The 72089-nt window shown below is 41.4% G+C and overlaps 1 pseudogene and 1 gene segment (V, D, J or C); both read left to right on the forward strand.

The window, feature by feature from the left end:
- Window positions 1–17131: 17131 nt before the first annotated feature.
- LOC140488208 (heat shock 70 kDa protein-like) lies at window positions 17132–18852 on the forward strand (annotated as a pseudogene).
- Window positions 18853–27318: 8466 nt separating this feature from the next.
- LOC140488209 (Ig heavy chain C region-like) lies at window positions 27319–44001 on the forward strand. The segment is given in 6 exon segments: window positions 27319–27442; window positions 27571–27909; window positions 29107–29142; window positions 39336–39641; window positions 41468–41773; window positions 43697–44001. Coding segments are annotated over 6 exon segments (1341 nt in total).
- Window positions 44002–72089: the final 28088 nt, after the last annotated feature.

Genomic DNA, 72089 nt, shown 5'->3' on the forward strand with positions numbered 1-72089 from the left:
CCCGTGGTGTGCTCCTCTTGCACAATGTGAGAAATAAGGGCCGCTTCCAGTGTCCCTGACGGCTATTTGTGCAGGAAGGGTTCCCATTTGCAGCTACTGGGAAACTGCTTTTCAGAGCTGGAGCTGAGTGGACTCACTGTGGAGCATCTGCATTACTGAGAATGTTATGGACAGCACGTTTAGTGAGCTAGTCACACTGCAGGTGAGGGTTACACAGGCAGAAAGGGAATGGGTGAACATCAGATCTAGTAAAAGGCTCAGGAAGCGAGTACAGGAGTCCCCCGTTGTTATCCCCTTCTCATACAGATACTGTATACCGCTTGGGATTCTGTAAGCGCGGGAATGGGTGGGGTGGCTTCTCGGGAAATCAGCAACAGTCAGGTTAATGACACCACAGAGAGCTCTGCTGATCAGAACAAGAGGACTGAGAGTGGCAGGGCCATAGTGACAGGGGATTCAATAATCAGGGGTACAGCCTGGCACTTCTGTGCCCACAGACATGAATCCAGGATGGGATGTAATCTCCCTGGTGCCAAGATCCATGATATCATGGAGTGGCTGCAGGACATTCTGGAGCTGGAGGGTAAACAGGCCGTGGTCGTGCAACACACAGATACCAAGGACATCGCTAAACAGAGGGATGAGGGCCTGAAAGCTGGACATAGGGAGAGCAGAGATGCATTAAAATGTAGCTCCTGAAATGTAATAATGTCAGACTTACTCCCAGTGCCATGTGCCAATGAGAGCAGGAATGAGAAGGTAGATCAGCTGGATGTGTGGCTGGGGAAATGGTGTACCACAGAAGGGTTATGATTCTTCAGGCACTGGGACTGTTTCTGGGTGGGACCTGTACCAGCCTGACCGGTTACCCCTGGGCAGAGCTGAGACAAATCTGGTGGGGGCTTTTGCCAGTTTTATTGGTGAGTTTGTAACTAGTCTGGCAGGGGGATGGGAACTAAAGTGTAGGCTTAGATGGGTCAGATTCAGGACAGGGAATGGGAGGTAGAATATTCGTGATGTAGTCAGCGGCTCAGAAAGCCAAAGGAAAGGAGGATTAAACGAAGATCGAGTCCCTGTTCAGCCATCAGTCCTGACATCCCAGGAAGGTGAGTCAACAAAATCTGGAGCTGTATACATGTCAATGACTCTGTGCTTCAGGAAAATGGTGGAAACCTGCAAAAAAAAAACAAAGCGCTGGAGATTCTCAGCAAGTCTGTCAGCATCTGAAATGGTGACAGATGCAGGAAACATTGCAGCCTTGAAGTGTTTAGATGATCATACCAAGCACTACAATATCGGTTACACGCTGAGTGCCAGAGCGTTGGACTAGCATAAATAGGTGCTTGATGACCAGCATGAATACGACGGGGCTGGAAAGTTGACATTTTGGGTCAGGGTTATTTATCAAGACTGACAAAGGGTCCCGACCCAAAACATCAACCTTCCTGCTCCTCTGATGCTGCCTGACCTGCTGCAACTCCCCAGGTCCACATTGTACAGACTCTGACTTCCAGCATCTGCAGTCCTTAACTATCTTCCCATCCCAGGACTCATCTGATGATCCTCCTTTACACTCTCTCAATAACCAGGAGAGCCTTCCTTGGAAAAAGGGAACAAAGGTATATACAGTACTCCAGGTGTGGTCTCACCAAGGCCCTTCCAGAAAGGGATCCCTGCTCCCATCTTATCCATAATGGTCATCAAGCACACATGCCTGGTGTGATCATATAAACACTTCTTCAAGGCTGCAATGTTTCCTGCATCTGTCACCATTTCAGATGCTGCCAGACCTGCTGAGGATCTCCAGCACTTTCTGTTTTCTCTGCTGTAGAATGTTGAAAGGGGGGAATTTGCAGTTGAGAAATTCAAATTGAACTTCATGTTACTTGATCCGTGCCGATCTGAGTATCATTGGCCTTTTCATCTGGAAGGAAGGTTTGCATTCTGTCCGTGGGCGAATATTTCAAATGTCAGTGTGACGAAAAAAGTACTGAGACAGTGAAGTCCATGTTAGCATGAGGACTTGGTTTTTGAAAGTCTAAAAAAATCATGGCACATTTCCCTGGAACAGTCAAGCCACAGATTGGTTTTGTATGAGGACAATTAGCCATGAAACCAGAAAGACCAAAGGATTCCTGCATCATGGAAAATGGGATTGTTGTAATGGAGTGAGTTATCAATCATGGATTGTAATCCATTGGCGTTGTCACATCGGTTCCAGTGCCGTGGGGAAACACTGGAAATTTGATGAGTGCAGTGTAGGTTTCAGTTATTCAACTGGAAAGGTGAAGAAGAAATTTACAAGGATGATGCCAGGTCTCAGGGGTCTGAGGTACAGGGAGAGGTTGGACAAGTGAGGGCTTTTTTGTTTAGAGCAGAGAACACTGTGGGAATATTTTATAGAAGTGTATAAGACCATGAGAGGCATGGGTAAGGTGAATGCACTCGGTCTTTTTCCCAGGGACTCAAGGATTGGAGGGCATCAGGTTAAAATTAGAGGAGAAAGAATACATGGGAACCTGAGGGACAACTGTTCTACACAAAGGTGGTATGTATACGGAATGAGCTGCCAGTGGAAGTGGTTGAGGTGGGTATATTAACAACAAGTAAAAGACATTTGGACAAATACATGGATAGGAAAGTTTCAGAAGCAGATGGGCCAAGTGCAGGGAAATGGGGTTAGCGTGGATGGATATTCTGATTGGCATGAGCCAGTTTTGGCCAAAGGGCCTGTCTCTGCTGTAGGATTCCATAACTCTAAGTGCATTTGCTATTTCTCCCCCTAACTCTGTTGGTATCCTGGGATGTATTCCATCAGGGCAAGGAGACTTGTCTACCTTTAGCTCCATTAACTTGCCCAGCTCTAACACTTTCACGATAATGGTTATTATCTAGGTTCTCACCTTCCTTAGTCTCCTTATCAATTTCTGGCATGTTCTTCGTATCCTCCGCTGTGAAGACTGACTGCTGTGTACTCATATTCCTGAACCCTGCTGGATAGGAATAACTCGGCACAGAACTCTGAGAGGTCTTCTTTGAGTCTTTATTGATGAGACATGGCAGTTACATGGATAGTGTACATGCAAAACACCTCCAGGCAGCATCAGGTAACTCCCTGCCTGTCCGATGTGCTGCTCCCATTCTTAAACCTTTGTGGTTTGGGACCCTGAATAGAGACTGTCTCTCAGTATTATCTCCATGGCAACGGCAGTTAGAAAGTCTAGTTCAGTTCAGCACTTTGTGGTTAAACCACACACCCCTCCCCCACGCCCCTGTGGCTCCCTCAAGTACCTGACAGGCGCTTCAGTTTCAGTGGGGCTGTCTATCAGGATTCTGATGTGGAGGAGCCGGTGGTGGGGTGGGCAAAGTTAAAAACCACACAACACCAGGTTATAGTCCAACAGGTTTATTTGGAAGTACAAGCTTTTGGAGTGTGCTGTGATTTTTAACTTGATCAGGATTATCTCTATGGTAACAGTTAAGTACTTCAACAATTACAGAGGCCATATGTTCCTCACACAATAGGTTCCCCTCTAGCAGTGTAAACTGCTATTCTGTCCCTGGGGATAGCTACTCATCACTTTTTATCCCAATTCCATCATGATTTCTGTTGATCTTTGAAGTTTTTCCAATCTCCGAAGTTATTCTTGGTCTTTGACAGTTTGTCTGCCTTCTACTTCAATTTGATAGACTCCCTTATTTCCTTAGACATGGCAGATTACTCCTTTTCCTACAGTCCTTCCTTTTCACTGATATATACTTTTGCTGAGAAATTTGAAAAATTACTTTGATATTCCTCCACTGTCTGTCAACTGTCCCACAGTGTAAAGTCTTTGCTTCCATTCTGCATTCGCCAACTCCTGCCTCCTCCTATTGTAGTCTCCTTTGTTTAAGAACAGTATCTTGGGATTGGATTTAATCTTCTGTGTTCTAAATTCTATCAGACTTATGACAAGTCTTTTTATCAGATTATGAGGGGAAGCAATGTTTCCTGGGTGTTTTGGGTTTCATTGTCAGCGACCTTGGCTTTGTAATAAAGTCCAGAATAGATATTCACAACAGAGTATTCTGGACGCTGTGAATGTACTACACAGTCTAAAACCATAAATAACTGTCTCCCCTCAGTTTAAAATTGCAAAATCATTATCTCCTACACGCTTCCTCACTACCTAAGTTTGGAACGCTAATCCACCTGACTATGCTGCTCTTTCTGAAAATCTCCTTTGGTGAAGATGGTGAGTTTTGGATTCATCTTTCTGGTTATTACTGTAAGAAGATAAGCACTGGGCACAGGAGAGGCAATGCAGCCCTTCGAACCAGCTCCACCATTTAATACGGTGATGATTGAGCTCACCTCGGTCTCAGCTGGATTTTCCCGCCTGCTCTCTCTCACACTTCAACTCATTGCAAATTAAACATCTGTATCTCTTCATTAAATTTGCTCATGTCTTGGCATCCACCGCATTTTGAATAGGAAATTCCACAGATTCACAACACATTGAGATAGGTACATTCTTCTTCATGAGAATAGAACAGAGTCCCTATAGTGCAGAAACGGGGTATTCATCCCTCTAATCCACACCAACCCTATGATGAGCATCCCATTCAGACCCACTCATTCCCTGTAACCCTGCATTTCCTGTGGATGATTGTCTAACCAGCACATGCATGGACCCTGTGAGCAATTTGGCATGACCAATCCACCTAACATGCACATCTTTGGACTGTGGGAGGAAACTGGAGCACCGAAAAAACCCATGCAAACATGGGGAGAATGTGTAAACTCCACACAGTTGCCTAACGCTGGAATCAAACCCGGGTCGCTGACGCTATGAGGCAGCAGTGCTAGCCACTGAGCCACCTCTGCTTAAAATCTGCTGCCCATTATTAACCTCCCCACCCCGCAATTGGCTGAATGTATATTCCTTAGGTCAGAAGTCCGGGTGTCTAAGCGGATGTCTTGGTAAATCCCAGTGACAGCCCACATGTCCTGTGTGTCTGAATGGATATCCTATACACAACACCCTCCAGCCCACACTTTCTCTTATTTTCCAGGGACAGGTCTCCAGAGGCTTCATGGGGACTGCAACTCCCACAAGCCCTGAGGAAGGGACCACGTGTGTGGGGAAACCCAGCACTGTACATGTACAGAATGTGGGCGGGTTTTGGAGCATGTTCTTTGGGGTAACTAGCGGAAAGCATTTCACACTGTGGTTGGCTGGAGAAGGGACGCATCTGCCTATAGTATTGATCTGTTGGGGGGGGGGGGGTCAAAGTGACACTACGCCCAGATGGGACCAAGTTCCATTCGCAACTTGTCATAACACTGGGAATTGACCAATGGGAAGCAAGGAAGAATCTGACCCATTCTCCCAGACTGAAGGTTCCTCTTCTGTCCAGGATCTGCCACCTCCCTTTCTGTTTCCTTTTGTTGCATTCTGCTGTTACATTATTGACTTGCAGCAACTGAAGGGAAAGGAAGTGAACCCAGAAAGGGTGCAGAGTCTAACCAGGGACGGGAAGTGGTGGCATAGACCTGTTTATCAGTTACTCCATGAGAATGGGGAGGGTGTACATTAGGCGGTAGTAGAATCAGAATGGTGGGAGAGAGTAAGTGGGCTGGAGGGTTACAGCTTTGGGGGAAGAAAGGGGGAAAAGATATTCCAGAGAAACTAGAATAGTCTGCTCTGAATTTCTAATCTGTACATATTCCTTTATACAGGGTGCTAGATGGTGAAGATTTGCAGACTGAAATCTCAACATCATTTGCCGATCGCGATAAAGTTAATCAGAATTTGAAGAACCAAAGATGGAGAATCATTCGGCCAAAATCCGGCAACACTCTCTCTCCCAGCATTGTCGGTCTCTCTGCGCCAAATGGACTGTGAATGGTTCAAGACAGCAGCTCACTACCATCTTCTCAAGGGTAACGAGAGATGGGGAATCAATGCTGGCTGAGCCAGTGATGCCCATATCCTGGAAATGGTTTCTATCTCTCGTTACTGCAGGATGATGAGGGAGGCTGAGTGCATCCTCCAGGAGGCAGCACCATCACATTACCCCCAGCTACATCCACACACTAACACAGCCACTGGAACAAAATGCAGTGAAGCTAAATGAGGACTTAGATATAGTGCTTTGAGGTAAAGTCATGAAAGGTGATTGGAACAGAGCAGGAACAGGAGAATGAGCTGGATATTCAGCTGTTTCCCATTGAATGATGGAGCAGGATTGAAAGGCTGAATGGTCTCCTCCTGCTGCTATCTCCCAGGTATGTATATAGTCATGGAGCCCGGGTAGGAAGAAGGGGGCAGGGATTCTCCAGGAGATTGCACTTCCACAACAGTTTTCAGTGAGGGATGGTTTGATGGATTTTATTTAACATTTATCTTTAACATAAGGTTTCTAAATTTTGGCTTTAAAATGTTGCAAAAGCTTTTTGCACAGCAAATAAAATTAAAGAAAATAACGTAAACTGTCTGAATATAACAGTTTTAAAGCTTTCACCCTCTGTAAAACAAAATCCTGTCTATTCCCAGACACCATCACTTTCCAGCTACTCAAACTCCAGGGAAATATTCCCTCCCTGTCTGAACCTTTGGTTTGATTTAACTGCTTTTCACTTCTCATTCTGTGAGGTGTGAAGCGTTCTTTTTCCCCATTTCTCTGACCCAGAAATGTGAGCACAGCAACCTTCCCACCATCAAAATTATCATTATGCCATTTTGCTTTTGGTTAACATATAATCTCCAGCAGTGCAAAAGTGAGGACTGCAGATGCTGGAAACCAGAGCCTACATTAGGGTGGTGCTGGAAAAGGCCTCTCGCCAAAACGTTGATTTTCCAGCTCTTCAGATCCTGCCTGACCTATGCTTTTCCAGCACCACTCTAATCTAGACATATAATCACCAGCAGTAAACCATTTGTGTAACCAATTGAATATTTCCAAACAAAGCCCATTACGGGCCAAGCAAACCATTACAAGTGACAGAGTGAGAAGGGACTAAATCAAAGTAGAGTTGTGGGGAGGGGGCAGCGGTGGAGATAAAGTACTGTATCCCCTGCGGTGCCCACCTCTATCTAAAGGCATCGAGTGCATTGATCCACACTACATGCTCCTTCTCCAAGGACACCCTGCTGTGTAGCCTTTATCCTCAATCATAGAATAAAATCCCTACAGTGTGGAAGGAGAGCATTGGCCCATCAAACCCCACCGACCATCCGAAGAACATCGCGCCCAGAGAACTCTATCACTGTAACACTGCATTTCCCATGGCTGATCCACCTATTCTGCAAAATCCTGGACACTGTGGACAAGTTAGCACGACTGATCCAACTAATCTGCACATCTCTGGACTGTGGGAGGAAACCAGAGCATCTGGAGGGGACCCACACTATCATGGGGAGAATGTGGGAACTTCACGCAGGGCGTTGGACAAGGCTGGACTCCAACCTTGTACCTGATGCTGTGAAGCAGCCGTGCTATAATCACAATTTAAATCAAAACAGATGACACCTGTTCATTGTCACATTGCTGTTTGTGGAGACTTACTGCCCAGAGAGACATCCTGAGGCTCAGAAAGTGGCAATGTAAGTTCAGTCACCTCCAGCCCAGTTAATGTGGTTAACAACAACAACATCAATACTCCAACAGTGTCATCATGTACAAGGTCCACTCCTGACTCTGATGGACAGTAACATCAGAATCAGAGTCCTGCAGTCCACACGGACCAGGGGGATGACCACTTCCCTGTGAGCACTCACTGGGCTCTCAATAGTGATGAAGACGCAGCAAATACCTTGTCACACAGAGGGGTGAACAGTTCCTGCCCAGTGTGAACCCGCTGGAGTCTCGGGGGCAGGATGAATCACTGAATCCCTTCTCCCACACTCACCATCTTAATGGCCTGTCCTCTGTGTGGGCTCCTTGGGGTCTCAGCAGGAGGGATGGATCACTGAATCCCTTCTCCCACACTAATCATCTGAATGGCCTCTCCCCCTGTGTGGGCTCACTGGGGACTCCGCAGGTGCTGCATTTGAGTGAATCTGCCCCCAGACTGGGAACAAGTGAATGATCTTTCCCCAGAGTGAGCTCGCTGGTGTTTAAGCAGGTCAGAGGACTGAGTGAATCCTTTCCCACACACTGAGCAGGTGAATGGCCTCTCCCCGATGGGAATGCACTAATGTCTCCGCAGGTGAGAGATTTGATTGAATCCTTTCTCACACATGGAGCAGGTGAAGGGTCTAAATCCACTGTGCCATCTCTGGTGTCTCAGCAGATTGTAAGATCGAGTAAATCCCTTCCCGTACGTGGGGCAGGTGAACGGCCTCTCCCCAGTGTGACTGTGTTGGTGTGTGTTCCGCTGGGAGGGGTAAATGAATTCCTAATTCTAATTGAGTATGTCCTCCTGTTTTCTCGTTTGTTATTGACAATCTCATTCCCCTCGCACCAGAGCCTGTTCCAGTGTTACAGAAACAACAGAATGGTCAGCTACAGCTGGTCACCTGACTGATGACTGGACACGAACGGTTCACTCTCCACAGATGCTGCCAGACCTACTGAATTTTTCTAGCAATTTCTGATTTCCCAGCATTTGCAGATGTTTAGTTTTCCAATACTCATCTTGTGTGTTTCAGAGGAGTTTATTGATGAAATTAGAAGGTTTTGAAAGTTGTATGTTAGGTCACACATCAGCTATGATCATCATGAATGGCAGAGCAGAGTTGAGGGGCTGAATGGCCTCCTCCTGTTCCAATGAAAGTTACCCATCGGCAGTTTGTGGTAACATTTCCCCTCACTGCTCACTTCACCTCCATGTCGAACACACTGTTACTGACTGAACAAACCTCCTGTGTTTGAACTAAACCTGCTCATGGTCAGTGGCTCCCTCTCCTGCCACCCGGGTTTAAGTCTCGTCATGGAATGCTGTCTTGTATTACTGCAGGAATGCCCACAAGGACTAATCCTGGATGTTCAAAGTTTGGGAGAAGATTTGTAGCTCGGGTGCTCGTTGTTGTAGTTCTGTTCGCCAAGCTGGGAATTTGTCTTGCAAACGTTTCGTCCCCTGTCTAGGTGACATCCTCAGTGCTTGGGAGCCTCCTTTGAAGCGCTTCTGTGCATTTCCTCCGGCATTTATAGTGGCCTGTCTCTGCCGCTTCCGGTTGTCAGTTCCAGCTGTCCGCTGTAGTGGCTGGTATATTGGGTCCAGGTCGATGTGCTTATTGATTGAATCTGTGGATGAGTGCCATGCCTCTACGAATTCCTTGGCTGTTCTCTGTTTGGCTTGTCCTATAATAATAGTGTTGTCCCAGTCGAATTCGTGTTGTTTGTCATCTATGACTACTAAGGATAGCTGGTCGTGTCGTTTCGTGGCTAGTTGGTGTTCATGGATACGGATTGTTAGCTGTCTTCCTGTTTGTCCTATGTAGTGTTTTGTGCAGTCCTTGCATGGGATTTTGTATACTATATTGGTTTTGCATGCAAGGACTGCACAAAACACTACATAGGACAAACAGGAAGACAGCTAACAATCCGTATCCATGAACACCAACTTGCCACGAAACGACACGACCAGCTATCCTTAGATTAGATTAGATTACTTACAGTGTGGAAACAGGCCCTTCGGCCCAACAAGTCCACACCGCCCCGCCGAAGCGTAACCCACCCATACCCCTACATCTACATCTACCCCTTACCTAACACTACGGGCAATTTAGCATGGCCAATTCACCTGACCTGCACATCTTTGGACTGTGGGAGGAAACCGGAGCACCCGGAGGAAACCCACGCAGACACGGGGAGAACGTGCAAACTCCACACAGTCAGTCGCCTGAGGCGGGAATTGAACCCGGGTCTCCGGCGCTGCGAGGCAGCAGTGCTAACCACTGTGCCACCGTGCCGCCCACAGATGACAAACAACACGAATTCGACTGGGACAACACTACTATTATAGGACAAGCCAAACAGAGAACAGCCAGGGAATTCCTAGAGGCATGGCACTCCTCCACAGACTCTATCAACAAACACATCGACCTGGACCCAATATACCAGCCACTACAGCGGACAGCTGGAACTGACAACCGGAAGCGGCAGAGACAGGCCACTATAAATGCCAGAGGAAACGGCACAGAAGCGCTTCACAGGAGGCTCCCAAGCACTGAGGCTGTCACCTAGACAGGGGACGAAACGTTTGCAAGACAAATTCCCAGCTCGGCGAACAGAACCACAACAACTAATCCTGGAGTCTGTATCCCCTGGGCTCCGCAATCACCATTTATTTCCTTCTTCCTCTTTGATTCTGGCGATTGAACTCTCGGTTTCAATCCATTCTCCTGTCATGCTCTTCAACATGTCCATGTGGGTGGACGAGGTGCAGCTGGGATTTAATGAAGGGAAGTGGGGATTAGGCAGAAGCACAAGGAGAGGCGACAGCAAAGACAGTTCTCATTGTAAGGGCAGAGTTTCTCTGTGACCCAGTGAGTGGCGAGGCACCTGAGATTGTGGGGGAGGCAGATTCAATCAGGGATTTGGTAAGACACTCAGACATTGACCTGTCCATCTGAGTGTTAACTCAGACAGACAGAAAGAAAGATGCACATTAAGATTCACCTTTGATGATCTGGGGAAATGAAACATGCTTCCAATCCAATGATTGCAACCTCAAATCTCTGAAAACACAGACACAAAACTTTCTACTTGTACCAGGCTGTCTCTGAGCCTCCTCTTTTCTTGAGAAAAGCATTTTGAGCTGTTCAGCCTTGTCTGGTGATTATAAACCGCTATGTTCCTGTAAGCTTTGTGACTGAACCTTTATTTTCCTGTTCCTTGTGAGTGATGAAAGTAGCAAAAACAGTTCCTGACCTGTGAGGGGTTTCGGTTGGAGTATTTATATTTACAAATCCATTCCCACCCTCACATACAGTGTGAAATTGATGTAAAACTGAAGGGAAGGAGTGAGAGAGCACCCACAGAATCATATGTATCTGAGTTGAATGAACCGGGCATGAGGAAAATGGGACAACAATCACAACTAGTTAGAATCACAGAATCCCATAGGTGCAGACTGAGTCTATTCGGCCCATCGAGTCTGCAATGACCTGCTCACCCACCCTACCCCCATAACCCCACATTAACCATGGCTAGCCCAACCCACATAAATTGCACACTGCGGCCATGTTAGCATGGCCAATCCAGTAACGTTACACATCTGTGGGAGGGTCACAAATTACATCCAAATACTCGGAATTGTGGATGATGGCACACAAATATTTGACTCTGACACAAGTGCTCTGCTTTTCAAAATAAAATCTGGGGGAAACTGCAACCGGAAAGATTTCTGATTATCTCAGGAGGAAGAGAACTCAAAACTCACACCATTGACCCAGAGGGCGCAGTGAAAGTTTCAGAGATCTGGGAACCATCAGGAATGTAACAGGTTGTGAGCAAGGTGGGGGTGAGACAAGGATATAAAGACACTCTGTCACATGGGGGAAGGCAGGAGAGATTAAACAGCAGAAATGGTCGTCCCTCAAGGCCACGGCGAATAGAGTTAGGGCTGGGAAAGAAACCAGGAAACATGGTGTACTGCTGTCAGAGAGATATGTTAAAAACAGATTATAAAAGCATAGAGGGCAGAGTACAGTCTGAAATTGTTGCTCTCAATTGTGAGTACAAAAAGCTGTAAAGCCTGGGGAGTTTACAGCCAACACATACTCAGGATTGGCCAAGTGGCCTCGATCTGTGCTGTAACTTTCTGATAATTTTTTTTCTGACATTTGTAGTTAAAGTCTGATGACGCTAGTAACTTTTCAAATTGGACTGGAGTTTAATATTCTGGAGGAGTGTCAAATAAATCACATTGATCACATTCTGCAGATCTTAGTCCTTTACCCTGCATGTTCCAGCATTTCAGTTACATCCATGTCCTGCCGGTGGGACAGGACATACAGGGATGGTGACGATGGTGTCTAAGTCATTGTAAGCTATGATTCTCTGCGTATGACTGTGTCAGCTTGTTGCTTGACTAGCCTGCGTTCCAGCTCACCCAATAAGATGTTAGCAGGGTGAGACACTACAGTTAGAGCTCCTCTGCTCACCCGTTCCTTTCATTTCTCTTTTTAAAAAATTTCTTTCTCCCTCACTCTCCATTTTACAGACTCTGACAGAAGTGTCTCAACATTGAATCATGACATTTTTTTTAAAAGAACATATCTCTACAAGAAAACCAATGGAGGAAAATATATTATTCTTGCATCAACTGCATTTTTAAACAAAAACAATCCTGTTCAATAAACACTCTCATTCCTTTTCCCTTCAATTCTATCAAATGAGCTATTATATTTGATCCCTCAGTTTACCGATCTTAATAAATATCCAATCAATTTCAGAGCAACATGCTGACAAAGTATTGAACCAATGTATCTGTTTAGGTTTTAGCATTAGTTATTAAGTCATTACCATTACAAGAATTGCATAATAATTGGTCTGGGTAACAAGTATACTGAGGTTAACAATTTAATTTATTGACTGTTTGAAAAATGCTACAGTATATCCTTTTTTCAGGATTCTAACAGAAGTTATTAAAGAATTTGCATGACAATAATTATTAGATAGTTTAGTTTATCTTGCTAACAACCACAGTGAAGTTTATATTTCAATTTAATCCAATCTTCCCTAGTACCTACACAGTAATATAAAAATCCATTTTATTTCCAATCACACACCTACAAAAGAATCCATTATTTCTGATGCAACACGCACTGTTAAAAATATGGCTTTTGCTCATTTGAATGATCTGTTTTATCTCAGCCTTATAAATTTAGAAAAAACTAATTACTTTTCCCTGCAACAATTCCTGTTCATTTTTGCAGATAGCACAGTCAAATAGCAAGATGAAATTTATCATTATTCGTAAGTATGCTCATACAATTTTGAAAATCTATGTGTTGCTAATATATAAATGTTCATTTCCGTCCATAGAATAGAGAACAGTACAGCACAGTAAAGGCCTTTTGGCCACGATGTTGTTCCGACCTTTTATCCTACTCTAAGATCAAACTAACCAACATGCCCTTCATTTACTATCATTCATGTGCCTATCCAAGAATTGCTTAGATGTCCCTGATGGATCTGAATCTACTATCACCACTGGCAGTGCATTCCATGAACCCACCATTACCTATAAGGAAACTATCTCTGACATCTCCCCACAACTTTCCCCCATTCACCTTAAAACTATGCCATTTTGTGGGGAAAAGACTTTCATTATCCACTCTATCTATGCCTCTCATCATCTTACACAAAGCTATCAAGTAAACTCTCATCCTCTTTCACTGCAATGATCAAAGCCCCAGCTTCCTCAACCTTTCTTCATAAGAGATGCCTTCCAGTCCAGGCAACATCTTGATAAATCTCATCTACATCTTCTCTAAAGCATCCGCATCCAATGTGTAATGAGGTGATCAGAACCGAACACAATATTCCAAGTGTAGTCTCACCAGGGATCCATAGAGGTGCAACATAACCTCATGGCTCTTAAACTCAATCTCCCTGATAATGAAAGCCAACACACCATGCACCGTCTTAATAACCCTATCACCTTTTATTTTAGATTAGATTAGATTACTTACAGTGTGGAAACAGGCCCTTCGGCCCAACAAGTCCACACCAACCCACCGAAGCGCAACCCACTCATACCCCTACATTTACCCTTTACCTAACACTATGGGCAATTTAGCATGGCCAATTCATCTGACGTGCACATCTTTGGACTGTGGGAGGAAACCGGAGCACCCGGAGGAAACCCACGCAGACACAGGGAGAACGTGCAAACTCCACACAGTCAGTCGCCTGAGGCGGGAAATGAATCCGGGTCTCTGGCGCTGTGAGGCAGCAGTGCTAACCACTGTGCCACCAGATGTCAGTTATGGGGGATCTATGGACGTGAACCCCACGATCCCACTGTTCCTCCACATTGTCAAGAATCCTGCATTTAATCTCAAAATATGCATTCAAATTTGAATTTCAAAAATGAATAACTTCATATTTTCCCAGGTTGAACTCCATCTGCCACTTCTCAGCCCAGCTCTGCATCCTGTCAATGTCCTCCAGCAACCTACAAAAGTCCTCCACACTATCCACAACTCCACCAACCCTCGTGTCATTGGCAAACCTCCTAACTCACCCTTCCACTTCATCATCCAAGTCATTTGTAAAAATCACAAAAGAGCAGAAGTCCCAGAACTAATCCCTTCAGAACACCATTGGTCACTGTGCTCCAAGCTGAAAACTATCTGTGTAATTTCACCCTGTCTTCTATGGGCCAGCAAATTTATTATCTAACCAGGCAGGTTTTCCTGTATCCCATGCCTCATTACTTTCTAAATGAGCCTACCATGGGGAACCTTATCAAACACCTTGCTAAAATCCATATACACCACATCCACTACTCTGTCCTCACCAATGTGCTTGTCACATCCTCAAATAATTCAATAAGGTTTGTGAGGCATAACCTGCCGCTCACAAAGCCATGCTAACCATCTCTAATCAATCTATACTTTTCCAAATAATCATCAATCCTGTCTCTCAGAATCCTCTCCAATAATTTGCCCACAACTGTTATAAGACTGACTCATTGATGATTCCCAGGATTATCTCAATTGCCTTTCTTGAATAAGAATAATTTGCCACCCTCCAATCATCTGGTATGACTCCAGTGGACAGTGAGGTTGCAAAGATAATCGCCAAAACACAGTAATCCCTTGCCTCCCTTCTCATAACAACCTGTATTATATCCTTTCTGGCCCAGGGGACTTATCTATCCCCATGACTTTTCAATATTTTCAGCACATTCTCAGAGTTAACATCGACCTGTTCGACCATATCAGCCGGTTTCACGCTGTCCTCACAAAGAACAATGTCCCACTCACTCGGGAATACTGAAGCAAAGTACTCATTAAGAACCTCCCCCACCGCCTCTGACTCCTGACACAAGCTTGCTCTACTATAACGGGTATAAATGTGGAATTACGCCTCAGCACTGAATTAATGTAAAGATAATGCAGTGTACAATCACTCGATTACTTTGAATATTGAACTGTATTTTAACTGAGAAAACACAGTTGAATTGATTTGATTATATTTCACTTCAAGCTAACGTTTATTGTATTTCGAACCACAATAAGAGTTTCATTTTTACATATATAAAACTTACTTAAAATTCATCACACGTTTATGTACAGAAAATAGAATTATCATCTGCTTGTTCCTTCCTTTTTCAATGACTGTTCATTTTGAAATAGTGGAAGTTGTACATTGTTGAAGAGAAGGGAAATTGTCTTCAGCTGAATATTCACATTGAATGACTGATGCATTTTTAAATCAAAGTACAATGATCACGCAGTTTTGTCAATTTGTCTTTCAAAGAATTGTCATGAGATTCCTGTTTATTTAAGAGTAACATTCATTTAGTTTATTGTTATTGTAAAATATTGCTTAAGTTCTGTTAGAAACGAAAATCGCTTCTTAATAATCGCTCTAGACAAATTCAGGAAAACAAAGTTTTATTAGCAAGTCTGCAGAGTCGGGCAGCCTTCTGAGTAAAAGGCGCGCTGAGGCTTACAAAGTTTCTCATTATATACAGTACAAATCCCTCCCCTCCTTGGCTCTAACAAGCCATGAGGTTCACATTCTTAAAAACATCATTATTCTTCGATTTACACCCTTATCACAAAGTCTGCAACAAATGCCTCCAGACCCTCCCCTCCCTGGCTCTAACGAGCCATGAGGTTCACATTCTTAAAAACATCATTATTCTTTGATTTGCACCCTTATCACAAAGTCTTCAGAGTCTCCAAAGTTGTTTCTCTCACCCTGCAGTATTATCAGTCAAGGACTCATCCTTCCCTGCCTGTGTTAATGGTTTCATCAATCAAGGGCCTGTTTGTTTTTACTCTGCTCACAAATTGTCAGCATTCTGCACAATTTAAACTATTCTACTTTTGAGTATACAAAATGTTTTAGAAAAGAAACAAAAGTTTTGTCTTTTATTATAGATCAGTCTGTGGTCCAGGCACATCTTAAAGTTTAAACCGAAATTACCTCTCACAATTCCACCCTTTTCTTTCTTTAAGATGTGCCTGACCAAGATAGCACCCCCCTCCTCAAGGGCCCGGGAAATCCTTGGTCTTTCGCAGCAACATCACTTTAAGTTCACGCGTCCCATATTGTGGAACCACCACTGCCTGGAGTCGGGAAATATTTTTCTGAATTAAAAACTGAATACAGGGAGTTAGGCAGGGTAATACGAGAAGAAGAATCATGCCCCCCCCAACCACCAGCAACGCCGTGCGCCACCAGCTACCACCTAGGAGACCATCCCACCATCCGATGCCACTAAGAGGACGCCAAGATTGTACTGGCACATGGGCCAATTTCCGAATTTCATCGGAAATTTTCAAAACCGCTTTACCATTATCGTCAATTTCTAGACAGCAGTTAGTCAGGTTAAACTTCCCGTACACACCCCCCTCCGAGGCCAACAGATAATCCAAGGCAAGTCGGTTTTGATATATAGCAGCCCTCATCTGATCCTGCTGCTTAGCCAGCAACTCCAGGGCCAGGGCAGTCCGGTTAGTAATAACCTCTACGACTGCTTGGAGCCTGATAATTCGATTTAACATATAGATAGGAGTACGATATCCCCATGATCCGTCCTGTGCCCATGTAGCTGGCCCGTAGTATTCAATAATCCGGGCCGGTGGCCACTCATCCCCCCAATCACCGACTTGGATATCCCTTGGTGACCTACGGAGGGAGTCAAAGAGTAATCCCCAAATCATCGCCTTCCTCCCGGGGTAATAGGAAGAACGCAGGTCGTATTAGACCCAGGAAGCATACCCCAGCCCATCCCATGGGCAGTTTGGAGTATGCCCGATTACCGCATATCCAAAATAGGCCATCTGGAGCAGGCCCTCCCTGCCTCACAACGTCATCCCACAGCTCCTTTACCCCGGGGACGCCCTCATAAGGACCAGGACCACTGCAATTCCAGTATTCGGACTCCTGACCCAGAGTCTGGACAGGAGTATCCCAGCATCGATTCCCCCGACAACCACCACTCCAGACTCTCATCATGCCATCGGAAGAATCAGAACCTAGTTCGTCAGAGGAGGAATCAGTACGTAATGGAACGCAATTTTTATGACCTCGGTTTGCAATGTACCAAGTAATATCCTCAGGCCACCATACTCGCGTGGTTGCATCCAATATATTCTGACAGGGACTAATCCCTACCTCCACGGTCCCCTTGCCTTCAATACAGAACTGGCCCTCAGGGCTGTTTGTCAGTCTCCACCCCTGGCTTTTTCTGTCGTTGACATGAGTCCAAGTGGTTTGCTGCAATTCCCCTATGTCTAAGCTTTGACCAGTCCACGGCCATTGTTCCGACATATGCGGCCCCCCACAAACCCAGCAATTGCTAACATTTAAAACAGTGGCTATTCTAGAGGTGAGATCAATAAACAGGTTTTGTGTAACATCAGGGAGTTCAATTTTTCCTTCTACCTCTTCGTATACGGATGGCACTTTAGGGAGCACGACCGTTCCCTAACGGTCTTGCTCCTTCCCCAACCCCCGATCAGTGATCTGTATCTTGGTCTCCTTGACTCTGTCAACCTGCTCCCTGAGCAACACGGAGGATAGGTCCCACCTCCCAGTTTTGCTAATAGACACCCAGCGGTCATTTATAGGGCATCCACGGATTTTGCCACCGTATCCTTTATTATATACCTGATAATAGGGTCTCCCATCCTCCCAACATTCATGGCGTGCACTCACATCGTAACACCTATCGTCCACATAGGAATGGGACACAAATGATCCCGAGTAGATTCGAATCCCAAGTCTTACTGTAGGTCGACATTTATCACATCTCCCCTCACTCTCCCCCACATACAGGAGTAAATTGATCAATATCCCCACCAATACAGTCCAAGTAGAGTTCATTATCGCTGTCTTTTCAGTTTGACCACCAACGGCTTGTCCCCTTGCTCGCATTTCCAAGTGCTTTCTCCTTCAGACGGAACAGGCCCCTTTATCCTCGATGCGTGGACCCACCCTTTCTCTTTCGTCCGAACAGCTGCTTCAGTTGTTAACAGAACCAGGAACGGTCCTTCCCACCGCGGCTGGAGCTTTTCGGCCTTCCAGGTCTTAACAAGTACCCAGTCTCCGGGCTCCACCTTATGCAAGAGGAAGTCGAGCGGCGGAGTGTGAGCCAGGAGACCTTTCCTCCGGAGTTCTCTTGGGCAAATTTGACCTCAGTGGGATCCCTCCTGCGCCACGTGGTGTACCACAGATTGAGGTCACCTTTGATATTGACGCAAATGGCATCTTGAATGTCTCTGCTGTGGACAAGAACACCGGCAAAGAGAGCAAAATCACCATCACCAATAACAAGGGCAGGTTGAGTAAGGAGGAGATCGAGAGGATGGTGCAGGAAGCGGAGAGGTACAAAGGTCAGGATGATATGCAGCGTGAGAAAATTACAGCCAAGAATTCCCTGGAGTCGTACGCATTTAACATGAAGAGTTCAGTGGAGGAAGAGAAAACGAAAGGCAAGATCAGTGAGGAAGATAAGAACAAAGTCATCGAAAAGTGTAACCAGGCCATCTCCTGACTGGAGGCAAACCAAACAGCAGAGAAGGAGGACTTTGAGCAGCAGTTGAAAGATTTGAAAAAAAAATATGCAAGCCCATCATTGCCAAACTTTACCAGGGAGGTATGCCCGAAGGGCCATTCTCAGAACAAGTCAGAAAGGACCCTTCTGGTGGACCAACAATTGAAGAGGTTGATTGAAACTTTAACTCTCTTCAAAGTAATATCATTTTCAGTTGGTCTCTCTTCTCCACCATTCCATCCCCCCACCTCCCTGAAATTGCAACAGTCCTTTAGAATTTCTCGGGGCTTCTGTAAACCCAGTTGATTTGGACATTTGCACAGTTAGGTAAATGATGGCCTACATTTCTGAAGTTTGGGTGTTTGAATGGTAGCAATTAAACGTGTCAATGGTGAATTTTTCTGCAAACTGTTTCCTGTATGTTTTATACATTGAGTAGTTTACACCCTTTTAGCTGCTAATGGAGTTCTTTCTCAGTTTTCTGCACACTACAAGAATGCACCGTATGATTCAGAAATTCAGTCAGTTGTCACTAATCCTGAGAAGTTATTGTTTAGACAGGTTATACTTACAGTTAAGCAAGCCAGCTATCCTTTCTGTCATGTAGTTGGAACAGTGTTCCCTTATAATAAATAGTATACAACAGAGATTCTATTTTCATACAGACCACAAGAAGGTGGTGTTATAACAATTGGCAGCCTTTGCAGACTTAATTTGTATGCAATTATTGGGGAAAGTAATCACAATTAAATATCTTTGGTGGAAAATGCATAACATCCGAGCAGTGGCTATCAATAATACAATTTCTCTCCGTGCACAACCAATTTTCAGATGATGTCCTTTGTGTTCTCCAAAAGCTTGTTTAACCATTTGAATCATTAAGTGGATAGGACCAATTTTCATGCATTGTGTGTCTGTTGCTGTCATAAATGTTTTTTTGTTTGCAGCAAAATTTAAGTTTTTTTTTGATACCTTCCAGACATTGATTCTCTCACAATCTTTTCCATTTTTATGACTTTTCTTTCAACTCTGTCTGTTTTTTTCCCTTGGTTAATCATTCTTTGATATTCCCTTCCTGGAATCATTTTTCCTCACTGAGGAAACTGGGAGTCATGAACTATTTTCATAAAAGTGTGCAGTTGTTCATTAGTTGTCTTTTCTATTAAACTTCTTTCTGAGTCCACTCCAGTTAACTCTGCACAATGCCTACCTTCTTCGAGTTTATAGCACAGTTGTTTTCAACCCAAGTTTCTTACTCTTAACATGAATGCTAACTTCTATCATATTATGGTCACTGTAACCTTTAGAGTTTATTTTTACTTTGTGATCATGTATTAAACCTTCCTCAGTATATATTATCAGACGCAAAATAGCTTGATTCCCATTTGGATGTAGAACATATGATTCTAGAAAAGTGTCCTTCTGACTTCCTTAGGCAACTTGATTTTCCCAATCTACATGAAAATTAAAATCACCAGTGATAAATATACTGCCTGTTTTTTACACACCTTATTTTCTCCCTGAACTATTCTGTCCCAAAGAAAGCTACTGTTGATGGGTCTGTGGACAACTCCCAGCAGCATCTTTACCCATTATTTTTTATAAGCTTCCACTTATATGGATTTTACAACATATGTTTCCAAGATCATTTCCTGCTACTTATACTTATTCTATCTACAAATAACAAAACATACCCCAGCCCATCCCTTAATCGCCTTAGATCCCTTATTTACCATTTCCGAGGACTTCATATTTCTCCCGTGATAATCTATCACAATGTAGCCAATTCCCGGACCTTCAGTCCCGTGATCGCCCAGGTTCCTTTGCAGGCACCCCCGGTCTTTGGATTCCTGTGTCCTACGTCTCTGTGAAACAGATCACAGGCACCCCGTAGGTACACGTTCCTCCGCAAACACGGTCTCTGCAAAATCCCTCACAGGCCAGCCCCGGTCTCTAGATTCCTGAGTCCTACGTCTCTGTAGAAAAATCCACAGGCACCCCGTAGGTCCCCAGACGTCCGGAAACACGGTCCCCGCAAGTTTTTCTTACCTGGGTTCGGTGCACCGAAATTACTCGATCGTTAACCGTCCCCACTGCCTCGGCCACACCCCTCCTTTGTTTTCCTGAGCCTCCCGGATATCACTCGCTCAAGCCGCGCGGGGCGACAAGCAAGGAATCAGGGACTGCTGAAATCAGCAGGGTGCACCTTCTCCGATGTCCTTCCTCAGCTCCCCCCGCGGCCGGAGTGTTGATCCCGGACAACGAGCCCCCAAATTGTTAGAAACGAAAATTGCTTCTTAATAATCGCTCTAGACAAATTCAGGAAAACAAAGCTTTATTAGCAAGTCTGCAGGGATGGGCAGCATTCTGAGTAAAAGGCGCGCTGAGGCTTACAAAGTTTCTCATTATATACAGCACAAGTCCCTCCCCTCCCTGGTTCTAACGAGCCATGAGGTTCACATTCTTAAAAACATCATTATTCTTCGATTTACACCCTTATCACAAAGTCTGCAACAAATGCCTCCAGACCCTCCCCTCCCTGGCTCTAACGAGCCATGAGGTTCACATTCTTAAAAACATCATTATTCTTTGATTTGCACCCTTATCACAAAGTCTTCAGAGTCTCCAAAGTTGTTTCTCTCACCCTGCAGTATTATCAGTCAAGGACTCATCCTTCCCTGCCTGTGTTAATGGTTTCATCAATCAAGGGCCTGTTTGTTTTTACTCTGCTCACAAATTGTCAGCATTCTGCACAATTTAAACTATTCTACTTTTGAGTATACAAAATGTTTTAGAAAAGAAACAAAAGTTTTGTCTTTTATTATAGATCAGTCTGTGGTCCAGGCACATCTTAAAGTTTAAACCGAAATTACCTCTCACAGGTAGCCATGGACACCTGTATGGACCCCAGCTATGCCTGCCTCTTTGTCAGATATGTGGAACAGTCAATCTTCCACAGCTACACTGATACCATTGGCCACCTTTACCACCGCTACATTGATGACTGTATCAATGCCACCTCATGCTACCACTAGGAGGTTGAACAGTTCATCAACTTTAATAAGACCTTCCACCCTGACCTAAACTTCAGAGGGACCATCTCGGACACCTCCCTCCCTTTCCTAGACCTCTCCACCTCTATCTCCAGTGACCAACTAAACATTTACTACAAGTCTTCTGACTCCCACAGCTACCTGGACTACACTCCTCCCACCTGACCTCCTGTAAAAATGCCATCCCTTTCTTGTCAATTCCTCTGCCTGCACCGCACCTACTCCCAGGAGGACCAGTTCCACCATAAAACATCCCAGATAACCTCCTTTTTCAAAAATTGCAATTTCCCCTCCCACGTGGTCAACGATGCCCTTGAACCCCATTCCTCCAATTTCAACAGGGAGCCCTCCTGGTCCTCAACTTCCAATGCACCGACCTTGCATACATCATATCATCCTCCGCTGCTTCCACCGCCTGTAAACAGACCCCATCACTCGGGTATATTTCGCTCCCTACCCCTATCTGCATTCCGGTGGCACCATTCCCTCCGCGACTCCCTCGTCAGGTCCATGCCCCTCCACCAGCCCACTCCTCACCCCTATCACCTTCCTTTGCCACCACAGGAAGTGCAAAATCTGTGCCCACACCTCCACCTCACCTCCGACAAGGCCCCAAATGATCCAGAGAAATTTATCTATACTTCCACAAATGTCATCTGCTGTGTCTGTTCCACCTGAAGTGGACTCCTCTACATCAGGGAGACAGGACACTAACTTGCTGATCATTTCAGAGAACATCTCTGGGACACCCATGCCAACCAACCCCACGGCCCTGTGGCTGAACACTTTAACTCCCTCTCCCACTCCACCAAGAACAGATCAGTCATATTCTGTTCATTTCCAATGAATAAATACAAAATAACCGAGTCTGAATTTGGGATGATATTAACAGGATTCATTTCGAACTAAGCATGAACAGATTATTTTGACATAACAGGTGGAGAGATTCACTTCCTGAAAAAGCAGATCAAGTGATATAATCTGCACCAAACCGAGTTTGGTCAATACTGAGGCAAAAATACAGCTTACAGTCTTGAGTGAAATAAATAAAGAAACTATCTTCACTCCGGAACAAGATAGAGTGTATTAAATATGAACGAAAAAGCAAGTATTTTAGGATATAATAGAAAAGTGATTTATAGCATATTGAAATGCAAACAGAGATGTGAATTTGTGTCTCTACATTCATCCTAGCTAAATTAATCATTTCAGAAATGCCTTTGTTAAATTTCATGAATCATTCGTTGGTCCATTCACGAACCTTGTTAGGTCCTTGTTAAATTCTGAACCATTACCTTCCAGGTTCACAGTGGTTGCGAATTTCATGTTACAGCAAATTGTGAAGTTGTCCACTGTATGTCAATGTCTTAGTTAAAAATATAAGCAATCACAGCTCCAAACATTTACAAAATCTCACTATGGATCTTCCTTGAATCCAAAAAAATTTTCCCTTTGATCAATGATTTCTAAAATTTACTCACATATCTGTTTTGAAGGAAGTATTCAAATAACTTGAAGTGCAAATGGTTCCCATCAGTCGGAATACAGTAACATTTCATGTGTTACCCCACACAAAAAGATATCAAGCAATATTCACGAGTTGCTCTAAGCAAGTCTATGATGGACTGTTTTGTCAAACAAAATCATTTCCAATGTTGTGAGGACTCGTCTACCTTCTGTGCAATGGTCTGAATTTTGTGTCTGACTGCAGATGACACTTGCTGATCTGGGTATAAGTACAGTTTGTGCCTTTCACGTTGTGAATGTATATTGCTGACTTTAGTTGAATAAAGTGATGTTGTCTGGCACCATTAATTAGACCATTAATTTCCACATCACAAGCCAGACTATCAGGTGGAATGTATTGATCTCATTGAAACGAATGCTTGGAATATTTCTGGTATGAAGAGCCTCTGAACGAGACAAAGTAGGAAAGATGAATTTAGAGTAGTAGGAAGTTTTCACGACAGAGAGAGATCACTTCGCCCATCGCACTTGTATCACGTGAAGACAGAGCCTTCCAGCCAAGACCTAATTTATAGCATGTTGTCCATAACCCTGCAGGTGATAGCACTGTAAACATTCGGGAACATTGTGTAGGGTCTAATCCATTATCAACATAGATATGATCTCCAATGCTGTAAATCCTGGCTTATGGGGAAAAAGTAGGGGCAGAACTGTATCAATATTCAAACAGTTGGTACAGCCCTGAGGAGCTAATAGGCCCATTTCTAAACTTGTTTCTCAGGACATTTTGACAATTCTTGACTTAATATCATTGTAAACTGACATGAAAAAAATGCAGACATGTTCCCCAGAAATGCTGACAGCAACATACCTTTATTCAGCCAAGATGAGCAACATGAATTAAGAAAGTTTAAAAAAGAAACTTTCTTTTAAATTATTATTGACAACACGGATTTCACAAAGTGCAAAGTACAGAGGGGAATGGTGGAGGGTTGGGTGTGGGCGATGTTCATTGTTCCCTGATGTCTGGTTGCGTCTGTGAGCAACAGATGAACCTGCGAACCAGATTCAGGATGGTATGGCAGGTATTTCAGCAGATATTGTGTACACGGCATTCTCCCATAAATCAGCAATGACACAAACATTTATTTTTGATGGTGTTTGAAGCCAAAGAAAATTGAAAAATATGGTGGGACAAGTTCCTTTCATTTCTTTGAATTGGTATCAAGGGACACTGTCTGTGGACCTGGGGTGGCAGGAGGATCTTAAACAGCAGAATGTGAGGGAACAGAACCACCATTGGAAATCCAGATAGACTGGAACCTTTATCACTGGAGGGTGAGAGTTCGGGGGGGCGACCTCATATAAGTTTATCAAGCCATGAGTGGAAAGGTGAATGGCTCTAATTGACATGATTCATACTGGAAATGTACGAAGCTTTCGTTTCAAAAATATCAAATATCAATAAACTCCACCTGATAATCTGGCTAGTGATGTGGAAATTAATGGTCTAATTAATGGTGCCAGACGATGCCTGGGACAACACCTAAAGTCAGCAATATACATTAACAATGTGAAAGGCACAAACTGTACTTTTACCCAGATCAGCCAGTTTCATCTGCAGTCAGACACAACTTAAAATTCAGACCATTGCACAGAAGATAGACGAGCGCTCACAACAGTGGAAATGATTTTGTTTGATAAAAGAATCCATCGTAGACTTCCTCAGAGCAAATCATGTTAACAAACTAGTTCTTTTTTTTGTGTGTGTGGGGTAGTGCACGAAATGTTACTTTAATCCGATTGATATGAACCATTTGCATTTAAGAAGTTATTTGAAAACGTCTATCACAGTAGATACACGAGTAAATTTTACAAATCATTGATCAAAGGGGACAATCTTTTTTTGGACTCGAGGAAGATCCATAGTGATATTTTGTAAGTGTTTGGAGCTGGGATTGTTTTCAATTTTTGACTGAGACATTGGCGAATTTTCCCTATGGTGTGGGATTTCAACAATAGGGAACATGTTTTTACAATGAGAGGAGAAAAATTTTAAAAAACATATCAGAGACAACTTTTTACAATGAGAATGGTTTTTGTGTGGGATGATCTTACAACCTTTAGAAGACATTTGGATAAGTAAATGAATATCTAATGTTTGGAAGGATATGGGCCAAGTACACACAGGTGGGATTAGTTTAGTTTGGGATTATGACTGGCATGGACTGGTTGGACCGAAGGGTCTGTAACCATGCTGTATCACTACATGACTCTGACTATTTATCAATTTTTCTCAATATTAAACACTGCTGTAGTGATCATCGAATGAACTGTTGATGTTAAGGTTGTGTCTGAGACTCTGTGAATATTTCTTTCAATGAGAGGAGTGACTAGTTCTCCAAGTTACATAACTGAAAAATAAACTTTCCTCCAGCATTGTTGCTGAGTCGATTTGTTTCTGAGGAGGCAGTGGTTATGGTTTGCAGTTTGCTTTCCACCAACTGGTCAACAGTGAGACAAAATATCTTTGATCCACTGCAGAAACTCCACCTGCTTCCAGTAAATGAAACTGGGAACTCAAGGACCCCTTCGGCAGTCAGTTTAATTGCTGCCAACTATTGTATCTGGCCTATTAAAGGGAAAATGAATCAACTCAAGTAAAATCCTACCAAACAAACGATAATTTCCCATTTACTCACAATGGATACATTTCACTTGGCATTTCTTCTTTAAAAAGGAAAGTCACTAAATACAGCATTCACTGTGTGACTGTCAGAAAACAGGACATTGAATGCAGTGACGTTCTGGTTAGTTCAGCCTGTTTATTGAGTATCTTTAAAGCTCCTGAATATGAAGTTAATGGATCCAAAATCCCACATTGCAGTAACATTTGTTATCATCTCAAAGTAAATTAGCAAAATTGAATTGGTTCAAACTCACATCACTTGTTACACCATTCTCGGATTCATGCATCTCATTAAAACTGAGTGTAACAGCGAATTTTTACTGATTTTTATGAGTTATCTGCCCCTGTCAGAGCTATCAGTGAGCAGAGACATGTACTGTTTATAACCTACATCCGTGGTAATGATTATTGTAATACTCTCTAATTTAACCAAACATTCCTGATGTACCCAGACTGTTAGATATGGACGTATGGACTGTCCTGTTCTAGTTCATTAGATGCTCTTTCAAAAGTTTACCTAGGTGTTATGTATCACTGCCAACTCATTTTTTTGTTTCTCAGGCACACAGCTTTCCTTTACTATGCATTTTAGGGTCGGAGCAATTTGAAAATAAAGATGCAGGGAGAGACATTCTGCAATGTAAGGAGGTGCTTCTAATCTCCGAGTCCAAACTGTTTAGTGACACACACTCACATTCTGAACATAATCACTTTAGACATGCTCCATATTAGGTTGCCTAAACTGAATATAGAAACGCAGATTAGAAATGGTATGTTATTTTGTAAAGTGAGAGAGACTTTGACAGCAAAAATAAAGTCACTAATTTTGTTGGTTAATAATATTATTGAAGTTCTTTTTAGCTTTATCTGCTTGTGGTGGAATGTAGAATTAAAGGGAGTTAACTTCTAATTGAATATTCTAAATATAATCACTTTGGACAAGCTCTGTGTTTCGTTGTCTAAATTGAATTTTGAAATGTTTAGTATGAATTACATGTTATTTTGTAGTGGGACAGAGACTGGCAGTGTCCTGGGAAAACAAGCTCAATTGTTTTACTAGCTGGTAATATGTTTGAACTTTGATTTTAGTTTTATCTGCTTGTGAATGAATGTAGAAATAAAGGGAGCTAACATCCGAATGAATTTGTTTTTTCTTAAACAAAATACTTACAACTATCATGTGAAACAGACCTGAAGCTACTCAATTTTACTTCCACCATTTAAATAAAAACACTCCCAAAGAAGCTATTCAGCAAAATAAATATCCCAAGATGTGTATATGTCCATGTTTCAGCGTAACCTCGTAAATACATGATCCCATGTGTTCAGGCTGTACAAGCTGAGACCAGGATCCAATCTGAGCCTCCAGCAGGAAACCAACAGGCGGAAGCTGTGATCCTGCCCCTTTCCGATGGCCATATAAATCCTGGGCACTAGACCGTAATTCAACACTCCTGGGTCGGCTCTGTTTAGAACGATCTTGACAGAACCGCTTCCCACAAGTTATCAGAATGATTGTGTCGACAATTTTTCTCAGTTTATTCCTTACTTTCTTATCATGTGAGTGTTTTTTGTTGAAATCTGTCTTTGTCACTGTCTCAATGTTAGTCTACCGCAGGAATGTAAAAGACTCAGCCATCATTTCATCAGCATTAATGCTCATGGTTTATTTGTTTTCTTTTTTAAAGGTGTCCAGTCGGAGATTGTTTTGACTCAGCCAGAGGCAGAGACTGGCCGTCCCGCAGGCAGCCTGAAACTGACCTGTAAAACCAGCGGCTTCGATCTTAGCAGCTACTACATGAGCTGGGTCCGACAGGTTCCCGGACAGGGTCTGGAGTGGCTGCTGTACTACTATAGTTCATCCAACAGTTACTATGCACCAGCGATTAAGAATCGATTTACTGTTTCCAAAGACAATTCAAACAACATTTTCGCGTTGGACATGGGGAACCTGAAGATCGAAGACACCGCCATCTATTACTGTGCAAGAGACCACAGCGAGAGGAACCAGGGCTGGACCCATTCAAAAACAGCTCGAGTGAACATTTTGTCAATTCCATCATAAAATGACGGTCAGTACGAGTTTTAAATGCAATTATACCAACTGCGATCTGAAGCAGACCTCAGGCTGCCTCTTACAAAACTATCAAAGAGGAAATGTACCATTTAAACTAGCAAACTGGTGACACAATGGGACAATGTTTTGGGCATGTCGTATGTACTGCTAACACTTCCATCAATTAAATGCTCGGACAAAATGTTAGTTTTAATATATCTGACAGCTCAGGAAATCACTGCTAATTGTTATGTCAACTATGGCATTAATTCTAAACATGATCAGTACTAAATGGCTCTTTCAAATGAAAATTGAGACCTAGAGTAAAGAACAGAGAATGAGTGTACTGGTCTACATCATTGTGATACTACAGTGGGTCACAGTGTTGTGCACAGCGACATCCTCATACAATAACCACTGACAAGTGATTATCTCAAATTGGTGATTTCTACCATGGCAGGAGCGAGAAATAATGTGAGATGCAATTTAAACACAATCCAGTCGTGCTAGTTTGTACAAATGTATAATTTTTTTCTCCCTTCTTCGTGTTGATTGTCAAGTTAAATGCAGACCAAACCTGGAAAAGTATTCCAAGCTTTCAAAATACAATGAAGAGTAAAAGCTGAAATAATGCACCAAATCATTCTTAGAGGAGCCTGAATCACTGCTTTCCAGGAAGTGAAGAAATTATCTGCATTTTACAGTTTACAGTCTGTCACAGTATTTGACACAACGTGTCTCACAGTGATATAGCTGGAGTGACACTGCAATTATGATCAATACAAAAACCTATTCAGCCTCCATTGTTTGAAACTAGTCAGTGATTACTTCTACAAACCGTCTTAACTTGCAGTGCAGTATTAATTCTGTGGGGTTTAATGCCAGTATCACTATTTAATTTGTAAAAGTGTTGGGTAATTATCGATACACCATTTGGGGATTTTGAGAATCAACTCATGTGTTACTCTCTGAAGTATAAAACAGTATTAAAATTTATCAAGAATGATCAGAATTCACTAGCGCAATTATGTGATGAAGATTTATTGTGACTTTATTTTGCCTGTGGTTCTGAGAATTTAAAATGTTGGTAAATTTTTGATTTGTTTAATGCAGAGCTAGTTATTGTGTGACCCAGTCCAGAGAATGTAACACTGTGACTATCTTGATTACTGGGGCCAAGGGACCATGGTGACAGTGACTTCAGGTAAGAAATTTGAACTTTCTTAGTGACTTTTTAAAAACTTTCTATTCGTGTGACTAATTTCTGAATTAAATGAAACTCAGATTCTGTGCTGAGTTTGGTTTGGTTCGGATTGATTTTTGTTCAGACTGATTATAGACTTCAGTTAAGTCTCAGCAAATAGCTAAAATGGTGATGATGGCTTCAGTTGCTCCGTGTATCACTTTTGTTTTTGATCAGATGGGCATTCTATGTGGCTGGGTTACTTGAAACACTATTGTCTCTTAAACAGTCAGCTATAAATAATGTTTAATGTCAGTGACACACTGACTGTGAGTTTTATTGCCAACAACAAACGCTAAGAATTCAAAGATGTTTGAGATATTACCAAACATGATTAAAATATGCTCAAATATCATTATTCATTTCTTGAATATATGTTCTTACCATGATTATATTTTCTCATTTATTTTGTTGATGACAAGCAGGTTAGAAACTGTCATAAAATTTTCTTGTGGTGCAATATTGCAATTTGTTGATTAGATTCTGAGTTGTTTTACTTGATTCTGTTGAATTGAGTTGATTGGATTTTGGCTTTGTTTTTACTTGGTTTTGTTGAAGTGTGTTGATTGGTATTTGTAATTGTTTTATTTGATTCTGTTGAAGTGAATTGGTTGGATTCTGATTATGTTTCATTCAAATCTGTTGTTTTGAGTTGATTGGATTCTGATTTTATTTTCCTTGATTCTGTTGAATTGAGTTGATTGAATTCTTATTCAATTTGTGGAATTGATCAGCGTTTTCATGCTTTCTGTAATTGGTGTTTTCTTTCTGGTGAGGAGATTGTCTCTCTGGATTATTGTTCATTACCAATATTTGTGAAGTTCTATTGTTTTTCATGAATCATTTCTGCATTTGTTCAACTTATATGACACATTTTTCTCTGCTTGATTGAAAACATTACATCCATTTGTAACGGTCTGAAAACCAACTTAAGGCAGAAACCCAGAAGTGTGAGAAATGAAAAAAATAAGTTTTTAATGCATTGGATTTTTTTAAAAAGAACTCAGTTCTAATTGGAAGCTAACTGAATTTTGTTTTGAGTCGCCTCATTCAAAATAAAATTTGGGACTAAAATCTGAAACTGCAGAATTGAACAGATTATGTAATTGAAACTAACTTAAAATTATAATGCGATAATATTTGTCCATTCAGTAATTTTGTTTTGACCATGAAGTGATTAATCAATATATGCCTTCAACCGCTCTACTGTGTGCTGCACAGGATTGTCATGATCAAAAAGGGTGTGCAGGTTGGAAATAAATTGAACTGTTGCCAGAAACGTTACAGCTTGAAGTGTTAAGTCCCCTCACAAACAAGGTTGCTGTTATGACTTGTTATTTCTATTCAATTTAATCATTAGTTTGCTTGATTCTGAGCAGCTTTGTTAGACTTCAATTTGGTTTTTTTTGTGTGAGGTTACATCATGTTCTTGGTTCTGTTGAAAATGTTTGCAGAGCCAGTTCTGCTGCAAACACACCATGTTGTGATCTGGTGATCGTTCATCTGTTGAGGAAGGACTGTGCTTGGGTAACATGAAATGTGTTATATTTGGGAAACCATTTCTGGTTTCGACATTGTTTTTGCAATGTTAACACGGTTGGTGACAGTGAACCGCTCCAGGTTCCTCATTCAATGCAATCAGCATGCGAGTTGAAATTTCATAAAGCCTATTATTAAGTGAAAGGCAAATCGCAAAGGTTTTAGAAATGAAGGGAAAACAGATACCTTCGGGCACCATTTTTACTTAAAAGTAATAATTAAGGATTAATCTAATCCATGCTTTCCAATCCAAATTTAGAACTCCACTATCTAGTTCAATCACAAGGTCTGTCTTTAAACAGTTTACAAGTCATAGAGAAATATAAATAGCATTTCAAAAATCTAATGTTCTAATAGTTCTTGCTCTTGACCAAAAATGCCATGACTGTGTTATAATTGATCAAGAAACACCTTTCAATTCCGCTGTACACTACATACATATGTTTCTGACTGGAAAAGATCATTGGCAAAGACCATTTGGAAATTCTGCACAATTCTATGAAGAACAGATCAGTTTCACTGCTTTGATCAGTTTCATACATAACTTGAGTTAATTCATTGTTATGTCCCTGATTAAACTGGATTTGCAGAATAAAAATAAAACTAACTGAATTATTTAATCTGCACAGTGCTTTATGTGTTCCCAATCTGTGCATTTTAATTAAATAGTTACATTTTACAAAAAAATATCAACTGAAGAGTCATTCTTTCGGAAACAACTGCTATAGTGAATTATGTAACCAAGGACAAATTTTGAATTAATTAAAATAATTCACTCATGAACTCGCAGGGCAGCATGGTGGCTCAGTGGTTGGCACTGCTGCCTCACAGCGCCAGGATCCCAAATTCGATTCCACCCTCTGGTGACTGCCTGTGTAGAGTTTGCACATTCTCCCTGTGTCTGCGTGGGTTTCCTTCGGGCGCTCTGGTTTCCTACCACAGTCCAAAAGATGCGCAGGTCAGGTGATTTGTGCAATTTAGCACAGCCATAGTGTTCAGGGATGACTAGGTTAGAGTGCATTAGTCAGGGGTAAATATAAATTAGGGGGAATGGGTCTGGGTGGGCTACTTACTGTTCAGAGGGTCAGTGTGGAATTGTTGGGCCAAATGGCCTGTTTCCATACTGTAGGAACTCTACTCTTAAAACCATGGGAGTACTTGCTGCAAACACAGAGAATTCATTTTACATCGATGTGTTCAGACGTGTGCAGAGTTCACAAATTTGCAGAAGACATGAACTAGAGGATAACGGAGCACATTGTTTATTCAGACACTGAAAATAGAGTAATATTTATTTTAATTAATATACTTGACCGATTTATTGCAATGTAGCGATCCGAAGGAATCAGCTCACATTTGTTAAGTGTGACAATCGTTTAGATTAGATTTCCTGCAGTATGTATCGGGCCATTTGGCCCAACAAGTCCACACCGACCGTCTGAAGAGTAACCCACTCAGACCCATTCCCCTACCCTATATTTACCCCTGACTAATGCGCCAAACACTATGGACAATATAGCATTACCAGTTCACCTGCCATGCACATCTTTGGATTGTGGGAGGAAACCCAGACAGACACAGGGGAGATTGTGTAAACTCCACATCGGCAGTCACCCAAGGCTGGAACCGAGCCTGGGTACCTGGATCTGTGAGGCAGCAGTGCCCACATTTACTTAAACATCTGTTAAAGCAGGCAACTGCAGACAGAAGCATGTTTTCAATTCATACCTTTTTAAACATTTTCGTTCATTAAAAGCAGTAAACAAGAAAATGACCTTGCCCTGATTCCTTCAACAGAAATGCTTTCCACACTGGAATGCAGTATTGACTTTATGCAGTGCATGCAAAATCTCCACAGTACAAGGAACATTTTAAAAATATGTAAAAATAATTTAGAGAATAATCCATTGCCTCTGGATCTGTGCTTTAATTGGCGATATTTCCCACCTCAATCATTTTATTAAATACAATGACTTATTAAGTTTATTAACTCAGTGGTTATTTATGTTCATTGTGAACACATTCTCGTTCACATTAATCCACTGGTTAGTTCCTCTGATGAATGTTCAAGTACAGTGAATATATTTGACGTGAGGAGTTGAGCAATGTATCCTCTAGGATTAAGTCTGTTGTACAGTTTGTTTCAGTGCTATCTCTGACTAACTTGTCAACGGTCCTGACCATTTGTAAATTGTTCAGTTCGGATCCCTGAATCTCAGACAGTTCAATTTCATCTCGCGCTTCAAAACCACTTTTATCAGCCAGAAATACAATATTCGATTAGGTGCCTCAGAATTGACAGCCCTGACTAAGTTGTTCCAATCAGAACAAACGTTTCAGGAACAAAAGGCAGATAGCAAGAGTTTTGAAATTGGTTGTTGGCAACAAGAGATATTTGATTGAGCGAGGCAGATGGAAATATGCTGTATACTTTCTTTGTGCCTCAGTTATGCAGGACATGTTTCGTGGCACAATGTAGAATCAGAATGTTTTTGCATCTTATTATTTGAAAACCTATTATCAGCTTTTCATGTCACTGGCAACGGTCATATAACACTTCAAAACATTTTAATCTTTTTCAGACTAAGTAGACCATCTGGTGCAGCAACATTCACAGGGGAAAGAGGAAGGGAGTTTGAGGTTGGAATCCAGTGACAGTGAATTGATGGCAATGCAATTCCTAGTTTTATTCCTCTGTAGTTCCCATAGAGTTTGAACAATTCGGAGCTGCTATCGAAGTATTATTGGATAAATGTTGAAATGTTACTTTCATTGTACAAACATTCTGGAACAATTCCTGGTTGTTGGAAGGTGTTAATAACTAACATGTAAAAACAGGTGGACTGTGTTCTCTGTGATAGTGTCGAGCTCATTGTGTTCAGGTCTGTTGTGATGTTGTAGTAGTGTTCCTGATTCTGTGCCAGGTGGCCTGTGTTCACTTACAACCTGTTAGAGAGGTATGTAACACCATCTCTTATCAGGTTACTTCAGTGCAAGAAAGCAGATTGAGATGTTTGGGTGTTTGTTGGAATTCCACTCACAGAGGCCAGTGAAATCTATTCAATCGCTATCCTGACTTGTGTCTCTTAGATATTAAACAGAATTTTGGCAGTTAGCAGCTTTTTCCAGATCAATATTTGTTCACAAGCGTTTGGGCATCGCTAGATGGTGTTAATGGAGTAAGTGCTCAAAGAAATCCCAGCTTTTGACTTGCTGTTCTAACAATATAATTTATAACTAATCCAGATTGAATCATTTTCGAAGCATATTTGATGAGATGATGCTTCGGCTGTTTTTACTTTATATTAAACCAGTGCTGTAGCTGAATTTGATTGTTCAGTACGGTGGGAGTTCCGCTGAATCCAACACTTGCAGCAGATGGAGATAGCTTTTCAGATGGTCTTCAATTGCTATCTCCGACCATCCAGTCCCTCTGCTAAGAATCCTTTCTCCAACAGGAGTCAAGCCAACATAATCGCTGTTTATCTCAACAGGTGTGAGCTCTTGTGTCAAAAACATGAAAACAATTTGGTGAAGAGGGGGTCTCTGGATGCGAAAGGTTAACCTTGCCTTCTCTCCACAGGAGCTGCGAGACCTGCTGAGTTTCTTCAGAAATTTCTGTCTTTTATTTTGGTTTTCTAGCATTCAAAGTTTGTTGTTTCATTGAAAAAAAGTTCTGTTCGATTAAACACGTTCTTCAGAGAAAAGATGCATTTGAACAAATTGCGAATGTTCAGATATATGAAAGATCAGAGAATCATTGAATTTGAGCACCCTGATCTCGAGCTGGAGTTTCACAAGAAACTATTATGAAGTAACAACCCACTCCAGAGTGCAGTGGCTGCTGTAATTGGGTGGAAGTTATTTTGATCACTCAAATAGAGAATGTCAATGATCTCGTTCCAAATACTCAACAGAATTCTTTTTAAAGCATGTGTGAAACAATTAATTTGTTGAAATATTTTAATAAAAAGTGTTCACCGCCAGTGCTAGTTTAATGAATGACACAATGATAGGAAGGTAGGAGCAAGAGGAGGGCACTCAGCCCCTCGAGCTGTTCCATCACTTACTTAGATCATGGAGCATCTGTGAGCTAAATCCGCAGGTCTCCCTTTGGCTAAAACTCTTTAACACCTTTGATTAACAAGCAAAAACTATCCCAGATTTACTGATTCAGTAAACAAAGGGAGACACCATTTCTGAAAGACATTCCTGTGAGTACTGTGAAACAATGAGGCTGGAATTAATTGCTCATGAAAGTAAACTTTAAATCTCTGACTATTTCCAATTGAAACATCCCAATCATCATATTTCATTAAGTTAACACTATACTTCCCTGGAATAAAGAAATATAATATGTGATTGCCTTGCTAAAAATGAGGGATGCTTGATTCCTATTATATGATTTAGAAATAGCTCTGTTCCTTTCGTGAAAACACAGTCAAATCACACAAAAGGAAACCATGTCATCTTGTGTAGACACACAAGTGCCTCAAATTATTTACAATTCTTCCAGTGGTTGTTTGAATCTCTAGACCGGTGTGGAAGTGTCAGACTTTTTATATTGCCTTGAGAAACCAGTTATCATCAGTCTATTTGAATTGCTGAAGTTGGTGTGGTATTAGCACATTCAGAGCGCTGGTAGGAAGTGAGTCCCATGGCTGTGATTGAGGAAGAGGAAACGGGCAGGGAAATAGTTGAGAGTCAAGTTGAAGTCTGATTTGGAGGAAAGCTTTCAGGAGAAGCATTTACATACATGTGCGCCCTTATCCTCAAGGGTCACAATTTTGGAACATGCTGCTGAAGGGACATGACAGCATGCAAAATGGAAGCTGAAGAAGGCACCTTGGCCCCTCTAGAAGGCTATTCCATTCATGGGATCATCATTAATCTTGCTGCTCACCAATCTTCCCAACACTCGATAACATTGAACCTGATTGTTTACTATTCAGCAAAAGAATGGTGAACCTTTGGAATTCTCCACCACAGAAATTGATTGAGGATAAAACATTAAATGATTTCAATAAGGAGATAGATTCCTTCAATCTTTAAAAAAGTGCTACAGATATGTGGGAGAAAGGGAAACAGGCTACAATATTGGTTGAAAGCCATGAAAACATTGAATGGGACATGGTTTGTAGGTTTGTAAGTTTGCATGTAATGCCAACATTGGTGGTATAATTGGCAGTGAAAGTTATCTAAACGTACAATGAGATCTTGATCAGCTGGGCCAATGGGCTGAGGAGTGGCAGATGGAGTTTAATTTAAATGAATACGACGTGTTGCTTTTTGAGAAGATAAATCAGGTCACAACTTACAGAGTTAATGGTAGGGCATTGGATAGTGATGTTTAAACACAGGGCCTTGAGGGTCCAGACTCATAGAGTCTTACAGAGTTAATGGTAGGGCACTGGGTAGTGATGTTGAACACTGAGGAACCTGAGGGTTCAGACTCATAGATTCTTGAAAGCGTTGTCTCAAGTACCCAGTGCGTTGAAGGTGTTTTGCACATGTACCTTCATTGGTCAGAGCACTGAGTGCAGGAGTTAGGGCTTCATGTTGTGACTGTCCAAAACATTGGAATGAACTGCCAGAGGAAGTGGTAAATGCAGAGATGGCTCCAACATTTAGAAGACATTTGAACAGCTAAAGGAACAGGATATGTCTGGATGGATATGGGTCAAAGGCAGGCAAGTGGAATGAGTTTAATTTGGGAACCCTGGTCAGCATGGATGTTTCTGTGCTGTACGACTTTATGACTCTCTGGCTTTATGTTGGAGTAGGCTCAAAGTTGGAAGGTGGTGAGCAAGTGAGGGGCTAGATTGGGCATGTGGGAGAGTTTGGGCTGGTAGGCTGTGAGGTGTTGGCTGGCTGCTGGGTAAGCTTGCATGCACTCTGTCAGGCAAGGTGGCATCAAGGTAAATGGTAATGGTCACAGGATAATTTGTTCGAACTGTGCTTGGTAGGTGAGGGGTAGTTTGAGCTGAAATGCAGGAGGTCTGTCTTTGCCAGACAGGTTTATAGAGAGGTGGGAAGGATGCCAGGCTGGTTAGTGTAGAGGTGGGCAGAGTGCCAGGATGTTTCAGGGTGGAAGGTCACTGTAATGAAGTGACAGGTGGACGTGTTGTCAAAATGCAAAGCTCGTCTGGCAAAATGGTAGGTTGTAAAGCACAGATGCGAAAGGAGCGAGGATGCAATGTGCACAGGTTGACTTGGGTAAGATGAGAGGTCAGTGATCAAGGGCTGAGGTCATGTCTTGGGTAGTGGGCTTTTGTCAGAGGTTGTGAAAATGATGGTGCCAGGTCCAGTCATGGCCAGATTCACCATGGGCCAGGTACAGGGCGGCAGGAGTGTAAATGAGTGAAAGGAATTGAGATCATATGTCCTTCTGGAATATAGAATATAGAACATTACAGTGCAGTACAGGCCCTTCAGCCCTCAATGTTGTGCTGACCTGTGGAACCAATCTGAAGCCTATCTGTCCTATACTATTCCATTTCCATCCATATATTTATCCAATGACCTTTAAATGCCCTTAAAGTTGGTGAGTGTACTATTGTTGCAGGCAGTGCGCTCCATGCCCCTACTCCTCTCTGAGTAAAGAAACAACCTCTGACATCTATCATCTATGTCCTCTCCTGCTAGCCATCACTATTCAAGGAAAAAGACTTTCACTGTCCACCCTCTGTTTATCTTTTATGTCTCAATTAAGTCACCTCTCAATCTTCTTCTCTCAAACAAAACAGTCTCAAGACCCTCATCCTTTCCTCATTAAACCTTCCCGCCATATCCAACAACATCCTGGTAAACCTCCTCTGATCTCTTCCAAAGCTTCCACATTCTCTGTATAATGTGGTGACCAGAACAGTACACAATACTCCCAAGTGCTGCCACACCAGAGTTTTGTACAGCTGCAGCCTAACCTCGTGGTTCTGAAACTCAGTCCCTCTATTGATGAAAGCCAACAGAATGTATGCCTTCTAAATAACTCTTATCAAACTGGCTGGCAACTTTTAGGGATCGATGTACATAGACACCGAGATCTCTCTTCTCAGCTATACTACCAATATGGATTGCCTTGGATGTGTTTTGTGTGATAGGGGTTGTGTGTTCCGGGCATGAATGGGTAGGGTTTGTCAATGTGAGTGGAAATTTAGGTCTAGACAGAGTAAGTGCAGTGGTTAGTCTGAAAGATGAGGTTTGGTGCTGAACTGTGTGTCAATTTGATAGTTATTAAAGTTAAAGATTACCAGTTCATTTCTCAAATCATATTTACGTAAATACTCAGCTGTAACACTCCAAAGTCTCTGAACCTTAATGGTCCTCCATTTTTCAGAGGCCTCCAGAATTCAGATAATTGTAAATTAGATGTTTCAACTTCCAGACAATTGGCATGAGTTCAGCCGTGAGAGCCCTCCTCCCCGTCCCAGTGCTCAGCTCCTGCCTGTGCTGCTGCTGCAGTGACCTTCCTCCCACAGAGAACATTCTGCCTTGCATTGATAAGTGAGGAAGGCTCACTGGACCTGATTTCCAAGTATGGGGACAGCAAACACGAGGGGACACAACTTTAAAGTGAGGGGAGATAGGTATAAGACAGATGTCAGAGGTAGTTTCTTTACTCATTGAGTAGTAAGGGAATGGAATGCTTTGCCTGCATCGGTAGTAGATTCGCCAAGATTAAGTCATCATTGGACAGGCTTGGATGCTGCCTGAACTGTTGTGCTCTTCCAGCACCACTAATTCAGAATCGGATTTCCAGCATCTGTAGTCATTGTTTTTACCTAGGCATACAGACGTAGGTGGGATGGGCCTCAGATTAGTATGACAGGGTGGCGCAACATCGAGGGCCGAAGGGCCTGTATTGCACTGTAATGTTCTATGTTCTATGATTCACTCTGATTTCTCTCCGGGGGTACTGACAGCGGTTGGGTACTTCCAGCAGCACGGTCCCTAGTGGGACAGCACGCTGGTTCCGTGGTTAGCGCGGCTGCCTCACAGTACCAGGGACTCGGGTTCCATTCCAGCCTCAGGTGACTGTCTGTGTGGAGTTGACACTTTCTCCCCAGGTCTGTGTGCGTTTCCTCCCACAGTCCAAAGATGTGCAAGCTGGGGGAATTGCAAATGTTGTGTTCAGTGATTGGGAGGTTAGGTGCATGAGTCAGGGTTAACTGTAGCATAATCGGGTAGGGGATTAGTTCTGGATGGGTTACTTTTCAGAGGGTGGGTGTGGACTTGTTGGGCCAAATGGCCTGTTTGCACACACTGTAGAATTTCGATGAATCTGCATTTCCTTGGTTTGTATTTTGTGAAACGTCTTTGCTCTTCACAGCAATCCAGTGAAAGTGTCAGTTGGTGAGATCTTCAAAGTTACTGGGGTGGGATCAGGATGTTCTTCTTCCTAAATTATATGGCAATGGTCAAGGTCAAGGGCATGTTTCTAAAGAAGGAACCAATGATCATGATCAGCAACTGGTAGGAAACAAAACTAAACTCCAGTTACGCTGTAGACTCAGTGGGAGCATACTGGCAAACGTTTACAGCTGAGGATACATTTGAGTAACTGATAAGGTCAAATGAACAGAAACTAACTTGCTCAATTGGTCATTCTATTGTAGAGACACCATCTTCCCCCACGCTTTATGGCCTGGTCTCCTCCTGTCAGGAGCACGACACCGGTTCTGCGACCTTTGGTTGTTTGGCGATGGACTATTCCCCTGACGTCACCAAGGTAACCTGGAAGAAAGGTGGGGAGTTAATCACGACTGGATTTAAGACTTACCCATCAGTGAGAAACAAGAAGGGAACCTACACCCTGAGCAGCCAGTTAACCCTGCCCGGGTCAGCGGCAGATTGCCCCAGCAAAATCTACTGTGAGGTTCAACACAGCGGGTCACACAAGAGCAAAGAAATGCCATGTTCAGGTACGTGTTGTGGGAACTGAGATAAACAGAGCATCTGGGATTAATATGAAGAAGGCATTATTTATAACCGTTTTCACAGAATCACCTTATACAGCACAGGAAAAAGGCCCTTTGATCCATCCAGTTCACGCCTATCAATAACAGCCACCTAACTATTCCAGTCTCATGTGCCAGCAGCTGATCCATTGCCTTGTGTGACTTGCCCTTGCAAGGATGCATCGCAATACTTCATACCTATTATGAGGGGCTCAGTCTCTACATGACTTATAGGTGCTGAGCTCCAGGCTAACACCACCCTCTGTTTGATTTTGTTTTCCCCTGAGATCCACTTGGGAGCTCCTGGCCTTACCTTCACCCTGTGCCCCTGAGGCATTGATCTCTCCATCAAGGGGAAAGGTTTCATCCAGTTTACCCTGTCTATGCCTAAAATAATTCTAGACATCATGATAATCTTCTCCCTAATTCTCCTCTGCTCCAAGGAAAATCCCTGTGTATCTAAACTAGTTTCATAACTAAAACCCTCCAACCCAGGCAAGATCCTGGCAAATCTCATCATACTGCCTTCAGTGTAATCACATTCCTTTGATAACATGCATACAACGCTTCAGTATGGCCTAACCAGTGTTCTATTAAGTTCCAGTATCATCTCCCTACTCTTCATTGTCAATGTCTCGAGCCCACTGCATTCTTGGTCCCACTCAGTGGCTTCCTGGGAAACGTCCTCCCTGTGATTTTCTTATCTCTCTCTTAAATGTGTCACACTGCTCTGACTCAGATTTACCAATAAGTGTCAGCTTCCAGTCCACTCTGGTCAAGTCATTACCTGATCTTACTAAAATTGTCCTTCCTTTTTCAGAATTTTGGGCCAATTTCTATTCCTTTGCAGTACAATCTGAAATCCAACTGATTGACGATCACTGTCTGCAAAGTGCTCCACCATTGAGGTTTTACCCACTGGGTCGACTTCATTCCCTAAAGTTAAGTTCAGGTTCAACCCTCTCTTGCAAGGTCTGGATTAAAATTCTCAATATTAAACACATACTTTGTTAAAATATTCTCCTGGGGGCATTTTCAGAATTCTGCTCCCTCTAAATTTTTGACAAAATGAATATCCAAGCCTATGCTGAGGAAGTTAAAAACCTCTTTTCTCATTCCCCTATTTAATTTACATTTCTCTGAAATTTGCCCATGTATGTTCACTTGCTCTTTTGGACCGATAGTAAGGTCTATCGTGCTCTCCCAGTAGTTATGTTTGCTGTATTTTGGTTTTGAAGTACTGTCCATTTGCCTTTGTTCGAGGAGGTATCCATGGTTTCATTTCTCTTTACAGCCTAAAATACTCTTGTCAGAATTGCGACAGAAGCAACATTCTGCACTGCACACCCCCAGCCCTCATCCTTTTCCATCTTTGCCTGTCTCGACTGAAGGCACTAAATCCTGGAATATTGAATAGCCCACTCCTGCCTGACTCTCAATATGTCTCCGTGATAGCAACCGCATCATTTCCTCATTTATGCCGGTAATTCGTCTGCCTTGTTCATCAGACTCTGTCATTAAAACGAATACCATCCAACATTGCTATCTCCCTTTTGATGTTACCGGCCTATAGTTTCCATGCCTCCTTGACTCCCTTGCTGTGCCCTATAATTTTAGCCTTTCACATTGTCCTGCTGATCTTTCTGTGTGGATCCCAGCTTCTCCAGCACTCTGCACAATTATGATTCTTGTATCCATTAACCACAAGAAACCTTGATATATGAGAACTGATTGTATTTGTTCTGATATTTCGTCAGATAATTTATGCGATGTGTTTCCTAATGATCTAGGTATTCTCCCACCAACTCTTCTCCTACCTGTGAGCTCCAGTGAAGAAATCACAAGCAGCAAGTTTGCAACCGTCGTCTGTTCAATCATCGATTTCCATCCGAAGTCAATCTCCGGGAGTTGGTTGAAAAATGGCCGACCCTTGGATTCTGGCTTCTTCACGTCTCCCGTGTGTGAGGCAAACGGGAACTTCTCAGTGATGAGTCGGCTGATGGTCCCTTATGGTGAATGGTTCAACAGCGCAGTCTATACCTGCCAGGTCACTCATGGAGAGAACATTCAAAGTAAAAACATCACCGCACTCCAGGGTAAGAGACACACACTGAGAGAGCTACAAATCATTCTAAACTCAGATGTGAATCAAACACGCTCATTTATCAGGCGTAGTAAACAGTACGGTACAGCTTCTCGTTTCCCAACATGCCACATATTGCATTTCAGTTTGAATGTTACATTAGCATCGCTCATGACTCAACATTTTGGCAAGTCAGAAAAGCATGTTTCCTCTCTGTTGAAGATAGATATATAGACAGTGAGCTTTGTTAAATAGTTTATTGCCTGACCATGCTGGGAGAGGCGTTCAAAGTCCGCTTCAAAGATAAGCTTGGGGGTGGAGGGGGGATATTGGAGAGATATCTGATTGAAACATAGAAAATACTGAAAGACTGAGGTCGAGTGAACGTGGAATAGATGTTTTGACTGGTAGGCCAGACTAGGACCCAAGGGCACAATCTCAGGGTCAAAGGGGCACCGTTTGGAACTGAGATGTGGGGAGAAATGTCTTCAGCCAGAGGGTGATGAGCTGTGGAACTTGTTGCTGCAAAGGGCTGTGGAGGCCAGGCCATTGTGTGTATTCAAGCCAGAGATAGATCGGCTCTTGTTTAGAGAAGACAGTAGAATGGCTGTAGCCCGAAACATCGATTTTCCTGCTCGTCGGATGCTGCCTGACCTGCTGTGCTTTTCCAGCATCTAAACTCTGGATTGGCCGTACAGCCTTATTCTGATCCTCTATCTTATGATGTCGTGGTCTCAAAAAGATGTGGTTAAAATATGCAGTGACCCTTACTTGAAAATAAATCAAAATGCGTTCAATGTTTCATTCCCTGCTCAGGAATGACCTGTTGGCCTTGGACATTGTACGACATCGATTTTTATCTGGTACTGAACTCCTTAACTTCATTTATGGGATCAGACCCCAGACCAAGGGGGTATCACATCAACTGGGATAAACGTGATCTCAATGAGCTTCTTTAAGATGCTCTCTGTAATTAGTGGATGAGGCAGGAGAATAAATTCTGGTAAGAACGGTCCAATAGGGATGAATGAACTAGGAACTCGAGACAGGCTGATTTAGCCTGGTTTGGGGTAGTGATGTTTACACAGTGAGTAGTGGTTGTCTATAAAACTAGTGCACATTTCCATCGCGTTTGTAGATGAATTTAAGACGCTTTTGTTTGTTCTTTTCTCCCCTGCTCTATGAAGAAATTAAAAAACGCACCTTGGTAAATAAAGTGAAAGTACAGACCAGTTACGAACAAACTGAATGGAGGGAAAGACTTAAGGAGATGGGTGTCCTTCTCGATATCCAATGCTGTACTCAATGTCTTGTTTTTCGATCTACTCCAAACACAGCTCACGAGGAACAATTACATAAATTAGAGAATGACATCACACCAATAACGCAAAGTATTTTTGATCACGTTAAATATAATGAACAGAATTTCCATGGCTGTTCACCGCTCCTGTAACAGTTTAGAACTCTGCAAAAGAATAATTATTATTTATTATAATTTGTCTAAAATGTAGGATGTGATTTGGCAGTCAGCATGACCAGCAGCATTTGCACCTAAGGGTTATGAACATGGAAATGAACTCATTATATTGAGATTACTCTTGTCACAAGTATCAATAGATGGTGTTAAGTGAGAGACAGACTCTGAAAGAAAGGTAATTCCATGGGTTACATGATGGTATCTTCGATTATTTTTTTTTTCAGGTTTCACTTGTTACAAAGCCAGTGTTCTTTAGGAGTAATTACACAGGGTATGTTATAGGTAATCACAAATGCTTTCACAAATCAAAATACATCAACAACAGTAAGCATCGTTTCAGCAATAGTTGGAGTTGCCATTTTGAAGGTGGTGTCTTCACCCTGTGAAGAAGGAATCTGAAGATTGACTGTTTGTATCATAAAGGGGCATTTTTCATTGACTTTGATTTTTGTTTCATAGAAGATACCGAGTGCCACCCTAACACCGTTAAAATCCTCCCACCGCCAGTAGAACAAGTCTTACTGGAGGCGACGGTGACGTTAACCTGCATTGTGTCCAATTTTCCTTCTGGAGTCAACGTGACCTGGAAACAAGAAAAGAAGCCTCTGAAAACAGAGATTGCTGACCAGCCTGGACAGAATCCCGACAGCGTGATCAGCAAATTAGACATTTCTACTGAAGCCTGGCTGAGTGGCGTTACTTTTGAATGTGTGGTGTACCATCAGAATCTACCGACTCCGCTGAGAGACTCCATCCACAAGTAGAAAGGTGAGCGGTGAGATTAAAACACAAAGGATCCCATGTGTAATCCAGATCCAGTTACATCAATGTCAGGCTTTGATTGGTAATGAACAAACACCGTTGGGAGTATTAATGATGCATGTGAAGGCAGGATAGCTAGGTAGCTGATTAAGAAAAAGATGGACCAAAGGATATTGTATTCTGATTCAGTCAGATAAAGTGGGAAGAAGCCTGGGTTGTGACGTCACCATCAGCAATGACAGTTGGACAGAATGTCCTTGTTGTGGGCTGGAAACATGGAGGCAACTTTCACATTAAACTCGACCTTTTTTACTGGACAGAATGTCTACCATTCTGCTCCTTTAGTAAACGGAAGTGAATAAATCCCAAATTAAACATGGCATATTTTAATATTTAGTGAAATTGTGATATTGATTCAGCATTTTTTGGTTGATTTATATTTGTCTCAAATATTTTGCAGTGATTAATCCGCTGGAGCCATTAGTATCGGTCCTCCTGCCACCAACAGAAGAAATCTCCGCTCAGAGGTTTCTCTCCCTCACCTGTTTAGTGAGAGGTTTCTCCCCCCGAGAGATCTTCATCAAGTGGACAAACAATGACAAGCCAGTGAATCCCAGTAACTACAAGAACACTGAGGTGATGGCGGAGAGTGACAACATCTCCTTCTTCATGTACAGCCTGTTATCCATTACAGCGGAGGAGTGGGCCAGCGGTGCTTCTTACTCCTGTGTGGTGGGACATGAAGCGATTCCACTGAAGATCATCAACAGAACAGTCGATAAATCCAGCGGTAAACCAAGTTTTGTAAACATTTCGCTTGCACTGATGGACACTGTTAATTCATGTCAATAAAAATCTCAAAGTTGCATTTAATAATTCAACAGAAGTAATAGAAGTGTTTTTTTTTCCCTCCAGTTGTGAGTTAAATACTGAATTAATTGTTTCCCACCCTGACTTCCATTCCATCTGTGTAGTTAAAGTGGATTATTAACAGGTCTTGGACAAGTGTCTTGTGCAGTTAATGTTCTCTGCTCAGATACACCCTGGGTTAGAGACAGAGTAAAGCTCACTCATTGCAGGATTCCGCCAAATACCTTATCCATCCTAAATCCCTCTGTGACAAAATCTGACAATGTCCATTTTATGTCAAGGGTAGAGCACGAGTTTTGAACTTGGTGTTCTTGATTCCCCCGATTGGACACTCTTACAAAATTCATGTCAGTTTTAAACTGCCACATTGCACCAATTGGAAATGTAAATTTAAGACACGTAAAAATTAAATTTGATTGGAACATACCAATCGTAAATAGTGCAGAACAGTTTGAATGTAACCTTTGTTTCTGGGGAACTGCCAGGGATCTTGCACCAGCGCATGAGTTGACAGAATGTATCTTCACTTTCACACCAAAGAGAATCAACAGATAAATTGTCGTGAAGCAGAGGGGAGGGGAACGATGAATGGTCTGTCCTCTTGCTCCCTGTGAAGAGTTTTCATGGAAGATGTCCTCTGTAATGTAACCCAGTTGCTAACAGGAACAGTCAGCGTCTTGCTTACTGTCCAAAGATTTAACATTTCCATGCAAAATAATACCTTTGAAGCATGTTGGACATGCTTGGCTCTGTTAACAAATGATTAACATTGATTCCCATAATCCAAAACTGGTGTTTGCATCGTCCCAGTTTGAATTCCATAGTTTTGTCTCCGTTTTCTGGAGCACATGGGATCAATTCTGGTATTCGAATACCTGATATCATTTTGTTTCACATACAGAACACCAGTCGACATTTTCTAATAAATATATTCAGAAATGTTATCTCTGGGGCAGTGGGGATTTGAACTCAAGACTTTTCTCTCAGAGACAGAAATTCTATCACTGCAACAGAAGTGTTGCTCATAAAACACTTATCTCTCCATGACGATGCGAAATGTTTCCTACAACACCAAGGTCAGATCTAATTATGGGCAATCCATTAAAATTAGAACAATAAATTAGAATAATAAAAATTGCAGTCTGGTATAAGAACAGATACAGAGAGATGATCACAAATACACTCGTAATGACACATATACGAGCTCTCACCTAAAGACACATATTTATGTGCACACTCAAATGTGCATATAGATAAGATGTCACACATGCATACTCACACAGAGCCACACATGCAAGTGGCACTTGAACACTCTCTAAGCTCATACAAAAACTCACATACACCGAATGAAAATCCTTTGCACAAATGAACAGGGGTACTCACACATAACCATGAGAAACATAGACACACGGTAACACACAAATACATTTACATTCATACAGCACAATGCGTACAGACATACACGCATGAACACTGATAGAAATTCCGAAAAATGTCCTCCCACTTGTCAACTCACACAGGCACGTAAGTGCACAGAGATAAATATTAATATCATAATTTTCCCATTTTCAGAATCACAAACATACAATGACAGAGGCAGCTTAATTAGTTATTTTTAAACCACATTGATCAGCATGGATACAATATCACACGTACACACAAATTCAGAGTCTCACATGCAGACACACAAGTGCATAGATCAACAAATAGAGGGGTGTTTATTAAATACGGATAAGGGGCACAAGCATCAGCAAGCATCCACAAACAGTAACACAAACAAGCTTCTCAGGAGATGGTTTGGGAAAGATTGTCACACAAGCAAACATCATCATATAAAGATAAACATCCATCAAAACATAACATTGCATGCTAACATTTATTAAGCATAAACATGAAAATAACCTAATGTAGGTAGGATCTGAAACAGACACATAACCACACATTTTAGATAGCACTAATGAAAAGTGAACACTCACAAAGAAATTACAAGATAAGCATAGGCAGCAATGAAGTGGCATATTAGCATGATGATGCTGACACAATGTGAAAAGACCAAAATTTAGGTACACAAACACATGAGCACACCAGCAGTAAAGGAACAGGAATATGTTTATTCACGCACAGACTCCAACATGGGCAAGAGTGAAGTAAGAGACTCTCATTACCACATACACAAACATTGAAGGAAAACCAAACACACCAAGCAGTAGATCAAATAAATTAAGGGACACATGTACAAACACTTATTCCTAAATGTACAGATCCTACAAACAAAAATATGAAGCAATGTCCTGACTGTGATGTCACTTATATTCATGATTTGCCAAGCAATTGGTCACCAATACATAAAGATGAGAACCACATTTGAACTTTTATTCAGTGATGGCCACAATTTTCAACTAAAGTGCTGTCACAGCCTATATTTAAAATATAATGATTCAATTAAAATAATCATTAGTTATCAGCATTCCTCAAATAATAATATCCTTAAATAATAGATTGAAAGAAAAATAATTTAAAACGTTCTGACATGGACAATGAAGAAAGAACATGTGCAGTTAGTATTTGTAATTTCTTGCTGAGAGTCAATAATGCACTAATAGATACAGATAAGAGTCACATTTGAGAAATACCTGACTGCTTTATGAAGATGTAATGGTCTCTAATTACATGACTTGGATGCAGATAGATTGATCTGGATCAATAAACAATCTAAATGCGTTCTCTCGTCTTTATATTCATAGATTCAATAGATCGCACTTGGATTGAAGACTATGAGGATGATAACAGCAACATCTGGACAACTGCTTCCACATTCATCACCTTGTTCTTCCTGAGTATTTTCTATAGCGCTGCCGTCACTCTGGTGAAGGTGAGAATAATCACATCTTTCTCACGACAAGCAGCCCAATATGTTTTGTGAAATCTCTAAGTGTGCCATTGAATAAACATTAAGTCTGAAAGTCCCTGATCATAAATATCTGCATCATTGCTTTATCTCTCTTTTCCAGGTTAAGTGAATGAATTGTGGACCCCCTTTATTTTCCTGATCTGCTTATCAAGGTCTCTGAATTCCCAATCTACAATCTGTCCTGTTGCTGACTCTAACAGTGAGATTACTTCAGTTTATCAGCGTGTAACTGAGACAATTATTGATGGATTTTCCTTTTTACTTTGATATCTTTGAGATGGTTGTGGTTGGAAGAATTTGTAGCTTCCCAGTTGTTTGAAGCCTATTTGTTTTGTTTTGATTTGTTCCTGACTCCGAATGGTTGCCTACCCTTTCTGATGGGCCTTAGTACTCCCTTTCTTGTGACTGTTACTGATGTAACCCTTTCTGATGGGCCTTTGTATTCCCTTTCTTGTGACTGTTACTGATGTAACCCTTTCTGATGAGCCTTTGTACTCCCTTTCTTGTGACTGTTACTGATGTAACCCTTTCTGATGAGCCTTTGTATTCCCTTTCTTGTGACTGTTACTGATGTAACCCTTTCTGATGAGCCTTAGTACTCCCTTTCTTGTGACTGTTACTGATGTAACCCTTTCTGATGAGCCTTAGTACTCCCTTTCTTGTGACTGTTACTGATGTAACCCTTTCTGATGAGCCTTTGTATTCCCTTTCTTGTGACTGTTACTGATGTACAGAAAATTCCCAGCTCACAGCGCATGTGTTCTCATCTCAATGTGGCATCCAGCCATTATATTCACTTCTGTTAGCTTTTACATCAACTTTTTGGATAAAAATGCTTTCTGAAATTGTTAATAAATCTCAAATGAATATGCACTAATCTTGAGTTTACTTAATTCTTTCTTCAAGGCCAGTCAGTAATAATACATTTTCCCACATCCTACTCCTTTCCCAGCCAAATGCTTTCACTTGTTCTGTTTGGTTGTGTTTCATCCAGTCATTTAGTTTAATGCTGCGCTACCATACAGCCCACTAATGTCAATACATCTATCACACGATATGCCTGATGGAACACTCCAGAGGCAGAATGATTAGAGAACATTTCCTCTTATGCACAAAGGGTCACGACCTCGGGTCATCTAATGATACAAATGAGGAGCTTTGCTCCACCAGAAGCCTATAAAAGGCAGGCAAAGGACTTTGAAACTTTACTCTACACCGTCTAAACTAAAAGTGCTCCCAATGTGGGGAAAGCCTGGGTTAGTAATGCAGAAATCGCCACCTAAAGTGCCCAACGAAACATTCATCAGCCAAAAATGTCATCGTTCAGTCAGGTATTCAGACACAACACGTGCACAATCCAAGAGCGGATTCTCAGGTCTGGAGTTTTTCTCACACCTAAATCTCATGGAGCACAATTCCTGGGGTCTATTTGACACACCACACCTGTCAAATCCCAGGGAATGAGACTGAGATCTATCTGAGACAGGGATATTACTGAACAGCAACCCTCCCAAATAATAAATCAGAGGTCCATGTTGATCAGGCATGCAGAGCTCATGAGTACTTGAAATATTCAGCAATTGGGATCTATGTGAAGCAAGACGGAATTGAGAACCAATCAGAGCAACTGTTCACAGAGTCTGGAAACTATCAGCAGAGGAGAACATTCTCCATTTCTCAGAGTTGGTGAGGTGTATCATTCCGGGAATAGTGTTGTGAATCAGTCACGCACTCAATCTCATAACTTCGCATCTTTTCAAAAACGTGGCACCAGAAACAAGATGCAACATTCCAGGTGAGCCAAGAGACTGTTTTATTTGAGTTTAATATAATTGCTTTGTGTTTGTTCTCTACAGCGTTATTGGTGAAGTAGGGATTATTTGCTCTTCTGTCCACGTGTCATGGTACATTCCCTGATTTGTGCACATACACACGGGGGATCCTCTGCTCCTTCACCCCTTTGGGTTTACACCCTTACTATTGTATGTTTCTCTGAGTTCATCACAAAACAAAGAAGCATGTCACACCTCCCTGAGACTGAGATCTATCTGACACACCGATATTAATGAATAACAATCCTCATAAATGATAAATCGCAGGTTGATTTCGATCAGGGAAGGCAGAGATGAGAAGTTTTGGAAACCCTGCTGCTTTCCATGTCCTGTCCCACAACCCTCTGTCAAACTTGATGCTCTTAGCTGTTCTTCCAATATCCTAACATTTTACCTTAAATTGCTATTAATATTTTTCTGTAATTTTGTATTATATACCAAAGCACAGGGTGAACCAACAAGGACCCCAAACACTGAACTCTGAGAAGGTACACAATAAGGTAACCTACATTCTGAAACGGCAAACCCCCGTTAAGAAATAGTTGACAAGTACAAAACAGCGGCTGAGATTAACTTGAACTCATCAAAATAAAAGGAAAGTCCTCTGGAGGTACAGCGGTGAAGGCAAGACCTGGGCAGACAGAATGGAGATCGATTTCTAAAATTCTTGTTTATATCCAGAATTTTCCTTCCACACAATGTAACCTTTTATTTCCCATCACCCAAATCACCCATGGTATCTTTATTTTCAACTACGAACCATCACCAGTAAACTGAATAATTTATGTTCAAAGCCCATCCCACCATCAAAGGTTCGGCAGAAATAGGAAGAGCTAGATGGAGATTGGAGTCAATTTTTCTTGTGGTGAAATATAAGTGCTGTTCTAACACAAGGGATTTCTGAGGGATGGTCCAGTGAAGCTATGTGGATGGTACTCATAAATAAGAAGGGCATGATTACTTTGATGCAATTGTAATAGTCCCCCCAGTAGTCAGAGTGAAATTGAGTAACAAATATGTTGAAAGATCTTATTTATATTGAAGAATAATAGGATTTTAAACTTCCAAACATACAGTGGGACAGCCATGGTCTTAAGAGCTTGGATGGTGAGGAATTTGGTAAGTGCTAAAGTCAATTTTCTTCATTAATATGCAGACGTAACTATCACAGAAGGATCAAACCTGACCTACTCTTGTGATACAAGGCAGGGCAAGTGACTGAATGGTTAGTAGGGGAGCTTTTTGTGGCCGGGGTCATAATTCGATTAGTTGTAAAATATCTATGGAAAGGATTGGCATTATACATAAGTTAAAGTTCTTAATTGGACTAGAGCAAATTTTGATAGTATGAGACAAAAACTTTCAAGGGTTGATTGGAGTAGACTGTTTACAGCTCAAGGGAGGCCTGGCAAGAGTGAAGCTTTCAGAAGTGAGATAACGAGAGTTCGGAGGCGTGATGTTCCTGTTAATGTGAAGATAAGGCTGGTAAGAGGAGGGAACACTGGAGGAATAAAGATATTGAGGCTCTGGTTCAGATTAAGAATGAATCATATATTAGATATAGATAAATGAGATCAAGTGAATCTCGAAGAGTCCAAGAGGTGCAGGGACATTCTAAAGAGGGAAATGAGGAGGGCAAGAAAGGAAAATGAGATAGCCTTGGGAGATAATGTTAAAGATAATCCAAAGAGATTCAACTAGTACATTAAGAGCAAAGGGGTAGATCATAGAGTCATAGAGATTTACAACTTGGAAACAGGCCTTTCAGTCTCACTTGCCCATGCTGACCAGATATTCTAAACTAATCTAGTCCCATTTGCTAGTACTTGGCCCATTTCCCTCTAAACCCTTCCTATTTGTATACACACTCAGATGCCTTTTATATGTTGAAATTGCACCAGCCTCCACCGCTTCCTCTGGCAGTTCATTCTATACACACCATCCTCTGCATGAACATGTTACTCCTTAGGTACTTTCAACTTTTTCCCCTCTCACTCTAAACCTATACTCACGAGTATAGGTTTAGGTGAGACTCCACCCAACTCAGGGAAAAGACCTTGTCTATTCACCGTATCCATGCCTCTGATGATTTTATAAACCTTTATAAAGTCACGCCTCAGCCTCCAACACTCCAGAGAAATCAGCCCCAGCCTATTCAGCCTCTCCCTATATAACTCTACATGGCTGTGAATATGTATAAGCCTAGAGGGATGGCTTCATAAATCATGTTACATTTTATACAAATGCTTTTTTAAAAAATTATCATTTAGCTTAAAATGGAGGATGGGTGCCTTTTCAATTTCGTACCAGTAGCACAGAAAGACCTGAGGAAATAAACTGCAACAAAAAAATGGACAAAAAGTTATTCCACTACGGATAATCTCACCATATCATTCGTGTAAAAAATAATTCCCTGTTTTGACCTTGCAGTTAATAGAGTCTATTAATTAACCCTGTGTTTGTAATAATTTTCATCTATCTGTCATTCTACATTTAGTTGTTATAGTTACCGTGTGGATTACTGCACCTCTCTAAAAATTCAAAACAAAATAAAGTAAAACTGCAAATTAAATATTGTATCTAATTACGACAAAAAAAAATGAGCAATTCAATGACACCAAATTGGAAAGGAATGTTGAAATGTAGCCAATTCTGAAGACTACAAGAAGTTGCAAGCGATCATTAATTAATTTAGGGTATGTTCAAAAAATTAGCAAATGAAGATCCACACAGAGAAACGTAAGGTGTTCCATCTTGGTCGGAATAATGTGCAGGTCACTTATTCAAAGATGCACGTCTAAGTGAGGGAGATAAACAAAGGGATTTCAGACAATTACATGAGTCACTAACAATTTCACCACAGGTACCAAAGGCCATAAAAATGCAAACAAAGCTCTAAGCTTTATCCCGAAAGGGATAGATTTGAAAGTAGGGTCCCTATAAAAATTTGGTTGACTATAATTAAGAGTATTGCTTGCAGGTCGAGTTGACATATTATAGAATGTATGAGAAAGAGTGAAGAGAAGATTTATAAAAATGCTACACAAGTTTCTGGCTGTGCATATCAAGGAAGAATTGTTGTGCTGTTCACTTCTCTCTTGAAAAGAAGGCTGACAGTTCTAAAATCATAAAAGGTTTTGAAAAGAGAAGGTACAGAGAAAACATTTCACTTTGGGGTAGAACATAACTAGAGGCTGTCAATATAAGGCGGTACCTCAAGAAATCCAAAAGGGAATTCAGAAGAAACCTCTTCACTGAAAGAATGATGAGAATGGGGAATGTGGGACCAGACGGAATAGTTGAAATCAATAGTTTAGATGTATTTCAAGGAAACTAGGCGAGCACTTGGAAGGGATGGGAATAGAGAATTACAATGGGCAATTTAGATGAGGAAAGATGTGAAACACCTTGAGTGGAACATAAGCACTGGCATGGACTGATTGTGCCAAATGGTCTGTTTTTCCTCTGTAACCCTATGTAGAAAATCACCATTGTATGAAATAAAAAGTGTATTCAGAATAGCTCGAAAAATTATAAAGTTTCTCACAAAAAGTCCCGACTATTCAGCAGTGAATGTAAATGATTTTATCACATGGCCACACTTCACTATTTGCTTAATAACACTAAAAAGCATTAATCACAATACTCTTACTAGGAGTAGGAGTAACCCATTGTCCATGCACCAATTGGGGGATCTTAATGACTTATTAATGGCTTCAGTAGGACCTGCCAACCTGGTCCTGGGAATGTTGTGAACACTCTAGCCCTCACGGCTTCTTTCACTCACATACTCTGATTTCCAGTTCCCGTATGATCGCTACCATGGACAGGAGACTGTTCCAGTATGCAGATGGGATACCCTGTTGTGAGCCATGAGGTACTTCATTAGGAGGGACATTCTGCAGGCGTGTCTCTAGGATGCAGGAGGAGGTCTCCCACGCAATGGAGGACCCACCTACTGCTAATAAACTGCCAGCACTGGCGGGAACAGACTCTACATTGACCACCTGAGTAGCCATCCTTTCCCGAATTTGGGATCAATAAAACACTACGGAGGTGGAAATATGAGAGCCACAGAAACTCCTTCCTTCCCTTGTCATCTTCCACCGTATTATCCACCTAATGACCTTGCTGCCTGTCCCTTGAGGCCTGATAGACCCCAGTCCCATTCCAATATTCAAGAACATGAAGAGCTGGAAAACTGGTTAAAATTGATAAAGCTTAACACAAACAGTCTTGGCCTGACTGTCAAATTCTAAAGTGTAGCTTGAGATGAGTTCAATAAAAATGGCAGAAGTACAGAATCAACCGCTTCCATCCATCAGAAACAAATTTCTATGAATGGGAACGGGATGGTCCGCTATTTGGAATGGAGCAGTGCATTTGAAGAGTTAATGAGGAGCAGCAATGTTATGTGATGGATGTGCGCACAGTTTGAAGCTGTTTGCTGATTCAGTTTTGCTAAAGGTTTGGCAGATACATTCCAATTAGAATCAATTAAATCTGCCAAAAGTGGACATTATTACTCACATTTATGAGATGCTTTCGCGTAGAACATAGAAAAGTACAGCGCAGAACAGGTCCTCAGACCCACGACAGTGTGCCGAGTTTTAATCCTAATGTAAAATATAATAACAACCTACACATCCCTCAACTCCCTGCTAACCATGTGCATGTCCAGCAGTCACTTAAATGTCCCTAATGACTCTGCTTCCGCCACCACCGCTGGCAATGTCTTCCATGCATTCACACCTCTCTGTGTAAAGAACCTACTCTAACGTCTCCTCTACACCTTTCTCCTAATATCTTAAAACTATGACCCCCTCGTACCTGTCAATCCTGCCATGCGGAAAACTCTCTAGCTTTGATTTTATCTATTCCTCTCATTATTTTGGACACCTCAATCAGGTCTCCTCACTTCCTCCTTCTCTCCATAGAGAAAAGTCTGAGCTTATTCAACCTTTCTTCATAAGGCAAGCCCTCCAGTCCAGGCAGCATCCTGGTAAGCCTTCTTTGCAATCTCTCCAAAGCCTCTATATACTTCTTATAGGAGGGTGACCAGAACTGGACACAATATTCCAATCGTGGTCTCACCAGGGACATGTAGAGCTGTAGCAAAACCTCGCGGATCTCAAACTCAATTTCCCTGTAAATGAAAGCCTAAACATCATATGCTTTCTTAACAAACCTATCCATTTGGGTGGCAACTTTGAGGGATCTATGTACTTGCACACCCAGATCCCTCTGTTCATCCACCCTGCCAAGAATCCTGTCTTTAACCCTATATTCAGCATTTGAGTTCGACCTTCCAAACTGGAAAAGGATGCACCGAAAGCCAAACAGGAGAAGGTTGTTGGCATGTATCAGTAGAGTTTGGACCAATGACCAGAAACATGAAACTGCCTTTTAAGTAAGCTTTCAAAGAGAGAATGAGTAAGGAGGGCATCTGAGGAAGTTTATCAGTAAAGTCCAGCTAATTAAGGGGACTTGACCATACTCGTGGACAAAAAGATATAAAGCAATCAGAGAACCAAAAGAACAGAGTGTGTATATTAGGGGTACAAGAGACAGCGTGGATCAAGGCCTTGAAGAATTTACAGACAGACATAAGTTTAAACTCAATACATTAGATGATAATGAGCCAGTTAAGTTCTCAGTCTTTTCTCTATAAGCGCCAGTTTAAGTTTACCAGTCTTGTCCAGGCCAGCAGTAAATGGGATGTTCATTTGCATTGTGCACATCTCCTGATTTCACAAGATATCTTAGTTTTGTAAATGCAATAGAATGTATTTTCCACCGGTTCAGCAATTCATTAAATGAAGTTAACATAATCAAACAACTTTCCAAAGCTGTCTTTCAACAGCCAGACTGATACAATATTCAAAGAGGATCTGCATGTACAAAGTGGGCTTGTCAGGGGGTTAAATTATTTCAAATTCGAAAACTAGATTCCATTTTAATCATGGGAATCGACGTTTCGGGCATAAGCCCTTCTGAAGAAGGGCTTATGCCCGAAACGTCGATTCTCCTGTTCCTTGGATGCTGCCTGACCTGCTGCGCTTTTCCAGCAACACATTTTCAGCTCTGATTTCCAGCATCTGCAGTCCTCACTTTCTCCTCCATTTTAATCATATCAGCCGGATGTTGGATCCTCCATTAGCAAAAGGTTCCCATTTTCAAACAGTTGTTTGCAAATACAGAAATTGGGTATTGCTGTAAAATAGGACATACTCTTTTTTTGTTGTCTTGCATGCATCAGCATAGCTGCAAGGATTTTGATGTAAAGGGAAACAACAGTTTACACTGAACAGGAAAAGAGATCTGCTGCTTTGGAAAGTGCACAATGATTGATTGAGATGTCCCCAATGGAAATGGGCTTGTCAGATGGTGACGAACAGTTAACAGCTAAACTTTGTTAAGTTTTCAATTGGCAGGTTGCCTGAGTGGTTAAGGTATTGCCCTGCCAAATGAATCAGAGAATGGCCATCACCAATTTAGTCGAATCACAACAAGCATTGGCAGTAAACTGCCAATCATCAGCTGGTCCATTCTCCAGGCCTTTACCAATCAGCACTCATTACCCAGACAGATTAAATGTCTCCTTCCTTCCCATTGGTATTCTTGAGCGTGTCCTGATAAGTACAATAATAAAGACTTAAATTTTAAAAAATCTTTATTTTCATCAATACTCAAAATTTCCATGTTGTACCAGCTGGTAGAGGTGAAACTTAACTATAATGTATCAGGCCTACAATGAACTGGTAGAGTTCTGCACTGGCCTCAGAGGAAAACCAGCAACAATGTACTTCTGGAGAGAGAAGAATGGCATTACTTTGCCTTTGATCCTTTTACAGTAAGAATTTCAAAGTCATTGAGGAACAGAAATAAATAGAAACAAACCACAATCATTACAATATTACTTAAAGTAATAGAAAGAAATTCTGCACGAGCAGAAAAACCAATTGCTAATCTGAATAGTGAATGTGGCACCAAAAGCACCCTTGTGATAATGACAGTTGGAAAATCTAGCCCACATTGGTTTGTAGCAGTTGTCGAGTTGGTCATTCTATTATGAGCCCTACTCAGTTCTGACACCAGTATGTGACCATAGATTCAGATTGTTTTTAAAGGCAGATATCAATATGAAGTTGCACAGTGGCAGGAGCACGGCTCTCCTATGGACAGCACTAAAGAGATCTCACACCCATTGGATCTTTAATAAAGAAATGGGGCAAACCTCAGAGATAGGGAAATGTAAATAAATGAACCACTAACAAGATTTCATCCAATTTGATGGTAACTGATACCTGATCAACAAATTCAGCTGCCACTTGAAAGGATGCAAGAAGCCCCAAAAGGGGATACTCCAAATTTCACTTGATTGTGTGTCACATTATTGCAGGAGAGCTTTGTAGTTGCCTCCGAGCAGACATTATTTGTTTCCACAAACCACATAGGTTTGACAGAGAAGCATTGGTTCTGATCTGAGATCAGACCCGAATAGTGCAGAACCACATCATAACTCATCTCGAGAAGTTGTGTCAATGGGTGCTTGGGTTTACAGTGACTCTGTGTTCTGAGCTTCGGCCCCAATCTCTCCCTGTTCCCTCGTCTTTCTGATAAGTTGCAGTTCCAGTCAGTGTGTATTTCATCATTGTCCCAGATTATAAAGGTTTCAGTCTCAGTGAGTTCACTAGTATAGTGCCTTGGGTAAATCAGTAGTGGCCCCATTGAAAAGGCTTCTAAATCCTGAGGGGCATAGAACAGCACATAGTTATCCCTGTTAAATGACCTAATTACAGTTAACAACATTTTATTTGATCTGCTATATTTCCCATTACTGATTGCAATGAATCTACCTCATGGGATACAGAAACTCACCAATATGAGTAAAAACCTCTTAAACTTTGGGCAAAACCCAGGCTATTGACTTCAGAGAATAAACTCCACACAATAATGCAAAAAAGAAAAGCAGATTGAAGTCAAATGATGCACAGGTTTGATGAAGAGCAAAACCCTCTCTACCCTCGCAGGAAGACAAGTAGAAAAGTTGTGCATTTATATAACATCTTAATGCAATCTCAGAGTATCCTAAACATCTCTTTCCAGATCTCTGAAACAAGTGCAGAACCCCTGGGGCCACTGTCAATTACATGTTATCAAACCCAGGGAGTCATAGATGGAAATATCAGCACGTGTCCATGTAACAGTTTAAAATGTGTGTTTAATGCTTCCACTTGAGTAACTAACATTATTGTTTCGAGGTATGAACAATGAACAAGGATAGGTCACTTGGCCCTTCGAGCCCGCTCCACCATTTAATAAGATCCTGACTGACCCGATTTGAACAGACTTATAAAACATTCAGCTGACAATATCCCACTTCAGCTTCTCTCATTCTATCATTTTAGTATATTCCACTGCACATCTATTCTAACCTGGAGAGTACTGTTCCTGCTGTTAATCACTGATCCACACTGTACTCCTTTCCTCATTCTCAAATTGAAGGAGCCCATAATGCACTGCTCTTTTCCTCAGCCTATTCTTTCGACAAGATAAAATAGATTGGAACAGACTCCACTGTTTGCTGGTACTTGACACAACGAGAACTATTGAAATATTTCAATACACTCCTTTGGTGAAATATGCAATTTGTTTTAAACATTTAAAACTGGTTCAATTCGTTTTATATTTCCATTGAATGGTATTTTATTTTCATCCAGATGTTAGTACAAAGTGAAATATTACAGCACTGAGCTTTGTCTCATTCTCCTTTGGTGGAAGTTGGAAAGGAGTTTTTTCTTACAGCATAGAGTGAAGAGAATAAAAAATGAACAGCAAAGTTGAGTAACAATGCATCCAGGTTCTGACAAATCAATTTTCAATCAGAGATATTCTATACAACAACCGAAGTACTTTTGATCATGTAGTCACATGTCAGAAAAGTGATATTTAATTTGTGTGCAATGAGAAAACCAGGAAGGAGATGATGACTGGATCATCTGCTCATCGGGATTGAGCAATAAATATTGGCCGGGACACCAAGTATAATCTCCTCACGTTAGTTCAAAATAATAAGTGGCTTTGGTTTAATGCCTCATATATGTCTGATGTGTAGGATTATCTCAGGACAGCACTGCTGTGGCAGTATCAATTAGTCTATTTTAACCCCGAGGGTAGATCTTGAACCCTGAACGTTCCGACTTAAAGATCAGCACACGACTCAGTGACACCTGAGCAAAACACAACACTCTGACAAGTGGCTTATTACTTACATCCCCAGGGATTAATGAAGCAATTAAGGGCAATTGCATCGATTCTGTATGAGATGCCAAACAGGCCTCTTATCATCGAATGGTAGTCTCCCTACCCTAGATCAGTAGCTTAAGTTCCTAGGTTAGACTGAGTAGGCTTATCTTCCTGTCCCACCTACTCCAGAAGTGTATCATACATCGATGGGCATTTTAATTTTAAATAAAGGAAAACTTCTTCAACCAATGGGCTGTTGTCATTTGGAAAGTGCAACATGTGAAATTAGGAATCAGCACTTTGGGTCACCTTTGCTGATTCCCTGTGTGTTCTACGGGAGTCAGTAATTTCTATCACTGTCCACCCTTACAGCTATAAAAAGTCCTCTAATATCTCTCCTCAATAGGTCATTCTTCCCTTTTGAATATGGGCAGTGAGCACTCAGTCCTATCTCTTCCTTAGCAACAAATGGCTACCTTGCTTCCAACCTGCTATCAGCAAGAGGTTAACTTGCACTGTCAAAGTGTGGCAATACAGAGAACAACCCTCCCCATATTGACCCAGGCTAAGATCACAAGATGTAGCATAAGTCAGTGTTTATGTCCAGAATTAGATAATCAGGAAGGATGTTCTCCACGGCTGGAGAGTCCAGAACCAGGGCTCACAGTCTAAGGATACTGGCTTGGGCATTTTGGACTGAGATGAGGAAACCTTTCTTCACCCTGACAGTGGTGACTCTTTGGAATTCACTGTCATAGAAATTGATTGAGTCCAAAACGTAATAGTTTTTTTTTCGGGCTAAAGGGATCAAAGCTTACAGAAAGAATGATGGTACAGGGTACTGTATTAGATAATCAGCCATCGTCATTTTGAACAGCAGTGCATGCTTCATGGGCTGAATGGCTTACTGCTCCACTTACTTCTGTGACCATTCTGTGGCTTGAAGAGATGTGTTTTGTTCAAAAGCTATTTTGATAGGAAAACAAAAGAGAATGTAGTACTGGTTACAACACAGAGTGACGAAATAATTTCAGATGATTGTGAATTGGTCTCCTCAAATTAAATTGAACAATGAGGAAGTTCTGGGAAACTGGGATAAACTGCTGAGTTCCCTTCCAGATGAAAATCGAAATGACCCAAAATAAATAGTATAATCACATGGGGATATATGTGGGAATAACCTGGGAATTACTAATCTCACTACACATAATATTGATTGAGGAAATGCAGTTCCAATCAAATAATATCCTACAGATTTAACCTTTGAAGGTTGGCTCAGGTTCAGAAAGAGACTGAACACTTGCTGAAAGACAATATAATCAAAATCTGTCGTAGTGAATAGAGCTCACCTACATCAGTGGTACCAAAGCCAGATAATATCCAATGATTATGTGAGGACCTATGCATAATCCATGCAGTTACTAAATCTGATACATGTCCTAAATCAAGTTTGGAGGACCATATTGAGAAGATGGGACTAGCAATTTATATTTCTCTGTACGACTTACTCAAAGGATCCCTTCAGCTACTTCTATTCAAAAAGGTGAAGACAATTTCGGCTTTCATGACACCAAAATGCACTGTACAGTTTACAGCCATGTCATGTGGTATGAAGAATGTGCCAGCTACATTTTAAAGACTAACCAATGACGCAATTTCTTCATTCCCCAATTGCTTGGTACACATTGATGACCTGGTTTTTAGTCACACGTGAATGGAAAATTTGCAGAATTTCTCAAAATTATTCACTCGACTTTGAGAGGCAGGCTTGGTGATAAACCTGGCTGACAGCGAACTCAAGAAAACACAAATCACTCTCCTGGACCATGTTATTGAACATGGACAGGTGTCCTCATCGACCAAAAGAGCAGTACGACTACAAAACAATCTTGATTATCCACATTAGACGGGTGGGGATAACTAATTGTTCGGATAACTAATTGTTCAGATAACGCATTGCTCGGATAACTGATCAGATTGCAAACATAGGACCTTGAGATCTTGTTCAGATAATCTGAAATTTGGATAATTGACGTTCATATAACAGAGATTGTTCTGCATTTGGTAGTACTACAAGTGGGTTTTATCAGAAAGTTGTAGGGAGTCTTAGCAGTGTGGCTGCTTCACTCACTGAATTGCTGTAGAAATGCAAGAAGTTTCAATGGATGGAAAACTGTCAGAAGGCATTTGTCAGCCTGAAAGTTGTGTTAACTACTGCCCCAATATTAGCGACAACTAATAACCCAAAGCTATTCAATGTAGTTATCGATGCAAGTGATAGAAGTGTTGGTGCTATACTCTTACAGAAAGCATCGGGAAGATAAAAAGACTTATCAATTGTTTCTCAGGAAGCTAAACATTCATCAACAGGAATATTTGAAAGGTCAGGCAACATCCAAGGAGCAGGAGAGTCGACGTTTCGGGCATAAGCCCCTCTCTTGTGATCATAGCATGGGTCATGTATGGGGAGGATTCCTCTCAGTATTGCCACACTTTGACAGTGCAAGTTAACCTCTTGTTGAGAGCAGGCTGGAAGTAAGGTAGCCATTTGCTGCCAAAAAAAAGATAGAGCTGAGTGCTCACTGCCCACATTCAAAGGGGAAGAATGACCCATTGAGGAGAGATATTAGAGGATTTTTTGTAGCTGTAACGGTGGACACTGATAGAAATTACTGACTATTGCTTATGCCCGAAACGTCGATTCCCCTGCTCCTTGGATACTGCCTGACCTGCTGTGCTTTTGCAGCAACACATTTTTCATCTCTGATCTCCAGACTCTGCCATCCTCAATTTCTCCTAGGAACATTTAAAGTTGAGAAAGAGACCTTGAGTTTGGTATTGGCGATACAACATTTGCCAGTAATGTATCTGAGACAACCATACATATTGATCATAATCCTTGAAAGTTTTTTGGAAAAATTCAAGGACAAACAATGTAGACTGGTTTTCGGGGCATGTCTTCATGAGAAAGTCTCTACATTATTTTGCAGGATATTCTGACTCTCCTGCAATTTCTCTCATGGTGTTAGATTCCACATTAAAAATACAATTTAGCCACATGACAAATCAAACTTACTTTTTCGTCCCTTTTTTTTCTGTAGAATTGAGTCTATAATTTTTTTGAATGCTCTGTCTGTTAAATTGCAATTGATCAATAACCACAAAAATAAAAGCAAACTAAAATGGTGTCTGGGTCTGTAATTTATTGTCAGACATTTAAAAAGCAGAAGTCTCACAATGCTGCATTTCAAGCCTTGATCAAATAATTTAATGAAACAAGGTCATACTCCAATCAGCATGATCGTGATGAATGACAGAGCAGGCTCGAAGGATTGCATGGCCTGCTCCTGCCCTATTTTCTACATTTCTAAACTGGATTAAATACCCAAGAAAACTGAAGATTCAGAATTATGAGCCTTCATCAGTTGATTTAGGTAAACAGGTTACATATTAGATCTTTAGTCAGCATATAAATTTAGTCCATATGATCTCCCAGTATTGTTGCTTGAACTGTGATTACAGTTCATTAGAAACTTTCCTACCACTAAGATGAATCTGGTTGCTGGATTTATCCAGACAATTTTGAACAAAAGTATTTGAAATGTTGTGATTCTCCTGTCTCTGATTCCATGCCTCTATTTGAACAGGATTCGGTTGTTGTGGATATTCCCACTGCAGCTTCAATGTTACTTTCCTCTGTATCCTCAGGTATCTCCAATTTCGCTGTTATCAGTTACAACACTCAATGATGATCAGCCTTTCTCATTGAAAAAGAAAGAGCTGGATATACTCAATGGGTCACAGGACTCAAAAACTAAAACTCTGCTTTCCCGCCACAGATGCTGCCAGACCTGCTGAGATTCTCCAGCAGTTTCAATTTTGTTTCAGATTTCCAGCATCTACAATTTTGTTTTATTTTAGCCTTTCTAAAATTCTGTCAAACTTCATCTCATCCAAGTCTCAACTACATTTTGTTTCACCATGAACTGGACATCAACTTCCTCTTCATAATACCTCAGCCAGGCCCCTGCCCCGATGACGTTTAAACAGGAGATGAATGAGAATTGGCCCCACTCATTCCTTTGCTGCCCTTTCACTGTTTGTGACTAATGATGACTTTTGGATTCCCTTTTAAAGTTAGCTGCCAGTCTCCCTTACTCTTTATTTCCCCTCTGAACAGTCTATATTTAGCATGGTCCTCACTGAAGTTAACAATAATCCATATCCTTTGCAACATCATGCAGGGAATTAGAGTACTGTTTTTGTCACCATTTCCTGCTTGTGGAAATGTTAAGCTGTACTATACAGCTGAAGCTGAACATTGCCCAGATTTGTGCTCAAATGTTCATGCACAAATGCCCTCTTGCCCCATTGAACTCAGCCCTCCTCCAACTCAGAATTATTCTGGATTGTTCTTTGTTCATTCTATACACAAGCTAAAATCTTTTGATACAATGATCAATGCTTTCTGAAATGATCCCGGTCTAATATTTAATGCATTTTATACATATTGTGTGTATGCACACAAATTATGAAGTTGGCAATGCAGATTGAAGATATCATTAGGATTCTGAACATTAGAAATAGGACCGTCGCATGCAAAATAAAGAAATTATGACAAATAGTTATAAACAGTCCTGCTTTTCCCACATGTTTAGTATTTATGCAGCATGCTTCAGGTAGGGATTTGAGAATGTGCACAAAAGGTACACAAAAATGGTACCAGAGATGAGCAACTGGAGAACTAAGTGGATAGTTTGAAGAAGCTCGGGCTGCTCTTTATGGAGAACAAAAGATGAAGAAGACATTTTCCACGTGTTCAAAATCATGAGGGATTTGGATAGAGTAGAGTAAAAGGGTAGGGGAATTCATTTGGATTGGCTACTCTGTGGAGGGTTGGTGTGGACTTGTTGGGCCAAGTGACCTGTTTCCATACTGTACGGATTCTATTTTAAAAAGGCTTGAGAAGAAAAGGACATCGATTTTAGATGATCAGCAAAATAAAACAACGGTTACAAGGAATCCTTTTTTAAAAAAAAACAGCGTAGTTCGGAAACTGGAATGTTCTGCCTAATAGTGTAGTGGTGGAGGCAGCTTCAACTGAGGTCTTCAAAGGGAATCTACGATTTTCATACGGAGAGGTTTTGCAGTATCACATACTAAAAGGACTTTGGAGTGAACACAGGCATGTTCCTCTTTGAGAGTTCATCAAATCATTGCCTCCGAGTTGTTACCACTGATCGTTGTATAACATTGCACAAACTCCCAGCTCACCAGTTATTTCCTAATGGTTTGTCATATTCTGAAATAATGACTTCGTCAGTCATGCATGAAACTAAACTTACTTTGCAATTACTTCACTTGATCCAGGAGAACCTACATTCCCACTTTCCTCACTGTTTGCACTGACAATGTTTCCAGAACTGCAATTCATCGAAGAGCACAAATTAAGTAATTTGCTATCAGTAAACTTATTCAGAATTAAGTCCAAAGCAATTTAACAAAAAACATCGCAGACTTGCGATTCAATATTCCAAGCCTGATCGATTAGTTTTCATAAGTTAGTTAATGACTGCAATTTTAATAAATCACATTATTTTGCCATAGCGATAATAACAGAACAGAGATATCCCTACAAAGTCAGAATCTGGTGTAACAGACCTTTAGCTGATCGTTGTTCTGTTCAGAAATAGAGATTATAGACAGGAAAGGTCCTTTCAGTGTGAGGCTAATAAGTTGCTGCAGTTCATTCCGTAGAGTGTAAGTACTAGGTAGCCCAACATCGTAGCTCAGTGACGGTGATGGGAGTGGAAATTAGGTTCATTAGTTCTTTTGCAAGTCAATCAAACTGCTCTCTCTTTGATCATATTGAGCTTCTTGACTATTATTGCAAATAAACCAATCACCAGGTGAGCAGTGAAGATTCCAATGCTCCCGATTTTAGCCTTGTAATGGTGAAATTAATGAGGGGGTAATGACAAAGCAGTATACCTTGAATCCCAGTCTTGTAATCTTGCTAATGTAACTAGTTATTGATGCCTTCACCACCCATCCCCCTGGAGTGTATTGACAATGCTGTCCTATGGTCTAAAAAATGGTATTTGTTTTCAAGATGCATCATAAACCATCTTGGTCCTGTTGTTATGGGGTTCTTTTGACTTCCACAGGATCTCGACAGTACAATACAATGAGGGAATGCTGGGGTTGGGGTGTGGAAGAGACAGTACAGAGTGAAAAGAAGAGAAAACCATTTATTTAGTATGTCACCATTGTTTATAGCTATTTCTGGTCTATGCAAGACCTTCATACTGAAAGACAAGCAAAATTCAACCAACCATTGAAAAACTTTGGATATTTTATGCTGATTCAAGATTGGTCTTTCAAAATAACCAAGCATTTCTGAACCAGTTAAGCAGCTGTTTTCTGCGATTGTTCTCATCTGTGTTGGTGTTCACCACGCTGCCATGGGATGCCTTCGTGAGGCAATCCTGACATAATCTTACAACAACTGCCAGCACTTCCTTTTCACGTTTTTGGATCCCTAATATAGCAAACTTAAATCTGACATTATACCAAACTTACTTGCCAATTTGTTCCCTTTAGTTTCTGACAAACTTAGGTTTCCACCTAATTCACAGTGTGAGGTGTCAACATTTTCACAGCTGCAATTGATTATAAATTACCAGTTAAATCATTTTAAATATGTGCATGATCACACAATTAATATTTGGCACTTCTTATTAACATCGAGAGTTTTGGCTGTGAGGGTAGGAGTTGGTGGGTGGGGAGTAAAGAGGTCAAATAAAGACTTGTCTGTACTGGGACAGAGGGAAAACATCCCAAATGCAAGGATTCAAGTTTAACTTGCTTATCTTTGAAAAAGAAACTCAAGGTCTTTATACACTATTGCTAATTTAACCCTTACAAGCACAATTTGTAGCTCAATGTTTGATTCAGAATCCGAATATAGTAATTTCTCATTATTCAAATTCACTGAATGTTCATGTCATATTAGTCAGTATTGGCTGTTTTGTTGAAAAGAGAATTTTATTCCTTTTCCTTTCCTGCTCCTTCATCCGTTTGGAGTTTACTGAAAGACCTGACCATAATAAACCCGGGAGCAATTACAGATCTCTGACCCAGAGCACTGTAATGACCTCAGTATTTAGTCTTCTATTCATTGATGATGTCAGTGAAACGGTGTGGATGTGATGCTGCCTGTATTGAATTCACCATGAAAGCAATTTATAAGCTTGATTCAAACAAATGACTATAACGAGGGAATGTGCCTGACTCTGTGGATACATATGGCCTCTGGCCAACTTAAATTATAAAAAGTGCGAAGTATACAATGGCGACATTGTATGGGAGATAGACCAAGGTGAGGAGACCAGGAGCTGGTCCCAATCCATAGCCATATTTCTTCAAATATGCAGCCATATTTCATCAAATGTCACTGAACTCTGGAGACCATGGCGATGATTTTGGAGTTAGTGAGGAATCGGGGGTGGGGGAGTGAGGATGAGCAGGAAAGAGAAAGAAAAAGAAGCGATGAGGTGGAATGAAGGAAAGGAACACAATTCTTCAGTGTTTTCACTATAGCTCCGATGTCCAGAAACAGAACCTCAATATTGATCAGCAAGTAATTTCCCGTCTCAGCATTTAGGGTGGTGGTACTACTGTTTAAGACAACTCTGTCACTAACCTTAAATTCTTGGGAGGCAGTCTAGCAGCCTCTTTAATGTAGCTGCTGTTGTCTGAACTGGCATTCGTTGCATTGCACAAAACATTTTGAAGGAATCAATGGTTCTCCAACATTCCCTTTTCACATTGTTGTATTCCCAATGAAGCATAATTAAATCACATCAAAATCAGATCAAATCAAACTTGCTTCCTCATGTCTGGCAAACTTTGATTCCCATCTTCCTGACAATCTAGTCTGTCAAAATGTCCCCAGCCACAAGTCATTGTGAAGCACAAATTAAACAAAGGATTTACACTTATCAATGACTTGCAAACATTTGAAAATAAACCCTGAAGATCAAAAGGCTCTATTGAGCTAATACAGCATATTTTTAAAAAAGAGAGGAATCACTCTAATCACCAGGAGTAATGCAAATATTGGGAGGGGCTGTTTTCTGGAATGGTGGGTTTTGCTATAGCACTGAGAGATGTTGTCAAGAGGAAGTTCCTACAGAAATCTTACAGAAATTAATGCACTCCAGAAATTCCTGATTACATTAGGATAGATAGTGTAGACAGTCAGAGACTTTTTCCCCGGATGCAAAAGAGTGTTACGTGGGGACATAAATTTAAGGTGAATGGTGGAAGGTATAGGGGGGATGTCAGGGGTAGGTTCTTTACCCAGACAGTGGTGGGGGCATGGAATGCGCTGCCTGTGGGAGTGGCAGAGTCAGAATCATTGGTGACCTTTAAGCGGTAATTGGATAAGTACATGGATAGGTACTTAAGCTAGGGCAAATGTTCGGCACAACATCGTGAGCCAAAGGGCCTGTTCTGTGCTGTATTGTTCTAAGTTCTATTATATTCTGTTAAAAAAGGCCACTTTTAAAAGATATGACTGCAATATATGCTGACTTTTTTTCAACTTCCACAGAGGTTTGCAGGACACCTTAGTCTGTTATTTTTGAAGAGATGGGGTGAGGGGAGGTGGCCAATATAATATTGTCTGGAAGCAGAGCGTTAGGTAGTCAATGTGTTTTCAATATGTTTAGCCTCATTGTACAGTTCAGTGCTTTGAAGTGAACAACTGAAGGCCTGAACATTGAAGGGCTGGAAATGATTATTGAAAGACTTTGTATTAATGCATTATTCACTCAATTATTCACTAGCTTTTAACTGGGAGGTGGTCGAATTTGGAAAATGGCAGTAGGGAGTCTGGCACCTTCTCATTGCTAAGCCATGCTGACATAGACCAGTTCTCTTTGACAACTTGACTCTGCATGATCTCTCAGTCCTGCCTCCCTCATATCCCTGATTGTGCCCACCTTTGCAGCCTCAACAATGATCAGTATGAACAGTAGGGCTCAGAAATGTGTCCCTCTTACTGGAGTAGCAACTCTTGAAATTAAGCTGCACTGTCAACTGATGAGTAACCCTGGCAGGAATCTCTTCATTTTAGATTAGAATGGAGCTGGAAAAGCACAGCAGGTCAGGCAGCATCTGAGGAGCAGGAAAATCGCCGTTTCGGGCAAAAGCCCTTCATCAATGAAGAATCTCTTCATTGGTCACTGCTGGCAATATACCATCCTTAGCATACGCCAAAACTCGAGGTTTCAGTCCCAGCATTAGGTCTGCAGCATTCACTGCAAGCTTCCACCTAAAATCTCTTTTTACAAGATTAACGATAGAGCAAAGATTATATGCCAGTCAATAATTTCTTTAATGTAAAAAAACAAACTGTGGAAGTTGACAATCTGAAAAAAATACAAAAGTTGCTGGAGAAACTCAACATATTTTGCAGCATCTGTGGAGAGAAAGCAGAGTTCACCTTGAGTCAAGTGACCCTTCTTCAGAGAGGTCTGAAGTTCTGAACATGAGTCATTCAATTAAAAACATTAACTCTGCTTTCACTCCACAGATGCAGCCAGACCTGCGAGCTATTAGTAGACAGTCACACATTGTATTCAGCTTACTTTTCAATGACCTTCTTAGTTTCTGGAGAACCAGAATCACCAGCTCCCTTGCACTTTCAGCAGTTGATGTTTTCAGAGCTGCAAATGGTCATCAAGTGCCATTAAGTCAATTTTAGCAAACATTTACATTCAGAATAAAAACATTTTTAGAAACTTGAATAGGAGTGTCAGGATTTCAAGCCACTGACAGGCAGGCTAGAACATGGAAATGAATGACGTTACAAACCTATTTCTTCGCAGTTGCACAGTCTAGAAAAGTCTCAAATAAAGAGCTTAGGGGCAATTATACAAGGGCAACTAACTGTCCAATTTCTCCAGTGAAGAGCTTTGGATACTGGTTCTAATACAGGATTGACTTTTCCTCATCAATGGGTATTGGCTCAGCAATTGTAAACATTAATGGTGGCACAGAAAGATTTGCCACTCTGTTATCGTTCCGATTTCACCATCAGCTCTTTGGATTGGGCCATTTCATCCTTGGGATAGTGACCCAGCAATATCTTCTTGGTCAGGCCACATCAGCAACATGCTGCCCTTGGTGGTGCCATCCACCACAGCAGCGCTGGATCCAGCTCTCAGTCCAAGCAGCAGGACTCCACCACAATTCACAACATTATTACTGCAAAAGCCTTGTTTAAATAAAAAAACAACACAATCTAACTTCTAGGTAAAATACACACTTGGGAGGCAGAGCCCAGCAGTTTCCGCAATGTGCTAACTGTGGCCTGGAACAGCGTATTTGAAATTGTTCTTGCATGTATGCAGAAGGAAATACCTACATAACTTCACAAGAATTGCTGGTTCTGCAGCAATAGCCTTTATTCCAAATACAATATTATTCAGGAGTTAAATTGCACTTTGGATCAAACTGACACTTCAATTTCTTCATTTGTTCCTGACAATTATAGGTTTCATTTCCATTGCAGTTTGGATTGTTACACTTACTATGCCTGCAATTGATGATAAAAGATACATGAAGTTATTTAAATGAGCATTTGCCTCCATCCCACAATTGTGTGCCAGCTGTTTGGAAGACTGAAGATTCGGGATTCAGGACTGCAGCTTGCATTCAGCCGTTTGAATGAAACTGGCCACACTCCAGATGGGGGACTGCAATAAAGGTTCATGATTCAGTTACATCACACTGTAAATGTTTGCTATAAATTCTGTGTGCTAGGATTGAGCCCTCCACTATCACCTGATGAAGGAGCGACACTGCGAAAGCTAGCATGCTTCCAAATAAACCTGTTGGACTATAACCTGGTGTTGTGTGATGTTTAGCAATAAATGATGAATTTGTTCTTCAAAACCTTTGTTGCTGGTGATAATGATTAGAGACAAAAATGGGATAGCAAGGTCTTGAATGTATTCATATTAAGAGTTTAGAAACTTCAATAATAAAATGTAAGCAAACTTACAATGAAGTGTCTTCGATGTTCTCTCCTGATATTTTTGAAACAAAATTCTGAATCCCTAATTCTAATGCAGATAACAGAGAGACAGTAATGCAAATGCTCTTGCCTGCAGTGGTCTTCCCTGTGCTGTTGTGTGATGTTTCCTGAAAAGTCCAGAGAAAGTGATTTACTTTCTATTTTGTGTCCTCTGAATGAAGCAAATCATATATTGTTTTCAAACTTACTTTTTTCATGATAGATTTTGGAGTGTACAGCTTTTCATCGACCTTGTACTTTGGACTCTCAGGTGATCTGCAAATAGTCAGAAACGTGCTATTCAGTCATTTTAAGCGTACCTCTACATCCACAATAAAATCATCATAATAAACCTGAAGAATTGAGTAAATATTTCAAGCGATTGACAGCTAGTTTTATAAAACTGGTTCAAGATTTATTAGCTCAAAACCCTCATTAACTGTTGGCAAGACAAGCTAATGAGGCTGGAGTGTGGAAGCAAAGAAAGGGAGATACGATGCAACCAATTCATTTCTTCAAAACTTTATACTTGTTGCAGCGTCTCAAAATATCTCAGCTGAAGAGCTCCAGGCCCAAATGGAGACTTGGCAACCAATTTTCCAATATCTCCAATGAAGACCTTTGGTACTGTCTCCACATGCAGGGCTGCATTTTCCATGTCAACTGGCATTTGCCAAGATTCTCATGAGTCAGGCCAAGCGGAGGGGAGTCCAGGAGCAAAGCCCAACTCCCTTCTGCCCCATTATATTATCCTGTCAGTGGGGGGGGAAATGAAGTCACCAATTGAGAACCACTCGTGTCTGTCTGTGTAGTGAATAGGAGAGCTCCTCAACTCCCGCAGTGGGCCGTGGCCTGCAAATCTCTTGAGTACAGGCTCAGCAATATCCACCACTACTGGCAGCAAAGGACAGGTCACTGCTCTGTCTTCATTCTGTTATTGCTGTTAGCTCCTGGGATCATGCCATTTCAATAATGGTTTGTGATCAGGCAGCATCTTCTGTACTACCTACTGTCAGTACCATGCCACCCTTGGCACTGCCAACCATCACGATTGACTCCAGCTCTCAGTTCAACCAGCAGGGCTTCACCAGAATTCATAAAATGATGACCGCAAAAGTCTCCTGTAAGAAAGAACACTATCTTCCACTTCTGGATGTAATACATCTTTTGGGGGTTAAAGCTGACTGTGGTAACTAGGGCCTGCTACATGGTTCCTGGATGCAGAAGGAAATATCTACATAACTTCACAGGAACTGCTTCTTCTCCAGCCTTTGCCTTGGAAAATATAATATCAAATGAAGTACGAATTACACAAAAGATCAAACATATTTTCCAGTTATTGCAAACAATCTTGGAGAATTATATTTTACATATCCCTTGCAGTTTGGATTGTCAACCTTACCATGCCTGTAACTGGTCAGACAAGATAAATTAAATCCTGAAGTTAGCATTTGCCTCCAGCTACTATTGAGTGCCAGCTGCTTGAATGGCTGAAGACTCTGGATGCAGTCCTGCAGCTTGCGTTCAGCTGCTTTTGTTCAACTTCTTACAACCCAGATGGATACTGCAATCAATACTGATTTTATTCTTCAACCCCTTTCATAGGTTTGATGAACATTATAGCCGGTGATAAAGGTAAGAGTGTGATGGGATACGTATTTCTTGAATATACCCATTTTAAGACACTAAAATGAGGAGGGACAAGTAACTCAAATTTGCAAGCAATTTTGAATTCAAGCTTCCTTGATGTCCTCTCCTAAAACTGTCTGTTTTGTAATAAACTCTCTGACCCGAAGGATAATGTCGATAATGGAGAGGCAGTATGTGATTGCTATGGTCGGGAATGGTATTCTCTGCATTGCTGTGTGCTGTTTTCATGAGGAGTCTCTACGTTATCTTACTGAAACTGTCAGTCCACCAGCAATTTACTGTTATTGTTGCATTGTTGTGGCATGTTCTCAGACAGAAGCCTCTCCATAGAACTTACGGGAAGTAACACTAATTTTCTTTCACATTGTTGAGTTCTAGATGAATCTTAATTAAGTCCCACATTGGACTAAAACTTTCTTTGTGATCACTGCATTCATTACTGGAATCTCTTCACAGTTTCCATATCGGCAATTAGTGTTACAGCACAAATTA

The sequence above is a fragment of the Chiloscyllium punctatum genome, chromosome 17 (genome assembly GCF_047496795.1).
Source record: "Chiloscyllium punctatum isolate Juve2018m chromosome 17, sChiPun1.3, whole genome shotgun sequence".
NCBI lineage: Eukaryota > Metazoa > Chordata > Chondrichthyes > Orectolobiformes > Hemiscylliidae > Chiloscyllium > Chiloscyllium punctatum.